The following is a 72,089-nucleotide window of genomic DNA, read 5'->3' on the forward strand; positions in this document are numbered from 1 at the left end:
TTAAAAACACCAACAACGAGGCGGAGTATGAAGCATTTCTGGCAGGCTTACGCCTCGCCATCAAAATGGGAGCAAAAAGCTTACGAGCACATGTCGACTCACTCCTGATAGCCAGCCAAGTCAATGGCATATACGATGCGAAAGGTGAAGTCATGGCCTTGTATCTGGAGCAGGCAAAAGAATTGCTCCAACAATTCAAGTCTCACAAGGTTATACATATCAATCGCTCCGAAAACAAACCAGCTGATGCCTTGAGCAAGCTTGCGTCGACTTCTTTCCAACATCTTGCCAAAGATGTAAGGATAGAAGTACTCAAGAATCCATCAGTGTGGTTGCGACAAGTAAACGTGATCGAAATGGGGCAACCATCCTGGATGACCCCTATAATCCAGTACTTGCAGGAGGGGATACTCCCTGAAAACAAGGCGGAGGCAAGGAAGATACAAAACAAGGCCCTGCACTATGAAATGAACGACGGTATTTTGTACCGAAAATCCTTCTTGGGACCACTCCTGCGCTGTGTGGACCCCCAAGATGCGAACTATCTGATCAGGGAAATCCACGAAGGGATTTGCGGCATTCACGCAGGACCACGCATGGTTGTCGCAAAGATCATGAGCGCCGGGTATTACTGGCCAGGGATGCATGTCGATGCCCTGAGGGAAATCCGTAAGTGTGATTCCTGTCAACGACACTCTCCGAAAACCCTGCGCCCCAAGAACGATCTTATCCTTGTATCCACTGCATGGCCTTTCCAGCAGTGGGGGATCGATATGGTGGGACCCTTCCCAGATGCTCCTGGCGCCGTCAAATTCATAATAGTGGCCGTCGATTACTTCACAAAATGGGTGGAAGCCAAAGCCCTCGCGTCAACTACAGCTATGATGGTGCGCAAGTTCATTTGGGAGCACATCATATGCAGATTTGGCCTCCCGCTCAAAATTGTAACCGATAATGGCACCAACTTTGCGTCAGAAGACCTTCAGAAGTGGATGAAGGAGATGAAAATCGAGCACACTTTCACATCCGTTGCACACCCCCAAGGCAATGGACAGGTGGAAAGCGTGAACAAGTGCATTGTCGAGGGGATAAAGGCCCGACTGGGCACAAGGCGAAGAGGTTGGGTAGATGAGCTCCCGAGCATCATATGGGCTCATCGAACCATGCCAAAAACTAGTACCGGCGAAACCCCTTTTAGCTTAGTGTATGGCTCAGAGGCGGTTATCCCGGCAGAAGTCGGCCTACCCTCCCCGCGCTTGACAGCGGTCAACGCAATCAACAACGAAGCGGAGAGACGTCTTGACTTGGACTTATTGAAAGAAAGGCGCGAAATCGCGCGAATCAGGGAAGCCAAATACAAGACCCAACTGAAAAGGTACTACAACACAAGAGTCCGCATTTGTACCTTCACTCCAGGAGAATACGTCTTCCGAGATAATGAAGCGTCAAATGCGGAACGTCCAGGAAAGTTAGCACCCAAATGGGAAGGCCCATATCTGATCCACGAAGTGCTAGGCAAAGGGGCTTACAAGTTACGCACCCTAGATGGCTACATTCTACCGCGAACATGGAATGCGTAACAACTACGCAAATGCTATATGTAACTTACTTCGGCCATGCGCCTCTTTACGTTTCTATGTTGGCTATACGCCGTTTGCAATTAATGTATGATTGGCCTAAGCGCCTGTTTCCGAATTAATGAAAGCATACGACATGTTTTCTATTACTTCTTTCGTTACCATGTTAAACTTCTGATTAGCGCGAAAACACTCCAGCAACTTAGAAATTATCAAAAGACCGCCTCCAAGGTCCTTCGCGAACAAAGCGCGAGACCGGGCAGTTCCATTTTACTTGAAGAGACTTCCGTTTATTCGAGCTAATTTAACCTAAGTTTTTGACAAACAGTGCAATAATTGTAACGGGAATGAACAAACACACTTAATGTCATATAAAACATGCGCAACAACGCAACATTGTACAGTCAAAATGCAAAAAATTACAAGGCAAAGCCTATCGACAACACCTATTCTAGTTCATCATGTTGATTTCCATCATCATCGCCATCATTATCAGTTCCATCATCACCACCATTTCCATCGCCGTCGCCATTTCCACCATCATCGCCAACTGTTTCCTCCTCATCCGATAACTCCACAGTCACTGGAGAATCAAGAATGGCCTTAAGACGCTGACACCAGTCGTCTTTCTTTAAAGCTTCCACGACCAAATCCATCACAGGCAAAGTAAGGTTGTCATAAGCATCCTCAGCACGCGTAAGCGCAGCATTCGCCTGGTCGGTCACCGAGCAATGGCTCACATCAAACTCTTGTCCTAGCATCTCCTCAACGTGTTGGGCACATTCCAGATAGCCCCCTCGATGACCCACTGCGCGAACAGAATCCGTAAGAGCAGCTACAGCGCGATCCAGCTCGCCAGCATTGAGGATAGAGTTGGCAACCTATAACGGGAACCGCATATTAGGTCCAGCTAGCAAATCAGGCATGCAAAACTATGCAAGTACAAACTTACCAGCACTACTCCACGAGTGCGCATCCATTCAGCCTCAGACGCAAGCGTGTCAACGATGCCCTGGGCCTCTGAGTAGTTGGTCTGAGCCACATTAAGAGCAGCAGCGCTGACAGCACGCGCCTCTTCAGCAGTGGCAGCCTTAACCCTCTCCGCCTCGATGTCGATCTCCAAGGACTCGCATCTGTCAATCTGATCATTCAGACGGCGTTTAAGCTCAGCGATCTCGACATCTTTGGCCCGGAGATCCTTATCCTTGCTGGATAGTTGCACCTTTGTCTCAGCCAACTCAGCCTGAAAAGCGACAAAAGATTTAAGCCACTTTGTAGACAACATAGCAAGGAAAAGTAAAGTGGTAAACTAACCTCCATCTGCTGCGTGGCAGCCTTCTCAGCCTGCGCATCTTCAACTTTCGCAGTCAGCTCAGCAACTTTTGCTTCAAGATCAACAATCTTGTTCCGAGCCGCGAAGGCGCACTCATTATCCTTCTCACATATACGCTTGAACTCGGCCTTCTCCTTGGCCAATTGCTGTTCAGCAGTGTGGAGTTTATTTTTAAGGCCCTCGCGCCCCCATTCCTCGGCCTTCTTGTCTGCATCAAACTTGGCCTTCTCCTCATCAAAGATGGCCTTGGACTTCTCAAACTCAGCGATACGCTTTAGCATCCGCTCGCGATAACCCTCCCAGTCTGCCCGCTCCCTAACCATCGTTCACCACTCGCGAACAATCTGATGGTTGGCGGCGCGAGCATTAGCTTCTCCAAGCACGAAGGTTCGATACAACATTTCATGGGTCTTCGCCCTCTGCCGGTTAACCTCTCCAGGAGTAAACGAGTTCAAAAACCAATCACGGCAGGGCCTGAATTCCTGAAATGTGTCCTTCTGCTTCAAACTCCAGGGAGCTTGGTGAGGGGCATCACCGCGTTCTTCCTCGGTAAAACTCTTATAATATATATCACCAACGGTGTCCTTCGCCCCAATGACGTTTGGGTTATAGCCCCCAGCTCCACCAGAGCTCGCACCACTAGAGGTATACCGACTCGACCCCTTGGAAGTATGTATCTTTGAACGGTCATGGGCCTCAGCATGCGCGAGGTGGGCAGGTTTGACGACTTCAGCCCCTTGAACATTGACAGGTTTGTCCATAGCCTTCTTTTGTTCTCGCTCCCTCTCCAACTCGAAGGCTCTCTTCTCCCCAGCCTTCTTTCTCTTCTCCTCCTCAGCATTCTTCCTCTTATCCTCTTCAACTTTCTTTTTCTCTTCCTCAGTTTTTTTCTTCTTATCCTCTTCAGCTTTCTTCTTTTTCTCTTCCTCCTTACGACGTTCCTCAGCTTTTCGCTGCGCGTCAACAGCCTTCGCCACGTCTTGTTCAGCAATATGCTTCTCTTTAGCAGACTCATCACCAGCAGTCTGAGAAGACTTGATCGTAATTTTCGACCTCTTCGACTCTGGCTCAGTAAACGTGACCCCCTTCTCAGGGGTCTTCTTCTTGATCTCTGCAGGAAAGAAAACAAATAATTAAGCAAGGAAGATAAATAAAGGGAGAGAAATCAGGAGCTTACCAGGAGAGAACTTGTACAAAGAGCGCAGTTTGCTCGTCTTCCCAACCAAGGGAAGCACGTCAACAATCAGCGCAGAGCCCACACCAGCTGTGGTCTCACTCCTAACTCTTTTTCTGCCAACCAACTGGGCAGCAGCATCTTCTTCTTCTTCTTCAGTTTCCTCTTCATGCACCGAAGGGGTCGCGCCAGCATCAGGGTTACGAGAACCCGCGCTTCCAGAACTCTTTGAGCTACCCGCTCCAGTCTTTACATCAGCTGCGCGTGATAAGCCTTCAAGTGAGTCACTTATTATCACATAATCGTTTAAGTCACTCTGGCGAAGGCGAAGAGTACCTTTAACAGCGGCAGCGGTTGCGCGACTACTACCAGCCCCCTTACTGGTCACCTCCGGACCCGCTTTAACTGTTTTCTTTTTCTTCACGGGTTTTTTCTTCTTCTCTTCTGGGTCAATCCCCAGGTCGCGCAACACACCTGCAAATATATTAGACCACGAACTTAGCTCGCCGTTTGAAGACCCTACAGACTCCTCGCTGGAAAGATAAAGAACCTCTTTTCCAGCAGGAGTCACAGAGCGTAAAGGACGAGGTTTAGGGAATTGCGCACCTTCTGTTGCAATTGGCGACGCGGCAAATGCATCAGCAACAGGGTACATGAAGTTGCCCCTGATCTGCTCATACCAGCTCTCTTCATCCTCGCGCAGCGGGCGCACGCCCATTGATCCAGCAAAAGTGGCGAATGCAGCTTGATATAGTTGCGCATCTACACGTCAGAATATACTATGTAAGATAAAAACAAACTTGAATCAAAGGAGAGGAAGAAAGTCACTAACCCTGATCGCCAATCTTCAAGACAGGGACCTCTTTGCTGTCGGGTGACCACCGGTCACTCATCTGCGCAGCTACCAACACATTTTCCCCAAACACCCGATTAGGGGTAGGGGTTAATTGTTGGTACCACAGTGCTTGCTTGGGGATTGGAAGATCCTCCTTCAAAACAGCCTCAGTCCAGTCCCTGAATGGCATGGCAATCAGAAGCACCTCCTCCCTAATGAAGAAAAACTTGGGTTTCCAATCGTGAAAACTCTTAGGAGGATTTAGTAAGATCTTCTTTGCAGCACCACGGCTGGCAAAAGAGAAGAAACCCATCGTTCTTTGCAACTGATAAAAAGCCCGGAACTTCTCGACAGTCGGCTCAATACCATGAGATCGGCATAGAAATTCAAAGTGACGAACCCGAACCATCCCAGGAGGGCTCATCTGGGAAAGGTGAAAGTTGTAAAAGTGCAAGATGTTTCCCAGAAAGTTAGTCGCCGGTAACCTAAAGTTACCCTGAAGGAAAAAGTCTTCATATAGGGTAATGTAACCCGGCGGTGCGTCGGCGGCGGTCTGGCCCTGAGCCGGGTACCGAGCATCCCACTCCGGTGGGAACCGGAAGCCTCGAACAAATTGTTCAAATAGGCCGAGATCCCACTTGAGGACAGGAACCGGACCCTCCTCGGTAGAAACAGCCTCATGGTGTTCTTCAGTCATTGTAACAAGAAAAAGTTTTTGAAGAAAAACTTGAAGATCTGAAGAAACTCTCTTGAAGATCGGAAGAACTCTTGAAGATTTGAAGAAAAATCTTGAAGATTCAAAGAGACGAGAGGAAAGTAGAAAGCAAAGAAGAGAGAAGTGAGAGCCTTCTCACATCCCTTCAGATATATATACCCATCGCATTTAATGCAATGGGTAAGCGTGCCGTATTCGCCGCTAGGCTAGCCAACGAGAGGCTGCCACGTTAAGCGGAAAAGCAGGGGTGACGGTTACCACGCGCGCGTGGGCCTCACTCTCCTGACACGAAGTGCAACCGCCGCAGTTGGCATGATGACACCCGTGCCAGGGGTCAACTCAAACGTCGCACTCAACGACTTATCCTACCAACTTGCCAGAGTTCAAATTTCGAAGTTTCCCGCCAAAAAAATTACAAGTAACTTCAGGCAAAAGTTACCAGGGCCGCGCAAGCTAACACCGCCTTAGCAACACCTCGCGCCCGATCAGATACCCAATGAACCACTTGGAACCTGCCTGGATAAGCTGCGCAGTTGAAAACAACAATTTTACAACGCGCCACACCAACCAAAATCAAGAGAGCATTCCCCTACTATTATTTTTCTAAGTCAAGAGCTCCAACCACTTGCGTCGCGCATGGTGCAGCACTGGACTGGGGGGACTTGAAGGGGTATGGTCCCAAAAAGCCGCGCAAACCTCTTCTGAGGTTGCGCGTGAGACCATACTCCTTATTTTAATAAACTTCCTACCGAGAGCCACGCGCGACTTACACCACTTCCCGATTTGTATCGCGTAAGGCATAGACCACAAGAAGCTAAGATATCAGCACTTAGCATAAAATAATGGAACACATGGACATGCTACCCCCGCGCGGGCTAGTTAGATGCCCAACAAGAACCACACAGGAGGGGAGCGCAAGTCCACCTCCGGTGGTACACAAGGTACAAGTGGCAGTAAAAGGAGCCAATGAGCGTCCAGCAGGCTCTGGTCAATCATGCGCAACGATCGTCTGACGAGAAGTACCCAAGGACGCCTACGTGGCACCAATCAGGGGACGGAGACAACTGTCCCACGATCTCCACTTGTCTGCTGATGGCAGAAAGACAGCAGGGCTGACAACAATGACACGTGGCTCCAATCAAGGTGCGCCAGCACCAAAGAACTTCTAGAAGCCACTAAACGGTCGACACCAGCAAGGCAAGGAGCATATCCGCTATGCTGTCCATTTCCGGCCCAAGGCCCATCAGCCCATATCCTCTTACACCTCTCCGGCTATAAATAGAGACCTCATTCCACAGGTTAAACATTCTATTCCCTCTACTCTCACTCTTAGCACTTCATTACTCTCAAAACAGTCGCTTATTCTCAAAACAGTCGCTTATTCCCAAACTGATTAGCAACCTTAATCAGTTCAGTGTTTCTTCAGTTTCCGATGGAGTGTTACTCGCTTGCGGATCTTCTTGCTTACGTCAAAGAGAGCCCGGGTAGTAGGGTTTGGAAAAGAATTGTTAACTTGGTCTGTATTGCTACGATTTGGAGCGCGAGAAATGCGAAGGTTTTCGACGACTGCTTTATTCCGATTATGAAGACGGTGGACCTTGTAAAAGAGGACTCTTATATTTGGATATGCAATCGGTCGAAATTGAACAAGCCTAGCTGGGAGAACTGGTTGTCTTTTGATGTGGCAGATCTGATGTAATTGTCTTGTTTTTCTGTTTTTCTGTTCTTGTTGTCTTGTTTTTTGTTTTGTAGTTTCCCAGTTTCTTGCTGGCTCTTTATATTTATATATAAAGCGATTTGCCGTTCAAAAAAAAATATTCATTCTTAAAACAGGTGACAAAAATTTTTAATTCTGAAAAAGTCTGCTCGCGAAGTAACGTACGCCGCCCGCTACGTAGCATATGCCAATGACCCAATATGGTATGTTGTTTCTTCTGAGCTATGGTTCCTCATACGCGAGTTCCATAACCCCCCCCCCCAAATAACATACGCTAGTATCAGCTTAACGTATGTCATAGTCCTATTTGGCATGATCTTTGTCTTTCTTTCATACATTGATACTTTTAGCCCTCCAACTTTCATTCACGTGCATCCAAATGCTCCCGGAACATATCTTTAATATGTTTACACCTGAAAACCATAAGCACGTGGAAAGTAAATGTGTTCCACGCCAAAATCAAATAAAAACACATATTAAACACTTCAAACAAAAAGCTTTTACCCATTTATCAACCACAACCCAACAATACAATACTAGGACCGATACAAACGCCTCTTACAATCTAAATCCAGATAAATACAGTCTAGTATGGCGATATCGTTGTCTAGTTACACAGTCAAGGTACATGATTGTGGCTTGATGACGGATTATGGAACCCCCACAAGAAAGGATAAGTCAAGTAACAACAAGCGGATATAATTTCAATATATCGCTAGATAAAAGTACATTTTTCTTTTAACTCCTTAAGTGGTTCTAGTGCAATTTGAATAAATGCGCCCATACATATCAACAAAAATAGCAATGTAACCTAAGAGTTTAAGAGGAAATTCTTAATAATCGGAACGTTCTTTGCCTCTATTATCATTTGATGAGCCAATATCTTTGTGCGTGCACAATTGTACCTTGTGCTAATTACAAATATGTACAAGAAGAACGAGTAGTATAAATTTATGTACCTTTCTATTGTTGTCTACAATAAAAAAAGAGGACATTTTCATAAACGTGTATATATATGGGTGCTAGCGATGTGGTGGATGTTACCAAGGCTCTTTTGGCATGCCTTAAACACGGATTATATTTGGATAATGTAATTAGTAGTAAGTATCATTATAACTATGAAAATATTATGTAATTATATAGTTAAGTATTTAAATATGATAATATTGTGTGATGTAACGAATGTCACCAAGGCTATTTTGGAGAACCCGACCTGCCTTAAACGCCGAATAAAATTGGGTTGTTGTTGTTATTATAAGTAATTAATAATTATATATTATGTATTTAAATAAAATCATACTTAAGTTAAACCTAGTGAGTTGGCTCACACGATGTGACGGGTGTCACCAAGGCTCTTAGACTAGAAGGTATGGTTTGGCTCATCCCCATGGGGATGAGCCTCCACGTAGGCGCCACATATGCGGCTAGCATGGGATGAGCCAAATTGAAGATGGAGGGGGATGGAGGATGGGGCCCCACCAAATATTTTTTATTGTTTAATTCATTTTAATTGTTTTACTTTTATTTATTTAACTTTTTTTTTTATAAAAAGTATTCAAAATTTAAATAAAAATACTACAAATCTTGTGATGCCACAGCTTCAAGTATCACGGTTGGATATCCGTGATCACCTCGCGTATATTGGCCGCGCCACGCAGTCGGGCAATTATGCCACCCCCAATGCATACAATCAATGCTACCAAGCATTCCCGGAAACCCGCCAAATCATTGGCAATCCTTGTGAATAAGCGGCGACTCATTCGGAACCTGCGTCTAAAAATGTCGGCGTTGTAAAGTGGCTCATCCGAAAAATAATCGTTCACCAATTTGTCGTGCGCTCCTGTCGTATATAATATATAAGTACGAGTTAAAAAAAAAATAAGGACAATGAAATTTTGTAATGAAAACCTTGGCGGTCTCTGTTAATGCGTATTCGTGTGGTAATAACATTTTCACCAATTTCTTCCTCTTCCTCTTCCTCTTCGATTAAAATCTGTCCCGCCCGTAGTACAGCGTTTGCGAAAAACATCTCCTCTTCGTCATCCGAAGACGAGGGCCACCAAGGATTAGAAGCCATTGTGAGTAAAAAGATATTTTTTTTTATAAAAGTAGGGAGAAATTGGTATAAAAGTGAGAGGGTTTTGGGTTGAAAGTGGGGAAATAATATTGAAAGTGGGTGATTTTATAGAAAAAAAATGAATTTTTTTTTTAATAAATCTAGCCGTTTAACGGCTACTTTTTTGAATTTTGGAGCGGCACACCCGGCGGTGGGTGGCCGTTTGTGACGGGAGCCGAGCCAGGGGGGCGGTGTGGGGGTCCGGCGCCGGGCCAAGCCGGGCCAAGCCGGCCCCCATACCTTCTAGTCTTAGAGCAATGTAACTTACATGCCTTAAATACTAATTATATTTAGGTACTATTATTATTATTTTGTAAATATTTAGTAGTTATATACTTAAAAATTCAAATTCAACTAAGATAATATTTAATTTAAATAGTATTTAGAGTAAATTTGTCAAAATCATCCTGAGGTTTGGGCATGTGATGAATTCAAATAATCTAATTTGCATTAAATAATATATTGATTAAGAAAAATTTATTAAATGAAGACAAATTAGAAAGTCCAAAAATTTTATTACAATTGCTTTAGCAGAGTAAATTTTTTGTTTTACACTCTTCTAGATTAATCACTAAAACAATCAAATTGGTTATTTTATTTAAAAATTGCCTTTTGAAAAACAAAAATTAACATATGCCAAATAAGTAGCTTAAACCTACTTTTTAATGAACATAATCATTAGTAATAACTAGTATAATTCTCCTGTGCATTACAATGGTAATTATATCGAAATCGGACCAGATCATTATAGTACAGGTACCTTACTCGATATCGCAAACAAAAAAAAGCCAAAAAAACAAAGTCGTTATATGCCTAAAAGGATATCAACGCGTTTTTAAATCAATCGAAAACCAAAAATAAAATCTGATGCAAGTGTGCTGAAGTTGTTCGGTTTGTATTGTCTTGGTTTGACGGTACCAGTATAATGTACTGTTTTGTTTGACGGTACCAGTATAAGGTATGGTAAAAACTAAATGCATCCGCTTATTTAGTTTTTCTATAAAAAAAAGGGTAGAAAAGCACATGACATTTCTGTGCTTGCAACATGAAAAACGTGTTAGTCAGGCATGAAAGTTGTGTTGTGTACATAATGAGTAATGAGAAGTATTAGAGTTCATTATTAATACTCAACTAGTAATAAGGCCTGCGCGCGTTGCGGCGCGAATACATTGCAAACATCGAATGGGTTAGTCAAAGCGTTATGTGATGCGCTAACCTTATGAAAACACACGTTTCGACGTATCCGGTTGAACTCAACGTAACATATAGCCGCATTGCGATTGGATCAAAACATAACACAAATCGAGTTTATAATGTACAATCATAATGTATTATATGTGACCCGACTAAATTGAATTTATACCGTCAAGGCATAAACTCTCGAGGGGTCAAAGTGACATTTTACAAAGTTCATAAAAAGTTATAGGGTTAAAAATTAAATTCCTTAAACTTAAGTAAGAATGGCTTTGACAAAGTTGAGGGTTAAAAAGAAACTATAACAAAGTTAGGGGTATAAAGGATAGTACCACAAAATCAAAGCGCAAAAAGACAGACAACTTGTTTTTGTCGGTGGCATTGGCCACCGACTTTCTACTTTAAGAGTATGTAGAATTTAAATAAAATAAAAACAAATAGGTTCCTAATTTCCTATATATAGGAGGGTGCGTTGAACTGTTGAAGCATTAAACTTAGAACAGAAGTTCACTTATAAAGTGAAGCAATAACCTTAGAACACAAGTTCTCTTATAAAGTAAGTGAAGGGGTATGGTTCCAAAAAAGCCACGCAGTCCTTCCTCCAAGCCGCGCGCAGGACCATACTCCTTAGTCAGAAACGTGTTCAATCCCAACCTCGCGCGAGTTACTTCGCCATTATGGACCTCGCGCGAGGTCTAAACAAGAGACAGACTTAATCTCAACACTTAGCATTCTGGATGTGTCTCCAACACCTGTAATCATGCGCGGGCTGATAACATGCTCAGCAGAGGCCGCGCAAGATCTATAACGCATGACCACTCTAGAAGGGCACACAGGGGTACAAGTGGCAGAAGAAAAGGGCCAATCCTTGCCCTTCAGGCTCTGCTCAATCGTGCTCCACAATCGTCTGACGTGCAGGAGACAGAAAGTACTAAAGGACGACTACGTGGCACCAATCACAGGGCAGAGACAACTGCCCCATGATCTCCACTCACCTGCTGATGGCAGAGGGACAACGAGGCCGACAACCATGACACGTGGCTCCAATCACCGTGCGCCAGCACCGGAAAACTTCTAGAAGCCACTAACGGTCGACACCAATGAGACAAAGAGCATATCCGCTATGTTGTCGCCTTCCGGCCCAAGGCCCATCAGCCCACACCCTCTTACACCTCTCTGACTATAAATAGGACCCTTCGGTCACAGGTTAAACCATTCTATTCCCTTTACTCTCACTCTTTACTCACTTAAATCTCCTCAAAGCAGATACTTATTCTCACGCCGGAGTCTGGTTAAGAGGGAAACCCCCATATTCCCCTCTAAACGAGCTAACGGTGTTTCTGTTTTGCAGGATTAATCGGTCATTAAGCAGCTCAGGAAACCAAAGAAGATTAACCCTTATGGTTGAAACATAAACCAAACTAATTACCAATAAAATTAGTTACGTGTTTCTTCATTGGCGCCCACCGGTTTTCTACAAAATCACTTTCATCTTCTTTTTCTTGAGCTTTCGTTGTGTTTTCCTTCGATCCATGGTTGGTCAAGGAATCTTTCATGAGTTTGGTTTCGGAGCAAACTCTAATGCATTTTTGGGGGAGGACGATCCAAACGTCCAAGCCCAACATGTGGAAGAAATCGGTGAAATCGAAGTAACCAACATTGGGGGACCCCGCGCGAGCTTCACTTGCATCGCTCTGACAGTAACCCCAGGAAACAATGGTGCTGGACCTTCAAACCCAGCTCCACCTCAGCACATTTCGACGCTATTAGGGCTACCAGAAGGCGAAACTCCAGCCTCTTGGTACGCCAAACAAATCGCTACCATCAATGCCGCGTATCAATCTTTGAGCGCACGTCAAACAGTTTTATAGGCAGAACCTTCTTTGATTACTCCTCAAGGTCAAAGTCAGGGGGCGCGCCAGGCACCCCCACAACAAAACCTTCAAGGAAGAATCAACACACCTCCCCCTACGAGAAGACCAAGCGTGCATGAAACGCGCGACACACGGGGAGAAACCTACAGCTATTATGATCACCCGTCCAACATCCAGAGAGGTCCAGTTCATAGCCGGCTAACGCCGCGCAATATGAATAATGAATGGAATGACACAGATCCAGATGACTGAACTTGGCAAGATGACGAAGGGTCTTCGGTTTTCAATCGCTTGCCAAGAAATCATGAATATTACAAGCCAAGGCAACACGTTGGTTACACCGAAGAAGCAGAGCGAGATTTTCGCCTCGCATACCGTCCAGCTGAAGCCGCAGAACATTCAAAATTTATTCCAAAGATCGCTCTAGCGCCGTGATCACGAGAAAAATTACCACCCACAGTTGAAAGTCCAATGGGCTGACTGATCCTGATGATCACGTCAGAGTATTCACAAGTGTTGGTTGCATGGGAGGTTGGAACATGCCTATGTGGTGCCACCTGTTCATCCAAACTCTCACGGGAGCTGCTCGCGCCTGGTTCGACAGCCTCCCGCCAGGAAAGATTGAATCATGGGTCGATTTCAGAACACAGTTTGTGAATCATTTCAGTCAGCAAAGACGTTACCAGCGCGACACAGCTGAAGTCATGGACATTTGGCGCCAAGAGAACGAAGGTTTAGAAGATTTCATCACTCGCTTTAACAAAGAGTGCTTAGAAATTGGTGACGTAAACGAACAACTCATGCGCGCTCATTTCAAGAAAGCTATTTGTTGTGATAGCCTCATCAGGACTATCACAGGAAAGGATGGAATGCCCAAACAGTGGGATAAGCTCATGGAAGCTGCCAAAATAGTTGCGCAAACTGAAAAGTCATTGGCCGGCAACAAGAGATCTTATACTGAGGATCGATTTTCCAAGGGGAGTTCGCGCGACAACAACAAGCGCAATAAGAACAAAGGTCACGATTGGAAATCCGGAAGATCAAGGGGTTACGATGAAAGGCCGCGCTATAGAGAAGACGCGCGAGAAACAATCGACAGAATTGGTTATCGAAAGGCAGTCAGGGATGATAACCGAGAAAAGCACTGGACTCCGTGTAACATTCCTATTTTTATATTAGAATTATAGGTTTGGTTAACTTTATTTACCACTAGTAACTAGTTTATTTTTAATATAAATATTCAACCCAAATAGTTTTAAACAATATTTTATATAGTTGGTTGAAATATTATATTAATTAATTAGCCTGTATATGGGTGACCTTTCTAATAAAATAAAAATATATAAAAATTTTCATATAACTAGACGGATATATTACGGGTAAGTTAACTGTAAGAAATATGAAGTACCTAGACATGCCTAGTAACAGTATACTAATTAAATTATAAAAATACATTGTATTTTGAACCTACTCTATTTTTAATGAAACTTAGGCCCAAATATAGACAAAAATATTCTCGTTCCAATGACATATTTATTATTTTATAAAACGTTATATTTTAGAAATTATACCGCCAAATAAGTTAACCAGATGAATTAATTATAAGAATAAATTAATAATCTATATATATTAATAAATGAGATGATGTGGGCTATGTGTCCTTGAATGGTGAAGCCATTTTGATGATGTGGCAACCATTGGTTTAGTGGAGTTTGATTTTGAGAGGGAATTGATGTAATTCTATATAAACAAACCAAGTTTCACAAAACACAAACCAAAAAACCAAAGATACACGGGATCCGGATTTGAATGGGCCGGTTTTCGAGTTATCCAAATAACCCATATTGAATTCGGATCCTTTCTCTCTCTCTGTTCTCTCTCTTCTACCTACCATATTCGATTACAACCCCTAAATCAACATACCATCTCCGATCATCAAAATACTATAGCCGATCATCACTTAGGTGACGAATCTTTCAAGAATTAGAGGTAAATGTATTTCATCAAACCTATCAGTTCCGCAAAATCTCACATACCGACAATCATCTTCTATCACTTTAACCTAATGGTGTTCTTGATTCTTTGAAACATTCGACAGAGATCCAAGGTTGCAACTGTTTTTATATGTTATTTAGATGTTTCTGAATCTTTTTTTTTTATTCGCTACTAATTATTTTGTTATTAACTTCATCAACGATTATTTTCTTTCAGACCCGAACATAAAAATTGCAGGTATGTTGTTTATTCAGATGAGAGTACAAGATGTTGATTATTTTCTTAATCAAAACGAGATTTGTTCTATTACTCTTCATTCATTCTATTTCCTTTTTTCAAACAGAACCCTAATCTACCGCCACCATAGCCATCATCAACATGGTATTCTCCATTGTTCATCGATCCAGAATTCACCATCAATGGGTACGAATTAACTCTTTTAGTTTTGGTTTTTTGATTGTTAAAGTTTTGTAGGTGATAACGGAATCCTTTTTTTATTTCGATTCAATCTCATTTGGGAGGATTTTTTTTGTTTCCTCGATTATACAAGGTATTCCAGTTTTGACTATTCTTTGTTTTAGATTTTAACTCAGTTTCTGTAATTAGACATTGTTTCTATAAACAGATTACGTTTTTTTTGTTAGTAATAAATTTTGTATTGTATTAATTACCAATCCATTAAAGATTTTGTGTATTTTATTTTATTTATGGTCTGATATGTTTTTCCGGAATATTGATTTTGTTTCTATAAATAAATTGTTTCTATATTAGATTATTATGTATTGTAAGTGTTTAATCCCAATTTTTGAAGATTTCTCTGTCTTTTTTGTGTTGTTCTTTATGATATACATTATCCGATTTAATCACTGTTTTTTTGCAAACAATATCAAGATCGGAGGTTTGTTATCATCATCTACATTCTCTGATTTATGTAATATCTATGAACGTTAATCATTTCTTGGGCATTTATCAAACTTGCTGATTTTGGTTTATTTTGATTTTCATGTGAATCCCTAAATCTTGGATAACAATCGGAAAAATGATCATTGAACAAACAACAGAGGTTAGTTGAATGTTATAGTTGTTTTCTCTTTTTTAAGTTTGTAATATTTGATTTTATCCTTTCTGTTCGGGTTTTTTTTTCAAAAATTAATAATATATGTTCTGAATGATTTATGGTTTGTTTTTCTCATGGTGAACCCTCCATCTTTTGTGACAATCGAACTCGGAGTGTTCGTCAACCAAAACAGGTTAGTTCAATTTTCTTGGTGTTGTTTGTTTATTGATATCTATAGTCTTTGGTTTTAAGTTTTGTCTTCATGCTTTATTTTGAAAGTTTATGTGATTATATTTTGAAGTTCATATGGTTTGTTTTATCAATTATATTTTTTTCTATTTAGTTAGTTATTAATTCTTTAAGGATACCTTTAATTTCTTTTTAAAATTTTTTTTGTTTCTATAAAAAAATTACTGTTTTAAGTTTAATTTTTTGTATTCGGAATTATTATTCGGTTTCTGTAAATAGACATTCTTTCTATAAATAGATTACCGTTATATTTTTTAAAAACATTGATTACTTCCTTTGTAGTTATGGATCCTAAAAACAACGCCCCTTCGTTCTTAAAGTTGATTGATACGATCTTATTAGTTGAACTTTATTTAACATTGTTACTAATGTGGACTTTTTATCTGTAGTCGAGACACAAGGAGAAGCCACAGACTACCGAAAGTCATGTTGAAGAAGGAGTTGCTGGGGATAGTGTTGGTCACTTTCAACTTCCAAATTTTGGGTCTTTTTTTAATGTATGTAACTATGTTTTAATATATATTAACAAACTTTAACAACCAGTACATTGTTGTATTCTTATATTTTTATATTTATGATGTCATTTTTTAGGATACTGACGACTACAAGTTTGATCGACATATAGCTGCTCTAATTCAGATGGAAGATGCTAAGAAGCTGGTAAGTGTATACGTTCAAATTATTAACAGATCTTAGTTATATGATTAGTTAATTTTGTAAAGTCAATCCTTTTTATTTGATGAATATGATTAGTTATATGATTATACAGTTTCTCTTTTTATAAATTTGTATTTATGTTAATTTGTTTTATCTAATTAAAAACTATACAGTTTCCTTAATTAGGGTATTTTTAAAAACGATTTTTTGTGATTTGAATTTTTCATCATATATTACTAAAAATATTATCTTTTCTAATTTTATATAAAAAGATCATTTGTTCTTCAATCATTATTCCATTTAAAAAAAACAACCTCTCTTTGGTTAATGTACATTGGATAGGTAAACTATGTTTGTTTTTAAAGTCATATTATTTTGTTTTCCACAGTCTATTAATTTTTTTTGTTGTCTTTATAGCTACAATGGAAAACCAAGGTGACATCACCTTGCTGAACGATATCGATGCTCTTAGTACAAACTACACTATCAAGGTGAAGATTGTTAGTTTGTGGAGAAAGAAGATGAGAGGTAATGAAAGAGAGACGTATCGTATTGATATGATACTGATGGATGAAATGGTAATTTTTTTGATTTATTTCGTTTTGTTATTTGTATTATGTTTGTTACATATTTACAATACCATAATTTTTTTTCGTTTAATTATACTGATTGTGAGTTCATTTTAACATTTCCTTTGCGTGTTATTATTTATTTACCCTCAGGGTACCAAGATTCAAGCTTTTTGCTTACATAAGCTATTTCCAAAGTTTGAGAGACATCTAAATGTCGATGAATGCCTTATCATAAAACGGCCATCTCTTGCTCCGAACACTGCATCGTTCAAGATTATTCCTAACAATCAGAAGCTATCTTTTTACTATCACACGTTTGTGGAAAAGTGTAGTAAATGGGAAGGTCCGCAATACATTTTCAATTTTGTTGATTTCGATGATGTTGTTTCACAGAGAATCAAGGAGGGTACGCCAGTAGGTGTGTTCATTTATATTTACAAAGTTTATATACCACAATATTTTTTAACGTTTTATTTAGTTGTTTTTATGTTATTATATATGCTGGCATCTTTTTTCTTTTATTCTTAGATTTCATTGGTTACGTTGTTGTTTGTTATAAGATTGAGGACACTAACAAAAAGGATGGTAGTAAAGGGAAACGTCTCAATCTTAAGCTTCAAGATCTCGAGTAATATAGTTTTAAAATTTTAGTTTATTTATTTTTTCCATATTATGTTATAATTTTTATAAAATTTTGTTAAACTTATGTTTTTTTCTTATATGCTATTGTAGATATGTTCGGATCGATTTAGCTCTTTGGGATGATTACGCTAAGGACATGTATTCTTACATGGTTAGTAAAAATCGTGAAACACATGTTGTCGTTGCTGTCCATTTTGGTGCTGCTAAGACATACAAAGGTATTTTATCAATTACACAATTTATACCATACAATATAGATAGATGTTCTTCCTTTATATATATCTGATTGATTGTTTAATTTATTTTTACCTAAAAATAGGTAAATGGGGGATTTCTAATAATTTTGATGGTTCACGGCTTTTCATTAACGACAATTTTGATGAGATGCTATTGTTCAAGGAAAAGTGAGTCTGATTATTTATTTATATTTTTATAATTGTATCAACTTTATGATTTGTTTGTATTTTTTGTTAATTACACATTTTGGTTTCTTCAAAAAAATTTATAGGTTTCTTTCAAAACTTGCTGCTTCAACCGAGTCAAGTAGCCATGCTGGGTCACATATGATGTGTTCTGTGGAAGATGAATTTTTAAACAATGATGTTTTTTCACCAATTGCTTATCTTGGCTCAATCATAGAGGTTTTCCTTAACATTTGATGTTTTATATTTCAACTATTTTCAAAATTTTAATGAACTTTTATTTCTTTAATTCTTTAAACAGCCAAAGAAAGTGGTTATTGTTGGAACTATCGTAGCAATCGTTTCTGATAAGATGTGGTATTATGATGGGTGTAACCATTGCAAGTCCAAACTTGAGCAAAAGTTTGAAACTTATGATAAGGAAGATGGAACAAGTGATGTTAGAGATGAGAAGGTGTATCAATGTTCCAACAAGGATTGTCAAGGAAAAGAATTTTTCCCGCTGTCCAGGTAAAGTGTTTGTTATTCATAATTCTATTATTGTTGATTCAACAATGTACGTCGTTTATATTATCTATTCGTCTATGTTTTTTAATTATTTAAATACGCTTTTAAGGTTTAAAATACCAATTCGGGTTCAAGATTCAACCGGTACGGTGACACTTACATTGTTTGACCATGAGCCATTGAAGTTTGTTGGGAAAACTGCAAAGGAACTTATAGAAATTCAGGACGAGGTTCTATTTAGTACTACTTTATATTTAATTCAATTAGATTTTTATATATACATTCTAACCGCATATGAGATCTTTTTAATATAGTTACTCACGACAAATGAGCTTCCAAGAGAATACCCTGTTGAATTTGAAACGTTGGTTAACCTAAAGTGTGCTTTCGTGATCAAAGTAACATACTTTAATATTGTCAATGGTGTGGAGAATTATGGAATATCAGTTGTTACCACCGATGTTGACATCTTGGATGAGCTCAATAAAAAATGGAAAATTGACCAGGTAAGCGATTGTTTTATTAATATATTTGCACTTACAAAACCGTTTAAAAGATGTTTAAACAATTTGTCTGTTGCTTTCGATTTTTTTACAGCTTGATGTCTCTGATTCGTTCGGTATGAGTCAGTCTGAGTTCCAATATGCTGGTGGTGAATGCTCTAAGGTTTAACTTTAAAAATATACTGATATATACTTTTAATAGTTGTGTTATTATAAATTGTTTATTTTTTTAGGATGGTGATTCTTACACTGGGGATAACTCCACACCTGTTTCAAAGGATTACGTGGGTGACTTGAAGCAATCATCTTCTGATTTGAAGCGTAACCTTGGTGATGTTTATGTGATTGAAGAGGGAATGGGGTCGGCAGCAAGTAAGCCTCGCATGTGTGTTGAGAATAATGATCTTGACGAAGATTTAGGCAAAAACTGATAAACGATATTTTGCAAATGGTGGTTACAATAAAAACAATTTATTTGTTATTGGACTATTGGAATTTTGTTTTGTGGTTTTTAATTTTTGATGTTTGAATATATTTTTATGGTTTCCCTATATATTATGATATTTTGACCTATTCTTTACTATTTTTTGTTGGAAATCATGTTTGGTTATATTCCTTATTTTATAAGACTACATTTATTATTTATTGTATCATAATTTAATCATCCGATAATATAAAAATAAGAAAATGAAAAATTAAATTTTACTTTTGACCTTAATGAATTACTTTTCATGAAATGAACATTAATCATTTGTTTAAATATTTATACAATCCAGTTACATTTGTATAGTTATTTTAAGAAATATCGTAATTATAGCAACTCGATTTTAGTGTTGACACATTCTCTTTAATTTCCCAAACTTATAAATATAAGATTGTTTCCATATTTCAGACCATTAATTTGATTGCAACTGATTTTAGCAATCTTTATTATTAATTACATAAATAAGTTATAGCTTATGTCTATAAATACAGATACTTTACACACTTTCAAACATCTTCAAGGTTCTTTGAATAGATATTGAACACTCACAGACAAGTATATGTGACACTTTCAAGATTCAAAAGTATGGATGGCTTAAAGATGTTAATATTTAGACGGTGATGGGAACATTACTAATAAAATTACCAATGTAGTCTACAAAGAGATATTCTTAAATTTATACTTTCAGTATTTTAATAATAATTTCCAGCTTTTATTTTTCTTCATTGATTTTTTATGGAATTCATCTTTACTGTTTACTTCAACATTTAAGGTTACATTAAATTGTTAGTAAATATGAGTTAGAACTTATATAATAAATGCAAACCACATATAAACAACCACATCTTAATTTGTAAATATATATATTTGAACATCGATAATCAACAAGCATTTATAGTCGATACCATTGTTAGTTATATTAAAAAAATATGGTATCTGTCATGATAATATACCACTAATTGTTTTCAAGCTTAAACTACCAACGACGAAAATTGAACATGATAAGAAGAGAACGTGCATGTCCAAAAAAAGATACATAAAATCAGTAGCACAAAAGACTCATGATTTCGTCTTCACAAACACCTTCAACATTAGCTTATAAGATTACCTGTTAACCTGCATTAACTGCATCCATGTGTGATAAGATCAGGAGATTTCCTGAACTTACAAATGTGAAGTGCATTATGTCACCCGCACAAAGGCCATTCTCCTTCATGAACATCGACCAACCTTCGATTGCATACCTTACACCACCTCCATTCTTCTGACGCCTAAGATTCATATCGATGGTTTTTCCATTCATGTTCTTCACTTTTAACTCATGCACTTTATTTTTGAATCCGGCAATTCTTACAACATCAACAGGCATTCTCTACATGTATACGAACTAACAGCTAAATCAGGCTTATGATTGTTATACTTTTACTCTTAATGAATGATTAGTGTAAAAAAGCATATCATGCGGTATTTTCCCTTCTTTGTGAATTCATAATTATCAGTTTTTTCAACATTATTTGTCCTTGCAACACGTTTTGGTTCAACATCCAATATCTTCAATGCATTAGCATATCTCATTCCATTTTCGTTAACCTTATTATTACAGATACACATTATATTTAGAGTAGTATATTTTATCCATTAATGTATAACAAATATTTATAAGTAAATGTTGTGAACTTTTTCTATACATACCAACCGACTGCGGGTTCTCCGTCTAAATGTTGAGACGTTTGGCATTTCCACTTCTGTTCCGCATATCAACCGCTTACTATCGTCTGGATTACAATATGCCGCAATCTGTTTCCCTTTCTTTTTAAACTGTTAATACAATGATTAAAGTTAAATAACATTAACCAACAATCATTAACTAAATATCTATATATATATATATATATATATATATAAACATGATAAATAAGGGCTGATGTGTCATGATATAAGGGCTTGGAAAATGATGTGGCATCACCATAGGCACTCTAGAATTTGGTTTTGGCTCCAAAATTTTGGGTCTTTTTTTCTTTATATGGGCAGACACGGGATCCGGATTTTGACCCGTGTATTTAAATGTTCTAAACCCTAAATCTGCATCTCTTCCACTGCCTCTTCATTCTTCTCCTTTACGCACTGTGATAATCCTTCCTGTTATTCATTCTTTCCCTTCTTCAACTTCTATAATCTATTAACCTCTGAAATTAATGGAGTAAATTCGCAGGTATCGTAATCCCGTTTACTTCTTTTCCTTTTTTATTTTTTGTGTTGTGGATATCTAACCTGGTATAACTCAACTAATAAAATACGTTTCTTTTTTATGAACCCTAGATCTCAATTGTCTTCTTCCTTCTGCTTATACAATCTGAGTCCACCACTTCACCTATCCATCCTTCAAACCCTAACATTACAGCACATCAGATCCTCTTTTCATCCTGTTGAAATTGACCGATAATCCTTAGGATCTACAATTCCATATCTTCAAGGTGAGTTTTAGGGTTTGAATTATGTATTTCATATGATTTAGGGTTCGATTCCATATGATAACGTATGAAACATTCGTTTAGGGTTGGATTTTCATATGATTTATGGTTCGATTCGATATAAAATATTCGTTTAGGGTTTGATTTTTATATGATTTACGGTTTGATTTCATATGACTCCGTCTTAAACATTCAACTGATTTCAATTTCTTATGGTTTTACGCGGTTGGGAGTTGTTTTTTTGGGTACTTTTGTTTGACCACATTTATTTATAAAATTATTAATGCTGAGATTAGTTTTTTTTAATTATTGTAGGATTTGTGAGAGGGAGATTTTAAAAATAGCAACTCAGAGTGATTTTGTCATCATCGCCAAATTCGCCGTCTTGGTTCATGTCTGGGAACAAATTTTGATGTAAAGAGCCCCTCTTTTCTATTGGTATCTTGGTTTTTTTTTTTTTGAACTTTGTATGTGTTTGTTTTGCATATGCAGTTTCAATTTTAGTCAGAAAGAATGTAATGGAAAGGAGCAAGAAGGGTTGGGAAGACGAACATATTTGAAGAAACCCCCAATTTTCTTTTCGATTTCACACACACACACCATGTGTAATTTATTGCATCTTTTCTTGCATCACCAGTCGCTGCTTTGAAATCTGATATTGTGTCATCTTCTGACAATAAAGATACAGTTCACTTATATTCTGGAAATGTTCCACAGGTTATGTTGATGTTAAATCTCCTCCTATACTTGGGGTGGTGAGTTCAGAACACCATGATAATGAGGAGAAAAGGAAGAAGGATTTTTAAAGGATGTAACCTGTGAATATGAGTCTCTCGACGCTGTAAGTAGTATGGTAGATTTTATCCACTATAATAGCTTGATTTGATGGGTTAGCCCTTTTGGGATCAAAAAGATAGTGTTGGTTGGTTCATAAAATGGTAATCTTGTGGATTGCGTGCTATTCATGCCTTTGATGTTAAAAAGAATCATTCTAGGCTTGCATCTTGAGTATTCTTATGTTTGACTGTTTTCTTGATTATTTGATCTTCAGAACTTTGTGGGTAGTTTGTGTATTTAGTGCATAATTTGTAATTATATTCCTATATTCCGTCTTCGAACTGTCGATCCCGCCGCAACACGCGGGTTTCCCACTATTCTGTTTTTATGTTGTTAAATGAAAATTCTGATTGTTTAAATTCATTTTAATTTATTCATAGATAGCTGAAGGATGAAAAAATGTAGTATGTTTCTCTATATTATATAATTGAAAAATCCGATACTAACAGTTAAATTTTTTATTCAGGAACCATCTACAAAACTACCCTGAATTTCGACTAAATCCAGAAGAAGCTGATGGAGAAAGGTGTCTAGAGGAAGTTCACGTGGTTTTTACACGAATTGGCAGGAAATAGAGACAGGCTAAATGCCCGTGAAGCCGATGGTACACTAAAGCCACTAAAGGAATATACTGGTCCTTTGGAGGACAGGGGTCACCAGATTGCTCTGGATATCGACCTCCCTGAAGGTGTCATGACTAATGAAATGATAGATTTCTGGGATGCAATTTATGAAGTAAGTGGGATACCTTTCTATGATTCAGAGGAGTTAGCTTTAGGTAGTCTTAACAAGAGTGAGTATATGTTAGAGCCAAGAGTGAGTATATGTTGCTGCCAGATGATGGTAAACACAACTAATGAACACCCTATGCTCTTCGGCAAATACTCTCCGTTCTCTTGTATGTTGATTAAGGGAGCGAAGTTGGGCGAGTCCGCAACATCGCAAACAAACTAATGGATTGACGTAGCTATGTGCCAGCATAGATATCTTACCCTGGGTTGACGTAGCTATGTGCCAGTATGGATATCTTACCTGGGTTGTTTTTTATGCCGATTCAATGATTGAGGTGATATGATGTGAGTTTTTGCTACTTTGTGATTTCCCGATATCAAGCAGTCACCTCATAAGTCGCAACCATTCTTCTTTTAGACAAACCTTTGCGATTCCAAATCTCTGTATCGGTCTGCCGGAAATTATTCGAGTTGCTCGGAATTTCTCTGCTATGATCAGAGTTGAGGGCCCGGTGAGCTTATTTCAACTTCACACTCCCCCTTTCTATGCTAACCCATATTTTAAACCTAAATTCAACAGGTCCTAAAAGGGTTAAAGATGAGAAAACATGCTTTCCATCATTACATGTAAGTTAATCACACTTTTGATCTTTATTTTTGTTTGGACTTATATCTAGGAGTATACGGAGTGCTTTAAGCACTTAGGATATGATTCACTAGCATTTATGGTTTGACGGTTTGTGATTCATCAATTGGAGGCATAAGCAAGATATTTGACAAGATTGAGGTAGCCAATAGCTAGCGAAACGGATAGGTTGGTTGGGTTTAATAATTGGCAAAACATGTCTAGGCAAGTTGGACCAACTCACAAACATTTATATCTGTTTTTTGAGTTTGTAATGAGTGGATAATGTGTCACATGTATGATACAGAAAATACATATTACTAGAGTATAATCAAAGTATATTCAATGTAAATGGATTAAGGAGGATCTATGCACGGGAGTAAGCATTTTTGTGAGAGCTGAATTTGGAACACCTAAATCCTTGGGTGGAGTTTTATGATCCAGGCATATGACAAGATGGTCATTGGGTGTATAAATTTGGTGTGTTTCTCTTACTTTCACAAGCACGAGAAATATGAAATTTTAACGACTCACAATCTGTAATTGATAGATAGATGATATAAACCAATTTGGGAGTATATTTAGCTTTCTATAAGACATGTAGGGAGTGATTAAGCATATGGCTTAATCGATGTACATATAGTACCTGAAGTACATCAGTCAATATGGAGACTTCATGATATATGCCAATGGGTCAACCCCTTTTTTCTTTAGCTAAGTCTTCTATAGACATGTAGGGAGTGACTAAGCATATGGATTAACCATGCCTTTTGTTATGTTTGACAAATTAAAAAAAATTTATGCCCTTTTTATTCACATCAGTCAATATAGAGACTTCATGATATATGACCAATGGGTCAACCCCTTTTTTCTTTAGCTAAGTCTTCTATAAGACATGTAGGGACTGATTAAGCATATGGATTAACCATGCCTTTTGTTACTGTTTCAAGTATTCTTGTTTTATTTTTTATTTTCAAAAATGCTCTCCAAATTATAGCTCCCTAATTTGTTTTTTAATTATTTTTGTCTTTTTTAACTTTAGGATGAAATGAATTGAAGACTAAGATAAAAAAAAAGTGAATGGATTGTTGGACTGAGCTCATATCGTTTAAGATTTGTTATACTTAACAAAACACTTTGCGAGTTTATTTATTCTATTAACACGATATGCACATTTAAAGTGCAAACTTGTATTTCTTTTCTCTATCATAATGAACATATGTAAAATTGTAAACCTTATACAAAGAATCTAAATATTTTTCAAAATACTTAAGCAAGTTAACGAGGCAACCCATTTTTAGACTGTTTGAGTTAGCCAGTAAAAAAATACAGCTTTCTAACATTTTTAAATATAATCCTAAAATTGTTTCTCGTGTGATTCATAAAAAACATTAATTAAGCTTTCTAACATTCTTAAAGTATTTTTATCTTATATAGCCATGAGAGTATCATCTCATGACCAAGTTCCAGCTTTGACTTTGACATGGCATTGGAGGAGGGAACCGGTAAGTGAAAATGAATGTTGCGGACTAGAGCAGTGCAAGGAGATGCTACAGGAATCTCTGTAACTGAGAATAAGGAATAGTGGAAGTCTTCTTCATCTGGTGAAAAGTAGTCCTTACATATTTTTATTTGTTTTGATCCATTAGTTATAGGTAATTGTTGTTTGATTGTGCCATCAATTTTTACTAAGACACGGAGTGGTACATTATTTGTTCATACTTTTACTTATTTCTAAGCTTTTTCATTTATAAATTCAAGAAAAGTAGTCAACTACTTGAACTTGGCATTGGATGGTCTAACTTTCTGCAATGCATTAATCAAAGAACAAATGTCACATTGCCAAGTTCAAGTATTTTTGGTAAGCGATTCTATACTTGACTCATGCAGGCGCTTGCGGTTTTGTAAGCGATTCTATACTATTTTTGTTATTCACAACATGAAATTTATGGTTTTATTTTTTACTAATGTCGTTGGTATTATAGGGACTTGAGTTGCAATAATTTAAGCGGGCAAATTCCTCCGATAATCATCGGAAACTTGACGTACACCGACAAATTGTAAGAAACTAAAAACATGGTTTGATTTATGTTTTTATACGGTTAGGAATCTTTCGTCAAACAACACCGCGGGTCCTATTCCGAAAGATCTGTCTCGGATTGGTAACTTGGATACATTGTAAGTTGTTCTAAACCGTTGATGACTTTAACGTGATCGAACTATCGGTCTTTTGGTTGTGATAACTGTTTCTTTGTTTTTTCAATAGGGACCTTTTTAACAACAAAATTAGCGGCCCGATCCCTTTGCCGCTTGGTGATTTGGAATATCTTTTGAAATTTTAATTTTACTTTCAATAACTAACCTTATATATGTCATCATTATCGCTTAATCAGATATTTTTGTTTTGTTGTAAAACAATAGGAATCTGAGTCGGAATGAGTTCACCGGGTATCTACCAGCTGAGTTGGAAACTTAAGAAGTGTCATGGACACGTAAGTGATCATACGTCCATTCATACGCTTCATTCGGTTTGAAAACGTAAAAAATAATTATTAAAAAAACTTCTTTTTGCAGAGATCTTTCTTACAATCATCTCTTGGGTGTAGTGCCCCAGGAACTCACGTTGTATGTTCCCACACGACTTGCATTTTACAATCTTGTGTAACGCTGCAAAATGACATTTGTTCTTTGATTAATGCATTGCAGAAAGTTAGAAAGTAATAACGTTAAAAGTGTTATTTATATACTTTTCTTTGTTGTAAATTGAATTTTCCTACCCCGAAAATTTATTAGTTTTGATATAGATCCGGCCATAGTGGTAAAGAAAAGGAAGGAGATGCCCCATGGAAAAAAGTGTTATTTTACGGCAAATAACGTTTGAAAACGTGTCTTTTAATTTCAACATTGGTACCGTAGAGTATTGACACCAAATTTTAACTTATTTATTTAAACACTTAATAACGTTTGAAAACATGTCTTTTAATTTATTTAATGACATAATTAGATTATAAATTGATTTTTCCTGCCCGGGAAGTTCCCGAGTTATAAAGATTCACAACTACATGGTATATTTTTATTTTTATTAATTAATATATATAGATGTATATTTATTTTTTAGATATAAAGATTCACAACCCGGGAGTATTCCCAGGTTATAACCTAGTAAATTAATATTTGAGAATTTCGATTGTTGTACGTGTCATAAGAAAGAATAAAATAATATTTAATTTCTTATTCTTAATTCTACAAATATGGGCCGTGTGGAAACATAATTTAATAATGGGGTACGTGTCCATTGAGGTGTATCCTCCAAAACTGCTGAGACATAATATAAAAAGGGATGCATATCACATCTTTGGTTGTTCAATTTTTTCTAGCTTTCATCGCCCATATCTCTACCATACTACCTTTTATTTTATTATTTATTTTCAACTATAATAATAATAATAATAATAAAGCTCTGTCCAGTTTTAAGTGTTTTAACTCCCGATCACCGCTACCCTTTCCGATTGATCTGAGCCTCATAACATATGTCAGGGCTCTGCCCGACTAAGTTGTTGGGGTTCTATCTCGGGACTTCGGGACAAGGTTGAATTACGGGTACTATACTTAACACGAGTGCAATATATATTTTAAATAGCTCAGAAGTTATACCCAAAATTTATACCAGGAGATTTTCTAGTTGAACCCTAAAGTTACAAAGTGGGTCCATTCTCTTTTCTCACTGTTTTATTCTCTTTTTGTGATTTACCCAAAACTATTATTTATTATTCTCTTTTGTAAACAACTCTCATCAAAAGTCATGCCTATTATTTTATTTACCCAATAGGAAACCCTAGTTGAGACACCCAAGTAATCCTGCACAACTCCTAAAATTTTCATAACAATCAGAATCAGGATCAGGGCCCCTAAAACTCAGGGGGAGTATTCCCCACTTGACGATTATCTTCATATCTTGCTGTCTAATTCGAAATTTAACATTCCGTCGACTCACGCAAGCTACTGAGACGCGTGGCAACCCTATGCTAAAACCGCCCTCCTCTCGCCACGCGGGCGCGCCCTTTTTCCAGTATATATAGAGGGGTGTGGGACTTGATTTCTGGCACTGGAGCGATGTTGAAATTCGTTATACACTCCGAGATATTCTTTGATTACTACCAAACACACACTAGCTCGAATTCTGCTACGATACCGGGTATTAACTCGATCGCTGTTACGATTCAATGTCCGATCGACTGAAACTATCCGACCGGATGTTTAAGCGCTATCCTTTGTCATTAGTCGTGATTCCGACAGGATGTTTGAGTGCCACCCGAACTCGGGGAATACTCTGTCATTCGTTGTGAATCCGATGGATGTTTAAGTGATTGCACTTTGTCATTCATTGTGAGGGTTTTAATCTCATGAGTTATCGTAATTGTTGTATTAAGTTACCTACCTAGTTCATGTGCACTAGGTTACAAGAATAATTAATAGGCTAAGCTCTGCCTATATAAATCTGCAATATCAAGGCTAATCAATAGGCTAAACTTTGCCTGTATGAATCTGCATGCTTATAATGCGAGTCATTCTCTTTTTATCAAATTGCTTTACAAAACCCTATTTATTTCAAAGTTATAATTACAGGGATTAAGTCTTTGTAATCACCAAATTACAGCCGGTATGTGGGGTTTTGTATACATTACTTGATAATCTTCACCATTGGGGCAGCCAAGGGGTGATATGACCATAGTCACAGACACCATTGGACAGATGGGCCAATGGGTCGAGTGACAAATACTGTGGGTAGTTGGTTGATATCAGAAACATTGTAATCGCTCTTAATACTGTGAATTATAACAAATGTGTCGTTTTCAGTAAAATGAATGATTCACTCAGTATTTCCCGCTGACAAAACCTTTTTAAAACGCGTTTCAGGTAATTACCGTAGATTGGAGTAAGAATTGGATCCGGCTCTGAAGGACTTCAAGAAGTGGCTTATTTTATTAATTGAATCAAATTAAGAAATCTTGTTTTATAAAAATCAAATTTATTTATATTAAAACTACCATTGTAAAACATGGGCTTTATCCCATCTATTTAATAAATAAAATCCAGTGTTTTCTAAACTCTGATATTTTTCCTAACTCACGGTCCTGATGAAATTTCCGCTGCAATATTTTTCAAATAAAATAATCACCGGTACCACTGGGCTGCTCACGGCACCCGATTCCGTCCAGGGTGGGTCGGGGGTCGTGACACTCCGCTCATAAAAACACCAAAAGAGGTGCTCATGACGGAGAATCATGATTTTAAGGCCCCCAGGCCTATGACGAACAAGAAAGGGCAGGATCCCAACCTGTACTGTGATTTCCACAAGGATACAGGTCATCTTACAGATGACTGTATCAGCTTACGACAAAAGATCGAGAAAGCACTCAAAAGCGGCAAACTAGGCCATCTGGTAAAAAACATGCGCAAGGAGACGCGCCAGATTCAGCGTATGGTCCCCAAAAAGCCGCGCAGTCCTTCCTCCAAGCCGCGCGCGGGACCATACTCCTTAGTCAGAAACGTGTTCTATCCTAACCTCGCGCGAGTTACTTCACCATTATGGACCTCGCGCGAGATCTAAACAAGAGACAGACTTAATCTCAACACTTAGCATTCTGGATGTGTCTCCAACACCTGTAATCATGCGCGGGCTGATAACATGCTCAGCAGAGGCCGCGCAAGATCTAGAACGCATGACCACTCCAGAAGGGCAGACAGGGGTACAAGTGGCAGAAGAAAAGGGCCAATCCGCGCCCTTCAGGCTCTGCTCAATCGTGCTCCACAATCGTCTGACGTGCACGAGACAGAAAGTACTAAAGGACGACTACGTGGCACCAATCACAGGGCAGAGACAACTGCCCCACGATCTCCACTCACCTGCTGATGGCAGAGGGACAACGAGGCCGACAACCATGACACGTGGCTCCAATCACCGTACGCCAGCACCGGAAAACTTCTAGAAGCCACTAACGGTCGACACCAGTGAGACAAAGAGCATATCCGCTATGTTGTCGCCTTCCGGCCCAAGGCCCATCAGTCCACACCCTCTTACACCTCTCCGACTATAAATAGGACCCTTCGGTCACAGGTTAAACCATTCTATTCCCTTTACTCTCACTCTTTACTCACTTAAATCTCCTCAAAGCAGATACTTATTCTCACGCCGGAGTCTGGTTAAGAGGGAACCCCCCATATTCCCCTCTTAACGAGCTAACGGTGTTTCTGTTTTGCAGGATTAATCGGTCATTAAGGAGATCAGGAAACCAAAGAAGATTAACCCTTATGGTTGAAACATAAACCAAACTAATTAACAATAAAATTAGTTACGTGTTTCTTCAGTAAGTAGTAAGTGAAGTTTAGCTAAACTTACTCATCTCTCTGTTATATCTCCATTTGTCGTGAAGAAGGTCAGAAGTGATCGATGTCGTAAGGTCGGTCAAAAATAAAGTAAAGTGTCCTATTCACCTTTTACGAGTAAAGGGCAAATAGGGTATCGAATCCACTGGGAATCAGTGGAAAGTATGAAAGCTCGTTGTTTTAATTATCATCTACGTCTAAAACTAATTGCTTTTTGCAGTTTTGAGAATAATTATGAAAACGATTGTAAAATTATATTTGTAAACAATGATGAGAGAAAGGATCAATCTCCGGGTTTTCAGGTTATGCAGAAAATCAAGTTACTTAGTTACGACCAATTGGAAATCACATAGACATGATTTGAAAACTTGGTTTGATAAATAATTAACGAATAATATATTTGATTGCAATGATCCACGATCGAAATCGAAAGATTGATGCAAATGAATAGTAATCCAATTAGTTACCAATTTTCAATTTCATAAACATAATCCAGTTCAATGGTTAAAGGTTTAAGACAATGACATCCTAGAATTTAATCCCGGTTGTTGATGAACAAACCAAATAATTGATGAACAAGAATGATTACGATAATCAAATACTGTTTAATCAAAACAAAAAACAATAAGAACAACTAACCGAAGGTTTAACCGAATCCTAATCCAAAAAATCGTAACATACGCAAACCCGATGTCCAAACATAAACCCTATTCCTGGAGACGGTCACAGGACGACTAGCCGCTCATGACGCTCGAACACTCTTCCAAAGCTTGAGATGAGATTGAGTTCATGATTGGTTTGGTGATTGATGGAGAATTATGATGTTGACGATGATGGATTGAGAGCCAAATAATGACAATATCCCTCCCCCAAAAGTCGACCGTCATGAAGTCTTTTATCTTTAGGTAGTGTTTGGTATGCACGAATGAGAGGTGGAATGGAATGGATGATTACGAGGGAATGAAGAAAACGGTGTTTGGTTGGTCAATGGAATGGAATCACTCATTCCAAAATGCATTCCATTCCCTCAAAATCATTCCTTCCACCCCCCCATGTTTTTTTTCCATTCCATCTTCTCTTGCACCATTCATCAACAACACCACAACCCACCACCTTCGCAACAACCCCCCCCCCCCACCACCACCCACCACTGACGCCATCGCCGCCACCCGCCACCACCTCACCCCGACAGCCACCGCCGCCGCCGCCACCCACTCGCCACCGTTATCACCCACAGCTGCGACCAACCGCTAACGATACTCGACGCCGCCCACCACCACCATCGTCGACGCCACCACCACCGCCGCCACCACCCGCCGCCACCAACCACCACCTCTGCTGCCACCCACCACCAACGACCACGTTGCCACCACCACCACTCGTCGTCGTCGCCGCACCGCCACTTGCCGCCACCACCACCACCCAACGTTGCTGCCGACACCCACCACCGCCACCTATAACCACCCACAGTCACTACCACCAACCACCACCACCACCACCACCACTCACCGCTGATTTTATTACTCCGTTTTTTTGCCTACCGAACAATACACAATAATAACTCATTCCATTCACGCATGGTAACCAAACAACACATGGAATGGTAATGATCCATTGCATTCCCTCGTCCATTCCATTACCTCGTCCATTCCATTCCTTCGTCCATTCCATTATAACTTTTTCCAAAACACACTCACGTGCGTCTCTTTTTTTTTCGAAAACAAACCGTAAGCCACAACTAATTCCGTAACCCACATGTCTAGTTCACTGTTTGTTTTTGTGAAACTGTGCGAACAACCGTAAGTTACGTCCAAAATTCCGTACTCGGCGCCCCCAAATCCAAATCCTCCAAGATGTGATTTCTTATTTTATGTCCCCAATATTCACGTGTCACCTTTGTTGTGAATGGTGATGATTTGATATTGGTACAAGATTCCTTCCTTTCTCATATGATGTTTGTCAGTAGGGGTGTTTAAAACTATCCGTATCTGAAAATCCGATCCGAAATATCTGATATCCGAATCCGAAATATCCGAAAAATCGGATATCCGAAATTCTCGGATTCGGATTCGGATAGTGATTTTCAAAATTTTCGGATATTTCGGATATACGAAAATTTAATTTTCATTTTTTTTGGATATCCGAATATCTGAAGTATCCGAAAATATCCGAAATATCCGAAAATAACCGAAAAATATCCGAAATATCCGAAAACTTACATTCGGATATCCAAAACTATCCAAAATATCCGTTTCCGAATATGAAAAAAATAATAAAAAAATAAAAATTAAATAAAAAGTTGGGCTTTCGGATATCCGATTCACTATCCGAATCCGTATCCGAAATTTTGGATATCCGAAATTTCGGATACGGATTTGGATAGTAAAATTTGGTATCCGAAAATTTCGGATATCCGAATTTTCGAATATCCGGTTTTGAACACCCCTAATAAGCAGGAGGGATCATAGCCTCAACTTCCTGTAACAAAAAAAATACAAATTTTAAAAGACTTTATACTCATTATAAGCATGGCCATATGGTCGAGAGATATATATACCTTAAACCATAGTAACTCTCGCTGCACTTTTAAAGCAACTCCTGACACATCCTCAAGTCGCTTTTGCTTTGCACACTTTCCAACTAAATGCAACATATTATTATCATTCCGGTCTCTGAGAGGGGAGATCAAATCTTTCATGGAACCTATCTCATATAGAAGGTTGTAGATACCTTCGTGACGATGCGCTACAGCAACATGAAATATGCTTTGGTTGTTTTCATCTACTTTCCATATGAGATCCGGGTATAGCCAGATGAGCTCAACAACAAATTCACGATTGCCAAATTCTGCAGCAACAAAAAGTATACGAGACGAGTACGTTGCTCTTTTTTTTCAAAGAAACCGGTTCTTTATCGTCTTGCATTACCACATCTCGAGGACCGCGCAGTATATCATCAATCTCTTTCTTAGTTTTTTTCGCAATATATCCCCAAATCAGTCTTAGCAACTTCATTGCGTTATCTTTCTTTTCCATAGATTCTAAAAAACAACAAAAAAGCCAAATTAGATCTGGATAACACTAGCGTATGTCGTGTATAATTTATTTTCAGTACAAATAACGTGTGATGAACATCATTAAGTAGAAGAGATCTTTACCTGACTTGATGATTCTATCGATCATGCTAGTACGTTTTTCAGGAAAGGGTTCAAGGCCTAGGGATGAATCTTCGAGTCCACTTTCCCCACCAACTTCCGGATTCTCAATTTGAGATCGTTGAGGCGTACTAAGCATCTCGGAGTATAAATTTTTACCCCATCTGATGGTTCTCGAGATGACATTTAACTTCATTTCGCGAAATGCTTCTGGCTTCCGAGCTAGAACTTCGAGAACACTCCCGGTGCCAAGGTCGGGATAAGTTGTCACAATCTTTAGAGCAACATCTAAGACAGATTTAAAAATAACTTTGTGAGGGGGGTTTCTCAATAATAATTTAATCACAACATTTATTTTTTAGAATTATGCATATATATACTAAAAAACCAAACAACATATTCATTTTTATTGATAGGGATTAAGGTTCATATTCATTACTTATATGAAAAATAATGTAATCACTATCGATACAAACTATAATGCTTACCAAACATATCATTCTCCACGCATTTCAAAAGCAGCCACCCACGATTCAGAGGCATCCAACGACCATCACGCAAATTATTTGAATGATTGTACATGTATTTCACGACGTCCTTGTTTCCATACAAGGTTGCGACGTACAAGGGCATCATCTTTCTGTTACCACCGGCGATTGTTAGCAAGGCCTTGTTCTTTTCCACCATAATTTTGACAGCTTTAATGTTTCCTGCTGCAGCTGCCAAATATAACGCGGTGTTGTAACTCTTGTTTTGTAGCTCAAGATTAGCCGTTTGCATCCTTTCCACCAGTTTTTTCACAAAGAGCTCAGCATGCTTGTGACCTTTCGAAGATACAGCAACATGCAGGGGTGTTTCCCCATTCTCAGTTATGGAACATGTTTCAAGCTTTAACTCCCTGTTCTTATCAAAAATGGCTTCCGCCGCTTCCCAGTCACATTTTATAGATGCCTCGTATAGAGGGATGGCAATTTGAATGTATGATTCTCTAGGTCCTTCAAAATAGTTCCAATGAAAATAGTTAGTATTGTTTGCGTCTCAATATTCTTTATACTAAGTTACGTCCAGGTGATCAAATTTCAATGAAAGCTAGCATATAAGATGTTTTTTACAAGTAATTTTTTGTGTAATCTTTAGTTTTTTTTTCTTTTTTTGGTTGTTCAAAAAGCTTGGAAAGTATGTCATCCTATTTTTTGGATTGAAGATGTCACCAAGTAATAATTTACCATTAATTAGATCTTGACAAGGCAAGTTCGATTGTGGTAGATTTGAACTTGAACTTGAACTTGAACTTGAACTTGAACTTGAACTTGAACTTGAACTTGAACCAACCTCAATGTTGATTTCCTGTTGCTCATCGATGGTGACTAAATGCTCGCCTGTTTGCTTTGTCATCTGCACCGTGACACCATCAATAGTTAATACCCCACACCATAATCAAAGTACATATAGAATTGACGAAACTGCTCAACCATTTGTAAGTTAATAGTGAATTAAAGAACAAACCTTTGTAGTTTTCTTCTCCCCGGACCAGTGGAAAGTGAACTAGTTTTTTTCTACAATCTTTTAAGAATGTTGTTATGCTTGCAAGAGCCCAAAGTTAGACATTAAGCGATGATTCAAACCCAAACCATAACACAGAACAACTCAATCAATGTAAAAACTTACCAATCTGTGAGTAGGGCCGAAAGCACAATCGATACCAAATTTTACTATCCGAATCCGTATCCGAAATTTTACTATCCGAATCCGTATCTGAAATTTTCGGATACCAAATTTTACTATCTGAATCCGTATCCGAATATCCGAAATTTCGGATACGGATTCGGATAGTGAATCGGATATCCGAAAATCCAACTTTTTATTTAACTTTTATTTTTTTATTATTTTTTTCATATTCGGAAACGGATATTTTGGATAGTTTCGGATATCCGAATGTAAGTTTTCGGATATTTTTTGGATAAAAATAATGTTTTTTTCTTACTCAATTGTGAAGGCCAAATTGCTCAAAATTTTCGATAATCACAATCGATAATTCAAAACAAGTTGTGAGGCAGATCGTATCCCAGTCTCTCACTTTACTCGAAATAGGTTTCATATGAAATTTTAGCGGTTTAATCACATGACATGTTCAAGTTGGTCTAACAGGCTCTTCGACCATAATCACTATTCAATCATTTAAAAAAAAAGATTCTGTAATGACGTGATGTCTAAAACAATCATATTCTTTAGAAGTAAGGGTATAAGGAGTGGTTAAACACTTTAAAGTGGCAAACCAAAAAACCGACCAATCAGAGAGTGCCATGTCAATTAGGCAAAAGTATTTAAACTTTGCTAAAAATTGTTGGCAGTGGTTTAAACACTTGCTGAGTGGCAAACTTTTTTTTTATTTTATGTTTTTTTATATTTAAGATAAAATGGAAAAAACATAAACTTTTTAAAAATAAAAATAAAGCATTACATTTTAATTAAAAATAAACTATTACATCTTAAATAAAAATAAAACATTACATTTTTAATAAAATCTAACTTAAAAAAAACTAAAAATCACAAGGCCATCCATATTTTTTTGCGATCTCACGTTTTCTAGCGAGTGCGACTTCCAACATCTTCGGGTGAAGGTCGTCGGTAGGCCGATTATACCACTCAAAGTCCTTGTCGAACATTGTTTGTCGCAACGCCTCTCGTTGCTCATCCGCCAAGGTCAAATATTTTTCTTCTCGTACACGTTTAATTTCCATTATCTCTTTTTTCATGGCCTTGTACTCTTCGAATTTGCTTGTTATATCTCTTGGATCTTCGTTTTTTGAAGACGGCCCATTGTCCTTTTTCTCCTTTCTCGTTTGTCGTCTTGGTGGTGGTGGTGAAGGATCCTCGTTTATGTCGGGAATAGTGAATCCGCTTGAGATTTCGACATTCGGTGATCCTCGGGCATAATTTCCCGAATCCGAAGACTTTCTTTTTAGACCCGAACCGGAGCTTTCTTCATTCAACAAAGGTACTGGCGACCACTTTTGATTTGTTCTAACAACCTCCCAAGCCGCAACATGAGCGAACTCAATTTTTTCTTTGCTTTTGTAATCCTTTAACGCTTGTTTCATTACATATGCGTCGTCACTCCCGCTAGGACGTAAACGATCCTATATTTCGTTAAAAAATAAACCATATAAAAATATATTATCATCAACTAAATCCAAATATTTCGTTAAAAAATAAACCGTATAAAAAAATTACCGCTTGATGATATAGACCGTTGAATGTGTTAATTTTTGTTTGCATCGTCACCCATTTTGATCGAACTTGGTGGTGGGTTCGATTACTTCCGCCGACCGTTTCGTTAAAGTGGTTTAGAACTTTCTTCCAAAAGCCATCCTTCTTTTGTTGATTGCCTTTCCTTTTATTCAAAGTGCAATGAACAGAAGCCTTTGCCAACGCCTCTTCTTGTCTAGGCGACCAATTTTCCCGTTTGGCTTTTGCTTTTTTTTCCGGTTCATCCGCAACATCTTCATCATCCGCAACATCTTCATCAATATCATCTAACTCTTGTTCTTGTGTTTCCGGCACGAACTCCTCATCCGCGTCATCTTGTTCGTCTTGGGTTGGTGATTGTGACATTGGGTTTTGAAAAGCAAACGGGTCAAAAGCATTTTGCGCTTCTTGGGAGTAATCATAATAACCGGCTTGAGTCATCCTCGGACCGTATTGCATCCAATTTTGGGTGGGTTGGGTATCATAACCGAAAGGTTGATGCATGGGTTGGTTAAAATAAAATGGAGGTTGGGTGTGACTCGCAAACCCAAGTTGCGGATTAAACGGGACACTAGTACCACCCGAACCACGTTTATCTTGAGGCCTCGACTTTGAACCGGACCCTACCATTTTCTTCTTGCCTTCACCCTTCTTTGAGCCTTCCATATTTTTCAAAGTGTAGAGTAGATTGAGAGAGTATGTAGAGTATGGTGTATTTTTTTAAAATGTGTGAGTAGTATTTATATAGGGTGAAAAACAATTTAAAAAACAATTTTTTTTTTACATTAAACGGTAATATTACCGTTGGAGGGGGTGAATTTATGGCAACCATCATGCTTCTTGAATCGGTAATCCATCACCGATTTTGTTCCTTTGCCGCGTCCCATGTTTGTCGGCGGCGGTGTTTGCCGCTCGGCAAACACGTTTGCCGCTGATTGCCGCAAACCACACCGTATCCCCTAACAAATCATAATTATGTTGAAGCTGAACAAAAACACTACGGATTAAAATCCATTAGGGTGAATGGGGCACCATGCGGGGAGTGGGGCGGTGAACCAAGTCCCCCAGCGGGAACACCGCCGCCATCCCCGCAGTGAGTGAATTCGGTGACCAAGATCGGGGAGGGTTCACCGCGTGAGAGAGGAGAGAGAGAGGAGAGAGAGGGGGGGTGATTGGTTGTTAATGTGAGTCCACTCTTTTTCCACCAATTATATTTTTTTCTTCTTTTTTTATAAAAAAATAATTGTGTGAGTGGAGTGATGCCATCAAATTGAGGGTGTGAGGGGAGTTTAAGAGGGGAGTTGACGTGGCATAACCTGATTGGGTGTGTGTAAGAGAGGGGACTCCCCTAAGAGGGGAGTGCCCCGCTCACCCTTACAATCAATCCATGTTTTGCTTGAAAAGGCATGGTTAAAGTCTTCATATAGCACTTCTTCAGATATATGTGAGATGTTATTGTCACATAATAACTAGTTCTATACCCGTCTGGTGGACGTGAGTCATTTTTCTTTGCATGCATACAGATATACAAGTGATGGTATGGCCCAAATATGTTGGAATTACTCTCACAATAATAGATCTCGATTACAGTAGGGTCAAGTATTCCCAAGGTCAAAGGTCTCCCCGGGGATTCGTTACGGTCAGCAAATAAGCCCCGCATTGTAACGATAGCGATTTAGATCACGTCCCCAAGCCTGCCTAACCTAATGTGTGTGAGCAATCAATCGTGACAAGTCGACCGATCCATAATGAAAGCACCTGTAGATAGAAGCCGTTTACCGACTGGTGGACTCGTCCTCAATGCCGTTTAGGCTCCCCAGTTCAGTCGGTTGTCCGCCGCTTTTCTTTCCTATGCCGGGTATGGCCTTATGGGTAGCAGCCTCCCACAGAGATGGCTTTGTGGTCACCTTTTATTCTTAAAACCAAAGAACACACCGTTAAAAATGTTGGTAGGTTAACTCAACCAGGCACAATTCAACTCAAAACAATGACAAGCATTAAATGTACTATTGAAACGTTTACATCTCATTTAAAAATACGACCAACTTACTAAAAAACAAAAAAAAGCAATGAAAATCAGTAACTAAGAACTACTGAGACGTGAGAGCAAGTCATACTCTTAAAATATCAAAAATGTTAATCAACAGTCATGTACGCGGTTTATAGGTTACAAGTGTATCAACCACTTTTAACGGTAAGAAAAAAAAAGATTTTAAGTTGCGTATCATTCAATCTTAGTAGTCAACTAAAGGGTCACTTTAAATAACACTTTATAGTGATGGATAGACAGATAAATTATTGCTGGACTGGGGTATCAGATCGATAAAGGTTTAAAAAAAAACTGACGGAGAGAAGTGGGGAGGGGAGGGGGAACGACCATTCCTTGAATAACGGGGGAGTGGGATTGAATTGGAAGAAACCATTCCTTAAGGTTATTAGTCTTTTATAGTCGTGGGGGGTTTACAATGGGGAAGAAACCATCAAGGAGGGAACCGTTATTAGAAGAGAGAGAGTTGTGCCAATGATCTCTAGATCAAGTGGTAGAGGGCTTGCATTTCTTTTGAGAGATGCAGGTTCGACTCCCACTTGGTGCAGAGTGAGGCACTGGTAGGCAATGATAGGAGACCCAGGGAAACCTGGGTTGGATCCTTGAGCCAAACGGGTTTTACCGGTAATTTCACTGTCGTGCCTACGAGCGGGTGGGTTACCGGGTTTTCCCCGGAATTGGTGGTGGACTCGGGTTACTCTCGGAGTACTCCGTTTGTCCAGTGGGTGCCCCGAGAGTGCTCGGGATTGAGTTTGTTGGCCGTTCAAAAAAAAAAAAAAAAAAAGAGAGAGAGTTGTGTGAGTTTATGCAGGTATTTCGGTAATTGCATTAGAAAAGTAGAGAGAACACTTAACTTTTCTGAAGTGCCCAAAAAGCAGTTACTTTTTCTAGTTTAGACAGTCAATATCAAAAGTTGATGAGTTTAATTAAATGGTTGAAATTATTTCAAAAGTTGGTTTCAATGTACGTTGTCTATATATAATACGTCATATTTCAAATTTTTAATATAATCTTGCGTGACATTAGGGGCGGACAGGGTCACGGGTACGGAGTCAAGTAACACTATTGCTTTTATATTTTTACATAGCATTTATAATTTTATATCACAACCAAAATTCGAGTGACCCTTTCGATTTGTTGACATTGACCCGATAAAATACATTTCAAAGCAAAAAATGATAAAAGGAAACCTTGTCTGAATCAATGGTAAGAACGTGGGGTATGGTGGGGTGTGGGTTGGGGGTATGGTGCGACACGTGGAGTATGGGGCATCCAAGACCAAAAGCCAATTTCAAAGGGGTATGGTGGGGCGTGGCTGGGGTGGCGTGGAAAAAAAACTAATTTCAAAGGGCTAGTGCTCTTGGCCAATGAGGTTCCCCCATGTCATGTGGGTAGCCCCGCCCAACGCCCAGGCTGAAACCCCCGCCCAAGGCGCCACGCCGAAACCCAAGCTCACCCGGGGTGGTGACTTGGGCGTTTGTGCCCAACCCACGCCCCAACCCCGCCCCATACCCCATAGTCTAATTATTAGGTTGTGTTCATTTGGTTGGGGTTATTTTTTGTATTTTTTATTATGTGAGTGACCTGAATCGTAAAGACCCGAATCAAATTTCTGACGTTGGATTGTTAGAAAGCCGAGCATCAAAAACCAGTGACCCAGTAGGAAAAAATTTCTGTCTCTATCATAATTAGTGACGCAATAAATTTTATCTAATCACCTTATTCCATGATGACGCTTTCGACGTAACAAATTCACTAGCCTCAAACTTGAGTGGTTTTCCTTTTGATTTGCATCACCCTTTGTCTCGTTTGATCATATTCAAGCTTTCTCTTATCTTATCTATAATCTATCTTTTCAATAGTCTTACTCTTGTCTCGTTTGATCCTATCTAAAACTACATATGAAAACTTCATGTTCAGGTTGACCCCTTTTAACTCTTTAAAGCCAACATGTTTAATTAAATCGTCCGACCCACTAGCCCGTTTATTTCCCCTTTTTGGACCCATTTCTTTACAACTCGACAACCCGATTAACATGTTTACAACTTGATAATTATCTGCCAACTTGGCAACGTGTTTAGATAAATGGGTTAAACATGTCAATGTCATGTTCGGGTTATACAAATTTAAACGTGTCACTGAGCTGCAATAAAAAATATGGGTCGTGTTCAAGTTGAGCAATTCGACCAATCAATTTGACACGACTGACACCTCATCTCAAACTTCAGCTCAATAATATTGTATCCTACACTTCCTCTCGTATCCGACACTCCATGTATTGCCTTTGCTTCCTTGAGGTATAACTCTACAATTTTTTTTAGCTTCATATCGGTGTTATAGCCATTTGTTTCCCAAAATTCCACAAACTATTGTATATACATAATACATGTTACCTTTATCAATCTCATATAGAGTTCATTTATTTTGTTTCTAGATCAAAACTCAAAATGATCAAACAAACATTGTTAAGTGAATCAACCTAATTTGAGCACAGGTCTGAATGAATCACTTAATTTGTTTAAATAAAACAAACGAAGTAATAAGTATGAATGTACACTGATATTTAATAATGTTAATCTATTATAAAATGTTATCACTTGAATCATATAAATCATAAGAGTATGTTGTGATGCATTGATTTTAATTTTTGTAAAAGGGTCGAGTATTAGACGGGTTTTTATTAATCATAGTATTTAGTATCATATTTTATTATAAAATTGTGTCTTATATCCGGGTTCACAACCTAGGTAATAGGTATATATATATCCCGAATGTTTCAATTTCGGATTCTTTTTACCATTGTATAACAACTTAGAGAAAGTTACATATCCACAAAAAAAAAAAAAAACAAAAAACAAAAGATATACGTCAAATGTTGGAAGGTTTAAACAACTCGATAAGATTTTGGATTGAGTTTGTATTGTAAGACTGGAAGGTATGCTTAGGCTCATCCTCAAGGGGATGGGCCGCCACGTCACCTGCCACGTCATCGAGAGTGAAGATGGGCCTATAAGGGATGGACCAAGGGGGTGGAGGATGGGGCCCCACAATATTTATAAAAGCAATTAAAAAATATAATTGATTTGATTTTTTAGAGAGAGAAAGAGAGAGAGAGGAGAGAGAGAGAGAAAGAGAATGTGGCCCGTCGTTCACGTCTTCCAGGCGACGGAGAAGCCGGAACGATCCTCAGGGGGGCGGTGTGGGGGTGTGGCGCCGGGCCTCACCGGGCCAAGGCCGGCCCTCATACCCTTCGGTCTAAACCAGGTAAGAGCATGGTTGCAAAAGTCGCTAGGCGCTCTCTAGTCGGTTGACTGGGGAGTTGAGAGTACTCGGCCTAGGCGGAGAGTACACGGGGAGTACTCGGACATGCCAAATTATAAAGAAATTAGTTTTTGGGTATTAAATATATGTCAAATAACATAAATTTACTAATATTTATAACAATATACTTAAAATTGATATTCATTCTTTAATATTATACGCATAAAAATTATGGTTTATTTTATTTTAAGTCAAACTCAGCCCAAGTTGACCTTCTAGATCCGATTTTGGCCGATGTTGACCGTATTTTATCGATTCCGAGTAATTAGTCGGAGTTGAAGAAAGTCGCATCGGCAGCCTACCTTGTAGCGACTACTCGGGGAGTACTCGGCCTTGAAGACCTTGTTTTACAACCATGGGTAAGAGTTGTAATTTCAAGAAACAATACTATTATTTCAAACAGAAAAAGTAATATGTATGAAACTGTCATGTTATCTTCGTTGTCATTGGTCATGTCCACAGGCTGTATTGCTGGACCCAGTCCATTCTGTTGGCCCAGTAACTTCCAGCCCATAGAGATTCCTCTTCAGTTTTCAGTCATTACCTTTTTCTCCATCTTTTAAGCATCTTTTTACTTTTTTCGCTATTTAATCTTTTGAACAAGGGATCTGGCGAGTTAAGCCGAGTCGAGTCTGAACTCGTTTAGGCTTAACCCAGGCTCATTTAACTTCGGGACAACTATGGGCTTGAGCTGAACTCAATAAAAGTTATATTTTTAAAGCTCGAACTAGGTTCGTAATTTTCGATAAGCCACCGCCCAATAGAGCTTAGTCATGTGTAGATCGAAAAGGTCTCGCAAAAAACCTAACCCTATATATATATATAGGATTAGGTTCAAGAGTGAACACTAGTGTATTTGCGAACTGAGCGAACTAATCCTGGCCATACACGTGTGTAAATCAATGGCCAGAATTTGTTTACTCAGTTCGCAAATACACTAGTGTTCACTCTAAAACCTCACACAATACACACACACACACACACACATATATATAATATATATTTATTTATTTATTTATATAGGGGAAGGTTCATTGCGGAACACTAAAAAAGTGGGGAACAGCGGGGAACCGACTCAAACGACCTCCGATTGGACTCATTCCAGTGGCGTTGGAACCGGCTCGTCGAACCCTAACTAAGATCTCTTAACCTTAAAACCTAAATCCTAACTCCTAGATTCTAAACCCTAAAGCTAAAAAATAAGGCTAAAACCTAAGCTAAACCGTAAAATCTAAACTATAAACCCTAAAAGCTAAACCCTAAAGGCTAAACTTAAAGCTAAACCCTAAGCTAAACACTAAAGCTAAACCCTAAACCCTAAAGCTAAACCCTAAAAGCGAAACCCTAATATATTTAGGGTTTAGGGGTTATGGTTTAGGGTTAAGAGATCCTGGTTAGGGTTTGATGAGCCGGTTCCAACGCCGTTGGAATGAGTCCAATCGGAGTTCGTTTGAGTCGGTTCCCCATTGTTCCCCATTTTTTTAGTGTTCCCCAATGAACCTCATACTATATAGGGTGGGGTTCATGAGTGAACCATAGTGTTTTTGTGAACAAAATGAACAAATCTTATCCATTGATTGTTGAGATCTAGATTTTTTTATGAATGGCAAGATTGTAATTTCTTCTTAATAACTTCTCCTAAAATTAAAAGAAACAAGGGTGAATATGTAATTTCAACTCTTCTTTCTTTGAAACCTGGGAGAATGTAATCGTTTCTTTTATTGAAAATTTGCAATCCCTATGTCAGTTACACATGATCAAATCATTCTTCAAAATTAAAAGATCTTCATCTCTCTCTGTACACAACAATCTTGCGTATATAGCTTTTCAGGCGAAACGACCATACACCTACCATTTTCTATGGCGTGTATCTTCTTTCAACGACAAACAAAGGTACCATATAATGTGTACTTCGGTTTCGTCTTATCCTGTTTAGCCCGATTGTGTAAAGAAAATCTAGGGCTTGAGTTTGTAGTTCATACAAAAATCTTTCGTTGTACGATAATGTGTATAAGTTTGTGGATTTAGGTTTGACGTGTTAGATTTTTGTAGATTTTTCTCCAATTTTGTAAATTATTGGTTTAATTGTTGGGCTCAACCGATCAGAGACATAGCTATACCCTGTTTTAACAAATGTCTATGCCAATTTATTATACGTCTGTGTTTAAACACATCGTGTGCTTATTATATTTGTTTTTTTTTTTTTGAAGCTTATTTGGAAAAAAATCGAAGGTAAGGGATTTATAAATAAAACCGAATTTGGTAATTTTAGGGGCGTTTTTCTTTGGTAGTTTAAACAGTGTGTTGTTCTCTGATTTTGTGATAAGTGATGGCTTTGATAGAGTTCATATATGTACAGTAATTGTTTTATACATATATGTATAATCTGATACTTTAGGTAAATTATGTATTAAACAGTGTGTTTAACATGGGTGTTGTATACTCAGGTATACACAGATGTATAATCTGATACGTAGGATTTTTGTTATTATACACCTGTGTAGAACTACAATAATTTACTTATACACATGTGTTATGTAGGATATTTTGTTTATTATACACCTGTGTAGAACTGTGTTAATTTACTTATACACATGTTTTATGTAGGATATTTTGTTTATTATACACCTGTGTAGAACTACATTAATTTACTTATACACATATGTTATGTAGGATATTTTGTTTATTATACACCTGTGTAGAACTGCGTTAATTTACTTATACACATGTTTTATGTAGGATATTTTGTTTATTATACACCTGTGTAGAAGTACATTAATTTACTTATACACATGTGTTACGGAGGATTATGCCATTGAAAATTGGTGGACTTCTAAGCGTTGTTATTATTAAATATATTTTTTGTTTGTATTTGTAATGTTTTTTGGTTAGGATGGCTCATGAAAAAAGTTGATGCACAATGAGTTCCCTCTTAGAAGAATGGAGAAGAAAGCGAAGTTGACGCTACTACGCAAAAAATATGTTGTATGACTAGTGACGTCAAACGCAAAGAAGTACCGTGAAAGAGTGTTGGCAGAAGCGATTGAATATGAAAAGGCACAGAAGTCTTTTGTTAGTTTTATTATTCACATTCGAAGTATGACAAAATCGAGTATAAGTTGATGTTATTTTGATATTGAATATGTTAGACTCTTGATTATGTTCTAGTATGTTTCTTTCGATTACAAAAATTATATTTTGGCTTGGGTAAGTTTTTACTAATCATCCTTTTCTTTAGTGTGTAGTATCCTTTCTTTAGTGTGTAGTGTGTAGTATGTTGATATTTAGCTGTTCTGTTAAAGTAAATACAAAATAGGATTTTGCTGGAACATGATATTGTTAAAATATGTATACTAAGATGTATTAAACAAAATCATAATAAGTATGTATTCACTTATTTGTTAAACACTTGTATTGTCTTCATAAATGAAATATTTTTGGTTGTAAACACTTGTGTATTGTCTTCAAAAATAAAAACTTTTTGGTTAGGTGTATAATTAACTAATAGAAAAATATTTTTTGTATGGTTAAAAAGATAACAAGAAAGTGAGGACGTTTTTCTTTTATTTGGAACAATATTGGATTCGAGAATTGTGATATTGGGTCAATAAATTCAAATCCTAGAAAAAAGGAAACGGTTACTGGTTAGTAACATGTATCTCAATCAAAAATGGATTATAATTTTTAAAAGATAAAATTAAATTTAAATGATTAATAATCATACCCTTATAATCTTAAAATAAATCAAGGGCTAGGATGGGTTCACTAAGTTCACAAATAAGAGGTTGGTTCACAAATGAACCTAACCATATATATATATATATATATATATATATATATATATATATATAGGTAGAGGATCCTGTAAAAAGTGCTCAAAGTGTGAGAAGTGTAAGAAGCGTATTATAACACTATATATAATACTATATAACACCATATAAACACCGTATAACAATATGTAACAACATATAATACTATATAACACTATGTAACACTATATATCATTATATAACAAATATAACACTATACATCTATCATAGACATGTTATCAGACAACCTATAGTGTTATATTTGTTATATAAGTATATATAGTGTTATATAGTGTTATATGGTATTATATGGTGTTACATATTGTTAAGAAGTGTTTATATGGTGTTATATAGTATTATATATAGTGTTATAATACACTTCTTACACTTCTCACACTTTAGGCCCTTTTTACACTATCCTTACCCTATATATATATATATATATATATATATATATATATATATATATATATATATATATATATATATATATATATATATATATATATATATGGTAGGGATCCTAAGGGAAGCCCACCCTATTTGAGAAACTTGAGAAACATTCCGGACCACACATTTTTCTAAGCTTTTCGTAATATACATATATGTATAGTTTAAAATTGACTATATACATATATGTATATTCTCAAATCTTGAATTATACACATATGTATATAGTCAATTTTAAACTATACATATATGTATATTGTCAAATCTTGAATTATACACACACACACACACACACATATATATATATATATATATATATATATATATATATATAGGGTTAGGTTAACGTACAATGGCCCTTATCGTACAATATGTACGCGATCATCTTAGCCGTCCGATCTGGTGCGAATTCACTTTTGAACATGCGATTTGTGCTGAAAGACCAACATGCGAAATTGCTTTATATACCAACATGCGATTCCATCACATTTACCAACATGCGAAATTGCTACAAAAAAACCAACATGCGATTTCATCAAAAATACCAACATGCGATTTCGAACATGCCTTTTTATAACGTACGATTTCACAATATCGTACGTATTGTACGTTAAGGGATATTGTATTTTACACTTTCACTATATATATAGGGAGGGGTTCTAGAGTGAACAAATCCTGATCATCGATTTACATAATCAAATCGTAAAATAAACTAGTGTATTTTCATCGTCAAATCCTAACCATTAATTTACACTTGTGTACTGATATTTAAGGGCTAGGATTAGTTCACAAGTTTTCACTATAAAAGGGTTGTTCACAAATGAATCTAACCATTCAAGTATTGTTTTGGGTTGGCACCGACTTATCGGATGCACCGAAGTTAGCAAAATCCGAGGTACTTCTTTTGTTGAACCTCCACCGGAATCTTCGTTCGACAAATTAATTTGACCTCATTTTGCGGCTTCTTTAACAACCTTTCACGCCCTGTGGTGCTTGACAATCTTTAAGTGTTGTCTTCAAAACAGCTAAATCGTTGCACTCGCTTTTACGTAAGTGATCCCATATGTTTAAAATAATAATAAATTAATAATATAAGAATGCTATTAGAAACAAATAAACTGTTTAAGTGACAAAAAAATAATTAAAACAAAGAAATTAAAATAAAACAAAAAAGTTATTGCTTGAATGTAAAGATTGTTCGCTCGCTACTACCCCAAGTGCAACGAAGTGTTTAAAAACGACTTTCCACAAACCATCTTTTCTTTGTCGGTCTCCTTTTTCCCGGTCTAATTACTTGGATGTATGCTTGAGCCAACAATTCTTCCTCCTTGGGAGTCCAATCCACCCGCGAGGCCCGATTCGTGAATTTATCCCTTTTCTTTCCTTTACCTTTTCCCATATCCAGGACCGACCCTGAGAATTGGTGTACCCTGTTCGAGCTCGAAAAATCATGCCCTTAAGCCTTAATGAAATTGGGTATTAGGCCCACTAAAGGTCTAAACCTAATGCCAATGGGCTAATAACTAATCTAAACCATAAGAATAGTTTTGTAAGTGAGCCTATGTTGGTGTTTGTATGGGTATTATTATTATTATTTTTTTACATATACATATCAGGTTTTTTTAAAATATAACGTGCCCTTCGAAATATTGGACCCTGGCCGGTGGTCCTCCCCGCCCACCCCCAGGGCCGCCCATTCCCATATCCTCCTCTACACGCTCGTCACTTGCAATATTGCATTTCTTCCAAGTTAGCTTCAAGTTACATTTTTTGGACATATTCCTCATCATCACCATCTTCATCGTCATAACGAAGTGGTGGTTCTCATTCCACATTTTTTTGTTAAAAACGAGATGGACTCCTATACGTTGCAAACCCATCGATGTTATGCATCGCTTTCAGAGAAAACTCAAGGCGAAGCGGTGGAACTATAGGCTGTGAAAAAATAGTTTGGTTGTTGCCCATAGATATATAGCGTTGGAAAGGGTTGTGTTTGAATATGTTGCGTGGGTGGGTGTGGCATATACGCTTCACCACCAATAACACCACGTCGGCTTGAACCAGAGTCTCGTTTGCCAGTATCGGCGCCCCCTTTGCTAGAACCGGCACCTTGGGATTTTTTTTGGTGAATCCATTGTAAAGTTAGAGTGAGATGGTTTTGGTTTCAATTAAGGAAGGGTTATGAGAATGAGTGTGATTTAAATTGTGAGTGGAAAATAAATATATATAGGATTTAAAATTGATTTTAATTTATGAAATATTGGTAACGGTCAGAATTTTCTCGGCCTCCGCAATTTTTACATGGCTAACCTTTAAGGCAAACCATACCCACCCCTCCAACCCGTATGGGTGGCAGCGGTATTCTGGTGCAAGGTCGAATCCGGGAGGGGTACCCGGGCCAGTCCCCCCCCCCTATGCAGGGGCGGACCCACATAGAGTGGGTCGGGGTCCCCGGACCCCAATGTTTCAAAAAAAAAATAGTAGATTCAGTATATTAAATTGTATAAGGACCCCATAAATACAATTAAGGTGGACACCATAGAAAGAAAAGGAAACCTGGTGTAGTGGTAAATCAATCCCTCTCTTTACCAACAAGAAGTCATGAGTTCAATCCTTGTATAGCTCATTTTTCCTGACCCGAACGAGGACTGACCCAAAAATTCTAATATTTTGTTATGAAAATTTTGAACAGCGAAAAAAATGGACCCCATTGAAAAAAAAAAATCTTTGGTCCGCCACTTCCCTTGTGCTTTCTCGTCATCTTTCTAAGTCTTCATTGTTTTTGAACTAGTACAAGTAAACATGAACCATGTTGCACATTTATAAATTTTACTTAACTCATGAACAAACAAGCTAAATAAGTGCAACTAGAACAAGTAAACATGATTACATGAACGGTGAACCATGTATGAAGTTGAATTATAAACACATGAGGGGAGTGAGAACACGAAAATCTCAAAGTAACATATTATATATAGCTTTAAATGTAAAAGGGAAACAACCAAAACTACATAACTATGGCCAATAGTCAATCACACCAACCCATAATCTAAACATGTCTTTCACTTTCAAGGTATCCTTCTGCATATAATATGTAGTGAAATAATGACGTAGGATTTGAAAAAGAAATTGAAGAAATAATAAAAATAAAATGAGTTTAATTCTTTGGTACGAGGTGGGGGAGATTGAAGCACTTTGAAGAGATAGATAGATGTATGATATCCACTACCACCAGTCCTTGTTCGGTCCTCATCCACTATTCCGTGTTTTACGCCTGTCTGTCCTCTTTCAGTTTCTCCGATCAATGTTGTTAATACAAGACTTGCACAATATTCTTCTATCTTTCAAGTTTATTTTACTATTCCGTGTTTTACGCCTGTTTGCCAACATTAATCCTAGCTCAGGAAATGTTTACATGGAGATATTAAACATATTTTCCTTCAGCGATCCCGTACTAACAGAAAGTTAATATGTTTAGTTTTTGTTGGTGTGGAGTGTTTATGTGACAAAAAAGAAAGTTTTAATGACGTGGACTGACAGTCCACGTTAGCAAAAACCAATTGGGTTAACTTAATAACATGAGATCGCTAAAGAAATTTATGTTTAAAGTTAGGACTATTGCTACAATCTATCGAGTTGGGATTAATCCCGACCAAAAGGTAAAAGTTAAGATTATTAAAATTCAATTTCTCATAAAGAAAATATACTTGATAAACATAAAGTGGGATCCGATGAAAATTATAAAAAATGAATATTGGATTTAAATAACCTTAACTTTCACCAAATGGCTTATAGAACTCCCAACTTTCGATTTATACCACATCACTCCCAACTTTCAATTTATTGGGCGATAGCACTCCCAAAGTAACCCAACACTAACTCAATTTGCTGACATCACTTGCCACGTTACCAAGCTAGTGCTACATCATCAAAAAAGACAAGTCAGATGTGGCGTGATCAAAAAAGCCGATCCAAATACATCATATGCCACATCATAAAAAAAATTCCACGTCAGATGTCATATCAACACACAAGTGCCACGTCAGCAAAAACGAACAGGGTTAGAGTTCAGTCAGTTTGAGAGTGCTATCGGCCAATAAGTTGAAAGTTGAGAGTGGTGTGGTACAAATCAAAACTTAGAATTGTTGTCGGCCAATTAGTGAAAGTTGAGGTTATTTAAATTTAATATCCCTAAAAAATATGGATGCGGGTAGTCACAGATGATTCTCGAAATTAAACATTGCGATTGCAATATGTTTATGTTATCTCAAGAATCATATAACTGATGACTATAGAATATTGATTGTAAATCAGAAGACATAGGGTGTACTTAATTAAGGTTTACAAATTGAGTGATTGTTAACTGTCCACCATATACCAATTATATGTCACATATCTATGGTAAATGAAAGGTCCAAATCCTAAGCCGGTCTTATGAGTTAAGCCCAGGCCGTGTGTGAGATCATACCCAAAGTAAACCAAAGTGTTGACTTTCTCCATCTTGTGCTGACTACAAGGGTGTGCCCCCAGCCCCGCACGAGGTCAGGACCAAGATAGAATCAATTCTGACACTTAGTTCCTTTGACAAAAGACCAAGCTTCCTTAACCTTGCGCCGACTACTCATGGTTACCCCAGGTCGCGCGGGGGCAAGAAACGAAGGGTAACGTCGGACGGTATCGAAAGTACGAGTGGCAGAGCAATGGCCCAATAGGCGCTCAACAGGTTGTATTCTATTGTGCTGCACGATGAGCAATCGTGCAGGAGACAAAATGTACCCAAGGACACATACGTGGCACCAATTAGCTTGCGTCGACCACTGCTCCATGATCTCCACTTAACTGCTGATAACAGACCAGACAATAAGGACAACCGTCAGGACACGTGGATCCATTCAGCATGCGCCAACTACCCTCTCGCCTGGAATCATTAACGGTCGTGACAGATGAGGCATAATGAATATTCCTTGTTGTCGATCTCAGGCCCAAGGCCCATCAGCCCATCTGTTGAAACACTGGTTAACACAAGGACAATCAGTGGGGTTGTTTCGTCTAATGGGTTCAACCTCTTCTTCTACTCGTATTGATGGCTCGAGATCTGCAAAACAGTAAACACCGTTAGTCTCGTTAAGAGGGGGAAGGGGGTTTTCCTTCTTAACCAGGCTCCGGCGTGAGAATAAGTACTGTTCTGAGAGGAAATAAACAGTGTGTGTATAGAGTGAGTAAGGAGAGTCAAAGATCCTAAACCTGAATGATGAAGGGTCCTATTTATAGCCGGAGGGTGAAGAAGGAAGGAGCAGTTGTGCCAGTTGTGAGCGCGTGCCAGCTGTCCGACCAAGGAGAATATCCTCTTGGTCTGCTCTGTCATGGCAGATGTAGTGGTACACGTGGCGTTCTTGTATTCGCCTGCGCTGAATACCTCGTACCGGTATTGTCAGTTCTGCTCCCTGAATTGTCGCAGGCCTATGTGGCATTCTGCTAGTGGTGACACGTGTTGTCCTTTATGTCGGATAGAGCATCTTTGGTGCCAACTGTGAATCATCCAGAAGTTTCTAGAAGCTTCTGGAGTGTTTCGTTGACGTGGATGCCTTGTGTGCACAAAAGTGGTGTGGTCCCTGCCATGTAGGCAGGGAATTGGGACCATACCTCTTCAAGTCCCCCCCAGTCCAGTGTGCCTTCTAGTTGAGTTGATAGTCTAGGAGGGATTCTGGACTTATGAGAGTTGTGGTTTCTGTGCATCGCGCAGAGTTTGGTACATGTAAAGTGAACCAAAATGGGCGCGTTGCATGTGGATTTTGTCTTTTGTATCGGGTGGGCCAAATGGACGCATCGCGTATGGGTTTTGGCCTTTTGAAAAAAGTGAGCCAAATGGACGCACGGCGCATGGTTTTGGCCCTTTGAAAAAAGTGAGCCAAATGGACGCATGGCGCATGGGTTTTGGCCCTTTGAAAAAAGTGAGCCAAATGGACGCATCGCGCATGGTTTTTGGCACTTTGAAAAAGTGAGCCAAATGGACGCATGGCGCATGGGTTTTGGCCCTTTGAAAAAAGTGAGCCAAATGGACGCATCGCGCATGGTTTTTGGCACTTTGAAAAAAGTGAGCCAAATGGACGCATGGCGCATGGGTTTTGGCTTTTGATGTTTCCTTCTGGTGGAAGTTTGGTGGTTATGGGGAACTGTTTGGTGTGACCGTCTGACATCCCTGTCTTATCGGAGGTGAACAGTTGCTTTTTCAGTGACTTTTTGTCACGTCAGCCGACCTTGTCGCCCATGCTTCCCGAAAAAAGAGACGAAGTCTTCTCTCTCTTCTGACGTGTCAGTCATCTATTGGGTGCTTTTTCTGTGCCCTGCCGTTCCACTACCCATCGCATTAAATGCGATGGGTATAAATAGGAGGCGGTTACACTTTCTCCTTTACATTTTCAAATCTCAAGTGTGATTTTCTTTTTATCTTCTCCCCTTGTTCTCCGTTTCTCTATATTTTCTTGAGTTCAGGTCTTCTACTTCTTTGTACTTATCATGTCTGAGAAGAATCCCACCCAGAAGAAGAGAAAACATAGAGGTAAAGCCCCTCCTGGTCCGGACCAGGCTGTTATTGGCTTTTAACCACGTGGTCGTGGGTTCGAGTCCCACGGATGGTGCCAATGTTGAAACACTGGTTAACACAAGGACAATCAGTGGGGTTGTTTTGTCTAATGGGTTCAACCTCTTCTTCTACTCGTATTGATGGCTCGAGATCTGCAAAACAGTAAACACCGTTAGTCTCGTTAAGAGGGGGGAAGGGGGTTTTCCCTCTTAACCAGGCTCCGGCGTGAGAATAAGTACTGTTCTGAGAGGAAATAAACAGTGTGTGTATAGGGTGAGTAAGGAGAGTCAAAGATCCTAAACCTGAATGATGAAGGGTCCTATTTATAGTCGGAGGGTGAAGAAGGAAGGAGCAGCTGTGCCAGCTGTGAGCGCGTGCCAGCTGTCCGACCAAGGAGAATATCCTCTTGGTCTGCTCTGTCATGGCAGATGTAGTGGTACACGTGGCGTTCTTGTATTCGCCTGCGCTGGATACCTCGTACCGGTATTGTCAGTTCTGCTCCCTGAATTGTCGCAGGCCTATGTGGCATTCTGCTAGTGGTGACACGTGTTGTCCTTTATGTCGGATAGAGCATCTTTGGTGCCAACTGTGAATCATCCAGAAGTTTCTAGAAGCTTCTGGAGTGTTTCGTTGACGTGGATGCCTTGTGTGCACAAAAGTGGTGTGGTCCCTGCCATGTAGGCAGGGAATTGGGACCATACCTCTTCACCATCTCTTTCACAACTCGCCTCGGCTATAAATAGAGAACTTCACCTCTAGGTTTAAGTATCGCTCTCTTGCTCTCTCACTTAATACACACACTTTTATCCTCAAAGCAAGTTCTTATTCCCACACCGGAGGGTGGTTACAAGAAGAACCCCTATTCTCCTCCTTGTAACGAACTTGATGGTGTGATGATTGTTTTGCAAGATCGACGTAGCTATTCATCGAGTTCAGAAGAAGATTAACCTCATTTGAACGAGAAACTAACCACAAGCTAATTTCTGGATTAACTTGATGTTTCTTCAGTAAAAAAGGACAAATAGGACAAATGATGCATTGTAACAACAAAAAAAAAACCTTATTGTTTTTCCAAATACATTTCAAGCTAAAGATGTATTTGTCATACTGATTACAGCAGGTGAATTTATACAATGCTACAAATAGAAACCAACCGATTATCAATTTTTTGTCCCAAAATTATATTTGGAGTGGTCAATATAGGTATTTGATCTAATTTAAAACCACTTTAGGTCTTTTTCTTTTGTTCAGAGCCAATTGGTTTGTGAATCTAGGCAAAGGCCTAGGGCCTCCAAATTTTAAGGGTCTCAAGATTTTGAATAATGGGCCTCCTTCTTCAATAATATTAGCTTCCAAGTCTAAGTGCCTAAGTATTGAATATGGGCCTCCGTTTTTAACTTAGTCCAAGCGCTGAGACTGTGATAGGAGATATTTGCTAAGTTTCAATTGCTATTTAATATTTGTTAGAAACCATGATAGTAGTTAGGCTATTTGCTATGTCAAATCGAATCCGAACTTTTGAATCCGGTTATGTAAAAAGACAAAAAACAACTTTAAAAAACAAATTTAACTACGCCAATTATAAACTTTTTAGTTTATAATTACCGATCCCAAGCTCGGATAACGGAGGAGGGTTTTGTTACTAAATATGTTGAAAATGATAATTTTGCAAAAGGACCTCCACTTCGTAGTTCGATTAGGGCCTCCGAAAACGTAGGAACGGCACTGCTTCTGTTGATCGATTAATGGGTCTTATAACTCTATATGAAGTCTATACTTTTCGTATAAGGAATAAACAAATTTGTCATAAACTAGGGTTAAGACCCACCCGTGTTGCGGCGCGGGTACATCGTAAACATTGAATGGATTAGTCCAAACGTTATATGTTGCATTAACCATATGAAAACACACATTTCGACGTATCCGGTTGAACTCAGTGTAACTTGTATAAGCATTGTAATTGGATCAAACGTAAAGTAAATGGAATTCATATCGAACAATCATAACGTATTATATGCGACCCAACTCATACATAGAAAACGTAACGGGTTTGAAGGAAAATATGCACATGTAATCGAAAGGGATTAATTAGAGCTTTCGGAAAAAAGGAAGAAACAGAAACTATAATTTGACTCCATTCGGTTCGAAAAAAACTTTAAGAAACATACATAAAATAAACACGAAAAATATTATATTTGACCTGAATCATTTCCCAAAAAAGTTTACGTCTAAACGTAGAACAACCTGAATTTATACCAAAACGTACATAAAAATATGCACGCAAAAATGGTTTCTTTAAACGAAAACATATTATATTTGACCTGACTCGTCTATAAAAAAAAGTTTACGTCGGAATGTAGAACAAATCATATTTATACATACCCGTACATAAAATATGCACGTAAAAAGTAGTTTTTAAGTAAAGGAAGTATAGGGGTAAACCGAAACAAAATATTAGTAAAAAATTTAATAGGTTAAAAACGTTCGTAAAACCGTGCCAAGTAGCACCAATACCATAACTACATCGACTCTCAACATCGTAAAAATAAAATAGATAAAATGGTAAAAATTACACTAAACGAAAAGGAGACTAAAATTGTTGAACCACGCACACCCGTTACAGTGTCTTAATGCGAAGAAATTAGCCAGAAACGTAAAACGTACAAAATAATAACTTAGTCGATCTAGGACCCGCCCGTTGCGGGGAAGTTTTCAAAAGGAAAAAAATGGACGCGTTGCGACGGGTCTGTCAAATATGAAAAAATAGAGCAAAAGCGTTGAACCTCACATGCACGCTACGACATGTTAACTCGCAAAATTTAGAACGAAACGTAAAACGAAAAACTTGCGAAAGATAAAAAGTATGGGGGACCAAAGTTGTAAATAATAAAGTATTGTGTTAAATTACAAAAGATGAAAAAATTTGAGTTAAAAGTAAAAAATTTTAAAAGGGTTAAAATGTAAAAAAAACTTTAAGGTTGAAAGTGAAAAATCAATTTTTTTTTTGAAAAAATCTCCAAACATAGGGTACAAGTCATAATGCACAAAAAACTTGCTAATTTATATATGGAATAATATATCCAATATGTTACATGGGGCACATCCAATATACATATTACATACGTCACCAAATTTAACAAAAAGAGGTGTAACCATATATTACACTGATTAGATGTAATCCTGAAAAGATATATTGAGATAAATAAAGAGAGTTGGGTAAATAGCTACATAACTGTCATGTCATACGTATCATAATTAAAAACAATATGTTCAAGTGATTATGTGGTTCTCATGTTTTATGTCGTTCTCACATTTATCTACTTAAAATTGAATCACTATTCAACGACTCTTTATTATATGTTTATCAAAAGGTTAACAAAATCAAAGCGTTATATGAATTTAAGTCTTTTAGTGATGATTTTTATTAGTCTTGTAAATGAACCAAATGAACATGAACGGGATATGTTCGTGTTCGTTAGTTTAATTTTAACTGAACAAACAATCAAATAAAAAACAATTAAAAGAACGGGAAGTTCTTATCCGTATTCGTTTGTTAAGAAAATGAATGTGTTCTTATTCATTTATGTTCGTTCAACAATAGCATAAATGAAATGTTCACGAACGTAAACGAATACAAACGATCACACACAAAAAAAAATATAATTGAACATAGATGAACAAACATAATTCAACAAACACCAAATAAAAGTTAAAATAAACATAAATCTAGTGGGCCTAAAGAATTCATAAAAATAGACTAAATTGTATTGGGTGTCATCTTAATTTTATAAAACTGGACTAAATTGTAATGACCTAAAATTTTTTAATGAATATATAAACAGAAAAACATAACCAACGTAAACTAACGAACATAAACAAACGCAAACGAACAAGCATAAATGGACGTGAATGAACGAACATTTACAGACATAAATGAATGAATGAGAAATATGTTCATGTTTGTAGATATTTAACTAAATGAACAAAAGGTTTTGTTCATATTCGTTCGTTTATTAAATAAGCGAACATAAATGGATTAAACTTTCCACCATCTAGTTTACAAACACTTTACTAAACGTTCACTATGTTTACACTGCCAATTTATATGCATACATATTTTAAGATATTATACTCATTTTATTTATAATTTTTTGAAAGTTCGTAACCTTATAACATAAAAAATGATGATTGATGGCTTGACATAACATAACAATTTATTATAAAGATGTAGGATACATGAGAAAACCCACATACAAGGGCATGGCGCTCCTCTTGTCTCGTCAATTGTCACTGATTTGTGCATAGAAAGTGCAAGACTCGAACTTAGGTGTTCTTTCTCCTACTTCCTCTCTATATATATAAATATACCTTTACCCCCTCTCATCTCATATGTCTTGAAATAAAAACCCTCAATTTTTATTAATTTATATATATATATTTATTATTTATATTTATTTTGAGTCCCATCTTCAACTCATCTATTTAATTTGATCAACGCATGCATTATTATCTTCCTCCCAATAGTCTTTCTCAATTCCATTGTGTGGTTCATTTAATTTATCAAAAGTTATTCCTTTTTGTCTTTTCTCCTTCAACTCTTCTAGGGTTCCCTTTTTCTCTCTAGATCTTTTATCTTCATCAAGAAATAATTCAAGAGATCTCAAGAAATATATTACAGTCAGTTCTTGTCATTGGGGCATCATCAAGATTCACAAATAAGTAACATCATTATAGGCGATATCATCGTTTATTCGAAAACTTCTATCGATCTAATATTATTTCTTGATTGTTAATTTTGAGAATCTTGATGATGCTGCAGTGGCAAGTAATGGCTAACTGTCCATTTTAATATTATTTTGTTCAGTGTTCATCTTCCAACTGGTTTCTGGTAAGCAAATTAAAGCTCTAATTTTTATTACTTATTTATAGAAAGAACATAAATATATATCTTTGTGCCATAGTATATATGTAATTATTACTTGTTTAATTGTAGTTACTTTATAAGTTAATTTGTTGCTTTTGATGTAGTCATGTACACTTGTTTCATATACTAATCTTCACTTTCAGAATTATTAATATTAATCTTGTTTAGATAAGTGTGTTCTAATATCTTTAGGGTTTTCCTCACACTGTGGACCAGCAAGAGTGTTTCTTGAAGCACATGTTTTATCCTTAATCTTTTTCTTGAATTTCTTCCCAACTGAACTAATATCAAGATCTCTCTCTCTCTCTCTCTCTCTCTCTCTCTCTCTCTAACACACACAGAATATCAAGATCTCTCTCTCTCTCCCTAACACACACACACAGAGTTAAATGCAATCTTTAGCCTTAATTAGGTGTTAAATCAGTACCATACAGATGGACATCTCACTAGCATATGATGCAAGCTAGTAGATAGATGAACAAGTTTTAATTGTACAATTAAAATCATTAGATTGATGTTTTCTACCATGATCCCTTTAGATTGTGATCAGCTATTAATATTATTTTTTTCTTTCAGTCAATCTGATATTACTAACTAGGTTTTCTTAATGTTGTTGCTGTTACAAGGAAACATATATGTCCCTATATAGGAGTTAGGGTTTTTGAATCATATTTTTGACCAATTGTTAAAAGAATGAGAGTTATATTCATTTTGTTCATTCAAATATTCAGTTATATATTTCTAACCGATTGATAAAGTGGTTATGACAGGTTGTTGTTCTTAAAGGGCCTTGTTGTAACTATTGGGAGTTTATGGTATGTTGGAAGATAGTTCAAGGGTGCAGACTGTAACTTCAGATATTTTTGATATATATTGAGAGTTTCTCTCTCATAGTTCCAGATTCATCTCCGATCATCTTTCACATTCGCTCTGATCTATTTCACCCTTTGTATTTCTTGTGTCGTATTGTACCGATCTGCTGATGTTGTTGGTGAGATCTCAACTGTGAGATCAAGCTTTGTAGATCAGGTTGTTTCTTTCTGTATTTGTTCATATTTGTCTTGTATTCATATAGATCAACTGATTGAATCAGTTGATCTGGACATTTGTTCATATAGATCTTACATTTAGTAAGATCTTTGGGTATTGGGGGGTGTTTTCTGGTTTGGGTGAATAATAAGATTTTGGTCACCGTTTTGTCGCTATTGCTTTGTTCTTGTTCTGTGTGTTTGATACCATAAGTTTCTACATGGTATCAGAGCTAAATAAGCTCTTGATTGATAGTTCTTCCGCTGTTTCATATCTCTTGTTGTGTTTTCTTGTAGGTTGTCTTAGGGTTTCTGATCTTAAGAAACCCTAGTTGGTTGATCTTGGGCGTGATATCAAATTAGGGTTTGTGAAACCCTAATCGGAGGTTGTGCTTGGTTCCATTCTTGGAGTCTGTGAGAAGACTGCGTTGGTCTCTGAAACCCTAGAAGGATTCAGAGCAAACCAACCAGTGTTTGTTCATTGTTGTTGGTGACTGATTTGTAACCCTAGAAGGTTACGGTCTTCATCTTGTGTGAAGACTTTGCACCCTCTGTGAGATCTCTCCTTTTCTGTAGTTAGTTTACTGCTTTTATTGGTTGATTAGTTGAAGTCGGGGTAGTGAGGACCGGCACCTTGTTTGTTCTTTGATTGTTATTTCTTGTTTGGTTGTGCTCCTGTGATACGCTTGTCCAGGCACCTTTAGAGTGACGAACCTGGAATCTGGCCTCTGTCACAGTTAGCTTTTTTGGTTGATTGTTTTGTGTCTTTCTTGTTATTGATTGGTTGTTGCTGTTTGTTGTGTATTGTTTGTTGATCATGGGAGATACTAGTACTTCTGCTACCATGATTAGTAAGCTTGATATTGGAGACCCTTTGTACCTTCACCCTAGTGACTCTAGTACCCTAACCATTGTCAGTATAAAGTTAAAAGGAACTGAAAATTATCCTGTCTGGTCTAACGCTATGAGGCTTGCTTTAGAAGCAAAAAATAAGTATGGGTTTATTGATGGTAAATGTATAAAACCAAAAGATGATCAGGTCTTAGCAAATCAGTGGGATAGGTGTAATTCAGTTGTGATTACTTGGTTACTAAACTCTATTTCTGAGGAGTTATTTCTGGGGCAAGTTTTTTCTAAACTTGCCTCAGAAGTCTGGACTGATTTGAGAGAGTCATTTAATAAGGTGGATGGTTCTGTTGTGTATGATTTGTATAAAAGAATAAATGGTATTTCTCAAAATGGAAGCACTGTTGCTGAATACTATAACAGGCTGACAACCATGTGGAAGCAGTTTGATGCAATGGTGCAACTTCCTACATGTTCTTGTCAGGCTGCTAAAGATTACAATGATTTTTCCACTCTTATTAAACTAATGCAGTTTCTTATGGGGCTTGATGATGTTTATCAGCCTGTAAGAACAAACTTGTTAACAAGAGAACCATTCCCTTCAGTTAAGGTTGCTTTTTCTATAGTGTCCAGAGAGGAGTCTCATAGGCTGGCCTCAAATGGATCTAAAGGTCAAAATGTGTCGTTTGTTACTAAGTCAAATTAGTCATTTGATTCTAGGAAAAAGAATACTAGAGGTCCTAATCCTAACCTAAAATGTTCTCATTGTAATATGCTTGGTCATACGGTTGACCGGTGTTATGAGGTTATTGGATATCCACCTGGTTTTAGGAAAAGACCAGGTGGGCAGTCTTATAGATCTAATGTGTCTAATAATAATAAAAGTAATTCTACTGTTGGGTCTTCAAATTCTGTTGGTACTGTTATGCCTTTCACTTCTGAGCAGATTTCTAAGTTGTTGAGTCTTGTTGGAGAAAGTTCTGGTGGTGAACAGGCTAAATCCAATATGGGAGGTGAGTCTTCTGTAACTTGTAGCTTTGCTACAGGTTTTGTTAGTTGTTCTAGTTCTGCTATGTTTGAGTTTGAGTATAATTGGATTGTTGATTCTGGTGCTAATCAACACATGGTCAAGTCTGATAAAGGCATGTTTGATTGGGTGGATGTGTCTGATTATAATCTGAAAGTAAGTCATCCAAATGGAACTAATGTTAAAGTGTGTAAAATTGGTAAAATAAAACTTGTTAATAATGTCATTCTTGAAGATGTGTTTTATGTTCCTGGTTATAGTGTAAATTTGCTGTCAGTCTTTAAATTAGCTAAAGATAATAAGATAGGAGTCTTGTTTGATGAAAATCGTTGTTTACTTCAGGATTTGAGATCCAAGAAGGTCCTGGTGACTGGTAGTCAGGACAATGGCTTATACTTTGTTGGGAAACATGGTAATTCTGTTAATGTTTGTTTGAATAGTGTGTTTAAGTCAAGTTTGTGGCATAGTAGGCTTGGCCACCCATCTGATCAGGTTCTAGCTGTTTTAAAAGGGTGTCTAGATGTTAAAACATTAGATCATGGTCCATGTGAAGTTTGCCATAAGGCAAAACAAGTGAGAGTTCCATTTCCTTTAAGTGATCATAAAACAAAAGAAATAGGTGACTTAGTTCACTTAGATGTATGGGGTCCATACAGAGTGTCTAGTAATGAAGGGTTTAAATATTTTCTAACTGTGGTTGACGATTATTCACGAACTGTATGGTGTTATTTACTGAAAAATAAAACGGAAGTTTTTGAAAATATAACTGATTTTTATGAACTTCTCTTAACTCAGTTTAAAAAAAGAGTAAAGATTTTCAGGAGTGATAATGGAACCGAGTTTGTAAATAATCAAATGAGTAGTTTTTTAAGAAGGAAAGGTGTTTTACATCAGACAACCTGTGCTTACACACCACAGCAAAATGGTGTGGTTGAGCGTAAGCATAGGCATCTACTTAATATAGCTAGAGCCTTGATGTTTCAGGGTGGTTTACCGCTGAGTTTTTGGTCTGATTGTGTTCTGACTGCTGTTTACCTGATTAACAGGTTACCCTCTTCTGTGTTGTTAGGTAAAAGTCCTTATGAGATAGTTTTTGGTTTTAAACCCTCTTTAATGCATCTTAGAAACTTCGGGTGTTTGTGTTTTAGCACTGTGTTAAATGAAACAGACAAGTTTACTTATCATGCTGATAAGTGTGTATTGATTGGGTATTCTAATGTTAAGAAAGGGTATAAATTGTGGAGTCTAGATAATAAGAAGGTCTTATTTTCTAGAGATGTTAAGTTTTATGAGGATGTTTACTGATGCGTGTTAGTGTATATATGTTTTTAGATATATATTTAAGCCCTTTTTACACTTTTAGCCAAGTTTTAAATTTATAAAACACGATATTTACTAACACTAAACACACATATGGGCAAGTGCACCCATCGTGGACGTAGTATAGTGTTGGTAAGATACCGAGGTCGTCCAAGGACACAAGAGCTTTTAATACCGGTTTATCCTCAACGTCTAATCAAATCAAAAGGTTAGAAAAAAAATGATTTAAACTAAGAAAAATAAAAACTAACTAAATGCTAAAAAATAAAAACAGATAGACAAGATGAATCACTTGGATCCGACACGTGTATTAGTATAACCTTTGATTATTTTCGCACTTTTGCACTTGTTTAAGAGATTATCTTAGTTATTGTAGTAGGCCCCTCTTTTGAAGGCGACGTTACCCTCAACCCAGTAGTTTGAGTCAGCAAGGATACAATCCTAAAGGGTCGGATTATTGAAAGATAATGAATTAAGTTATTAATGCAAATTATGGTAGGCCCCGCTTTTGGCGGTGACGTTACCCTCGGCTAAGTAGTCTGAGTCAGCAGGGATACAGTCCTAAATAGCCGGGTTATAGTATTAATAGTAGTTAGCTTATGAGGGGGTCAAAGAGTTTGGATCCCCGCCATCCAATACCTATGGGTATTGAAGGAGATCCTACTAAATTTGACCCAGGTCTCAAGCAGGACCTCTAAACGCTGAACAAGGGCAAGACCTTTACCAAACCGTTCCCTTAACCCCCGACCAGGTAGCCAACATACCTCCATATAGACCGTGGAGATATGAATGGTGAAAATCTTTTATTTTATATAGACAGTAAAATAATGCCAAGACACCACGGACAAACGATAAGGAAAGATCACCTTCAACATAAGTAACTAGTTATTAAAGTCATTAATACAAAACCAAATAAAAAGTGCAAAAGATTAAAAATAAAAAGTATTATACTAAACACTTGTCTTCACCAAGTGATGTAAGAGACTTAGGCAAACATGGCCTTGATTGTCAAGAACTCTTACGATCAATCTTGGATCCCGAGACGACTCACACACTCTACGATGGACAATGGATGATGGTGGTGGATGATGGTGTTATGGTGGTGGTGGGTGGTGGATGAGGTGTGAGAGAGGTGGTGTGCCAAGGGATGAGGGAGAATGAAACCAAGCTCCTCTATTTATAGGCTGGACAGAACGCTGGACACGGCCCCGTGTCCGCTGGACACGGCCCCGTGCCCGTCTGACACTCTCTCTCTTCATTAATTGTAATTGCGAATTACAATTAATGCGCCTGCTGTACTTTCAACACGCCCCCGTGCCCGCTGGGCACGGCCCCGTGGTGAGCAATGGAAGCTTCTACTGGTTTGTCTTTTCTGCTGCTTCCTGGGCACGCCCCCGTGTTCGCTGGACACGGGGCGTGTTCAGACTCTGTTTTCTTCTCTTTGTTTTGGGAGGTGCCGTTGAGGGTCCGGGCAGTCCACTTTTGTTCCTTTTCTTGTATTTATGGTAGAATTAGTGGTCTTTTTGCTTCTTTTGTGATTTTGAGCTCATTTCATCCTGAAAATACAAAAGGAAGACAAAAACACTCTTTTTCCAACATTAGTACTTAAAAAGGGTTAGTTTTATGCCTTAATTGATGTGTTTTATATGTTGCATTTTACACACATCAAATACCCCCACACTTGAACTTTTGCTTGTCCTCAAGCAAAACTCTTTTAATGTGGCTTACACTCCCAAATGGAATAGGTAGAAGAGAAGTTTTTAGCTTGTCCTAGAGTGTCGGGAATCCAAGGTTTTTATAGGTTTTATTTTTATTTTATTTACAATCCTATTCGTTATGATTTATTTTGAACTTTTCATAAGATAAACTACTTATTTTGGTATAACATGCCTTATTAAAATTCTATTTATATACAAGTTCACATACCTCACGGGAGATCACTCAACACTCGGCCGAAGGTGTATATTTAAGTGAATCGCTCGAGAGCGGCACGGGCTTACGTTTTCCATAGGCTTGCCAAGCGATCAATCCTCCTCCTTTTTAACTTTTTACCTTTGTAAATATCAAGAGGACTTTTGGGGTGAAGGCTTGGGTTTAAAGGTGGGTGGTTGGTTAGTGGTTAGTAAAAAGGGCGAAAATCGTAACAAGTGTCGGTTTTCATAAAATATCTTATTTTTAGTGACATTTATTTTTGAAGTATTTCTCCAAACAAGCTTTTGTAGCTTTTGTTTGTTTTTGACTTCATTATTCATATATTTTTTTTTTTCGTCACATAGAGGGTATGTTTATGAAAAACCGAGCTTGTTACTAAAATAAAGGTGAAAAAATGAAAAAGGTTTTTTGGTGGGTAAAAAAAAAATTAGTTTTGGGGGTAATGAAATGAAAGGTTTAGGCTCAAAGGGGTTTTTCTAGGGGGATTTTGGGTAGGTAAAAAAATGAAAAATAATGGTTTTGAAAGAAAAATAGTTAGTCCTAATGCCTCCATCATTTACTTACTTGGGTTTAAGTTGGTAAGGACCTGGAATGTATCGTCGTGGCAAGTTCTAGATTTGTAAAGACCGAGCGGCTATTCACACAAGAAACGAAAAATGAGCATTTAATCTAAATATGTGTATTTTTATGCTCAATAAAGGCTCAAAACTCACTTTTGTGGGAATGGGTTTTTAATGTGACCAAGCATATATAATCGAATTTTTAACTAGACTTGTTATACCGTTTCATAATTTTCTTATGTTAGTTCTTTTTATCACGACGCTATCGGTTGTAAAATAAAAAAAATATAACCCTTTTATAACTTGTTATTCCCAACTTAAACTAAGACAAGTAAATAAAAAAAATGAAAAAGTTTTTTTTTTTTTTTTTTTTGAAAAAATTTGGGGTGTTTAGCGGTTTCAATAGAGTTTTGTGTAAGGCTTGTTTTAGGATTTTGCAAAATTTCAAGGTTTTAGCATTCCCCCCCACACTTAAATTACACATTGTCCTCAATGTGTCCAAAAATAAAGTTTTTGGTTGATTAGAATATGTAAAAGTGTATTTAAAAACAAAGATTTGTGTTACTGGCGCTCTGGACACGGCCCCGTGTCCATTGGACACGGCCCCGTGGTGAACTGCCAGTAGCGAAAAACTTACAGAGGGTGGACACGGGGGCGTGTTGGGTGAACACGGCCACGTGTCTGGCAAAAATCTGCAGGTCAGTAGCCAAACAGCAGAACTGGGAGATGGGCACGGGGGCGTGTCGGCTGGACACGTCCCCGTGTGGACAGTCTGTTAGCCACAAAAATAGGTTTTTCCCCCGGTTTCTTCATCCTAGGGCTGCAAGTGCCAATGTTTAGCACTCTAACCCTTGCATTGCACCTGTTCAATCATTCAATACCATCCAACCAAGCACAAACCATCCTAATCTTACCATTGTCAAATATTATCCAAACATAAAGTAAAAACAAAATAAAGATAAAAAGAAAAGAGTTAAGGAAAGTAAATTGTTTGACAAATGGCACGCAGGCCATGAATTGTTCGATGGATAAGAAGGGTAATCAAACCTGTGGGCTCATCACCAGCTAGCCCCTTGTTCCTCCCAGCCTCCTACTCCATATCTTCATCACTATCTCCACCTCCGCCTCCCTGCCTTGCCATGTACTCCCGGATGCTACCGATATCATCTTGTATATCGTTAACGTTGCGTTCGATAGCTCCAACCCGGTGGTGTGTGTTGTTGGCGAGGTTGTAGGTGTTCCTTGAGCACATGAGGTTTTCCTGCAAAAGATCATGTAAACTTTGAAAGTTAGGAAAACCGCCTCCTTGAGAGGAGGATTGACCCGGATCGCCTTGGGGAGGGTATTGATAATGTGGAGGTGGTGCATGAAGAACTAGAGCCTCTTGCGGGTTCCATGCGTAGCCCTGTGTCCTCTGAAAGCTCACCGTCCCGTCCTCCGCTTCATAGAGCAAGTTCATGGCTCGGCAGATATGATAATCAACCCGTCCCGACCATGGACTCCTTTCGAAGGACTTCGGGATGTTCGTGAAGTGCTTGAAAAGGCGGTACACCCATCCCCCGAAGAAGATTGGTGTAGGAGCAGAGGCAAGGCGGTTCAAGTGCATGTTCCGCAGTAGGAGGTAAGGAACATCGAGAGGCTTCCGGTTGTGGATGCAGTGAAGGACAACCAAATCTTTTAACCCAACAACGCCACTACTGTCATGGCGTTGGCTCAGCGAGTACGTGAGGAGCCTGTGGATGTAGCGGTATAACGGGTCCCTCAGCTTGGTGCTCTTTGTGCTGCTTGGGTTGTAGATCCCTTCACCGATTTGAGCCCATGCGGCTTGGCGTTCAGTTGCGTCCAAGTCTCGCAATCCCCCGGTATTCTCTTCATTCCCCGCTTCTTCATCTCTGTACAGCCCAATGATGGATCCGAACTGCGCCATGGAGGTTCTATAGGTCGTTCCTCCACATCGAAATTCGACCGCTTCGTGATCAAACGGTTCGCATCTCGAGTTGAAGACGAACGTACTATAGAACTCCATTGTGCATTGATGGACCGACCGAAGTCGGGCAGTCAATGCGACGTGCAGTGGACCCGTCACTATGTTGTTGAAGCGGTCCAGTTGGTTTACCATTGTCAGCAAATCAGTACATGCCCGCCTTGGATACTCTTCGGGCCTTGTTTGTAGGACCTCGTAGCGAGCCCTGGCGTCAAGTTCGCTGGCATTAAACCGTGTGAATTTAGACATCTGAAAAGAATACAGCAAAAGTTAGTGCGAAACATGGAAATTCAGGTTGAAAACTGCAAACAGTGGGCTGGACACGGCCCCGTGTTCAGCGGACACGGCCCCGTGTCCAGGCGTCTGTAACACCTAATTTTCATTTTTTCGTCCCGGTTTCGAAAACCTGAAAATTTTTAGCCTAGTAGCAGCGGTTTCCCCCGAAAATGAAACCCTAAGTGTCATTTTTCCAAAATCAAACCATTTACCCTTTCAATTTTGTGTTTTTCGGTTCAAGAACAAGGGTTTGTGTTTTTAGTTGGAAATCGGACAAATCTATCAACAATACATGTATATTTACTTCCTACTACTCTACTCTAAACTACTACTAACAATTTTCATCAAAAATTTTTGAGTTCGATCCGGATGAACATGAAGAACCCTAGATTTCCCCCAATTTTTGATGTTTTAACTACATGCAAGTAACTAATCTAACTACTAAGAAGGATAGAATCATACCTTGATGTCGTTAGGTTCGGTGGTGACGTTCGAAATCTGCAGAAAATCGCCTCTAACCAGAGAGTTTTCGGCGAAACGGGGCGTGTGGAATGGTGTAACTGATAGAAAAAGAGGGTTTTATCCCGACAGTCGCCTCGACACGGCCCCGTGCCCAGCGGACACGGCCCCGTGCCGGGTGAAGTTTTTAAATTTTTTTTTTTTTTTTTTACGTGTTCGTGTGCATGCCCCTTATTTCCGAAAAATGGTTAGATGATTTTTCCGGTTTTGAACGTATACTTACCTGTAACATGTCGGGTATGAGTTTATTCGTTGACCGTTTGAAGTGCGATTTCCTCTTCCTCATCCTCAATGGATCCTCTGTAGAGTTTCAGCCGTTGGCCATTGACTTTAAATGGTGTCCCATTTCGAGTTTTAATTTCTACTGCACCGTGTGGAAAAACATGGGTGACTGAAAAAGGTCCCGACCACCTAGACTTTAACTTACCAGGAAACAATCGAAGTCGCGAATTAAACAATAGAACTTGGTCTCCAACCCGAAATTCATTAGATTTAATATATTTATCATGCAAATTTTTCATTCTTTCTTTATAAATTTCGGAGTTAGAATATGCATAATTCCTAAGTTCTTCTAATTCGTTTATTTGACAAAATCGATTTTTACCGGCAACTTCTAAGTCTAAGTTTACGTTTTTTATTGCCCAGTAGGCTTTGTGAGCGATTTCTACTGGCAAGTGACAACTTTTTCCATAGACGAGTTTATATGGGGTTGTGCCTATAGTAGTTTTATAAGCGGTTCGAAAAGCCCATAAAGCGTCGTCTAGTTTGTCGGCCCATTCTTTTTTATTTATTCCTACGGTTTTCTCAAGTATTCGTTTTAAACCTCGATTAGTCACTTCGGCTTGCCCATTTGTTTGAGGATGATATGCTGTTGAGACCCGGTGATAGACCCCATACCTTGTTAATATTTTTTCGAGTTGATGATTGCAAAAATGGGTACCTCTATCACTTATTAATGCCTTTGGTGTCCCGAAACGAGAGAACAACTTTTTCAGGAATTTTACCACTACTCTTCCATCATTTGTTGGAAGAGCCTCGGCCTCGGCCCATTTAGACAAGTAATCGACTGCCACAAGTATATATTTGTTTCCCTTTGAAGGTGGGAAGGGTCCCATGAAATCGAGTCCCCACACATCAAAGATTTCACAAACGAGAATGCCATTTTGAGGCATTTCGTTTTTGGAAGAAATATTACCTGATCTTTGGCAGGCATCACATGTCTTTACAAGGTTTTGTGCATCCTTGTAAATGGTCGGCCAGTAGAATCCCGAATCAAATACCTTTCTTGCGGTACTTGCGGCACCATGATGTCCTCCGTATGGACCTTCATGACAATGACGGAGTATTCTTCGTGCTTCATTACCATGGACACACCTTCGGATGAGTTGGTCGGCACACATTTTGAAAAGATAGGGGTCTTCCCAAAAGTAATGCTTTACATCAGCAAAGAACTTTTTTCTTTGATGATGTGGCCATCCTTTGGTGACTATACCACTGGCTAAGAAATTAGCGTAGTCGGCATACCATGGTTCTTGTCTGCTTTCCATCATTTCCAGGGACTCCGTGGGAAATTTTTCGTTGATTTGCTCGTCCCTGGTTGTCTCCAAAGCTGGGTCTTCTAAGCGTGAGAGATGATCTGCAGCAGTGTTTTCTGCTCCTCTTTTATCCTTGATTTCAATGTCGAATTCTTGGAGGAGTAGAATCCACCTTATCAAACGGGGTTTTGCGTCTTGCTTCTTGAAGAGGTACCTGATGGCTGCATGGTCTGTATAAACTATCGTTTTAGAAAGAACAAGATAAGAACGAAATTTATCAAAAGCAAATACCACCGCTAGTAACTCTTTCTCAGTAGTTGTATAATTTTCTTGTGCATCATTTAGAGTTTTACTAGCATAATAAATTGGGTGGAAATGTTTTTCTTTTCTTTGTCCCAAGACTGCTCCAACAGCAAAGTCGCTTGCATCGCACATGATTTCGAAAGGAAATTTCCAATCTGGCGCTATCATGATAGGTGCATTGACTAGCATTTCCTTGAGGGTTAGAAATGCTTGATTGCATTCCTTGTTAAAGATGAAGGGTGCATCTTTTTCAAGCAATTTTGGTAGAGGTCTTGAAATTTTCGAAAAGTCCTTGATAAACCTTCTATAGAATCCGGCATGCCCTAGGAAACTTCTGATGGCTCGCACGGAGGATGGAGGAGGTAATCGAGAAATAGTCTCTATTTTTGCTCGATCAACTTCCATTCCTTCGCTTGAGATTTTATGCCCGAGTACTATTCCCTCTGTTACCATGAAATGGCATTTTTCCCAGTTAAGGGCGAGGTTAGTTTCCTCACATCGGGATAGCATTCGTTCAAGATTATCGAGGCATTGATCATATGAGTCTCCAAAGATGGAAAAGTCATCCATGAAGACTTCCATGGTTTTTTCAATCATATCATGGAAAATGGCGACCATACAATGTTGGAATGTTGCAGGTGCATTACATAGACCGAATGGCATGCGTCGATATGCAAAAGTTCCGTAGGGGCATGTGAAAGTTGTTTTCTCTTGGTCTTCTGGTGCTATCGGTATTTGGAAGTAACCTGAAAAACCATCTAAGAAACAATAAAATTTATGACCGGATAATCTTTCTAACATTTGATCAATGAAGGGTAAAGGAAAGTGGTCTTTCCTTGTTGCTTCATTTAATCTCCTATAATCTATACAGACTCTCCATCCTGTGACGGTTCTTGTGGGTATTAATTCATTTTTCTCGTTAGTTATTACCGTCATACCTCCTTTCTTTGGGACTACTTGGACGGGACTTACCCACGGGCTATCGGAGATAGGGTAGATTAGTCCGGCGTCGAGTAGTTTGATGACTTCATTTTTAACCACTTCCTGAACATTGGGGTTCACTCTTCGTTGTGGTTGAATCACCGTTTTGTAGTCATCATTCATTAAAATTTTGTGCGTGCACATGGAAGGACTTATTCCTTTAATATCTACAAGCTTCCAAGCGATCGCATTTTTGTGTTTTTTAAGTAGGTTAACTAATTTTTCTTTTTCTATGCTAGTTAATTTAGACGAAATAATTACAGGTAAACTACCATCTTTGCCTAGAAAAGCATATTCCAAACCTTTAGGGAGTTCTTTGAGCTCAATGGGTGGGTCTTTAGGAGACACCTTATTTTGTGGCTCGTCTAGATCAAGAACTTTAAAAGTTTGTTCTATGGCTACCTCTTCATCGACAAAGTGGTCTTCTTCGTCGGTTGTATCGGGTGGCTCAGCTTCATCTTCAATTAGGGGGTCATTATTGCCAAAAGGATATTTCATTGAGCGCTCAAGATCTATGCTCCTTTTGAATGCCCCTAATTGAAGAGGTAGATTGTTGAATTTCCGGTTTTTCAAAGCTTTGTGAGTTTGTACAAAAGGTTTTCCCAAGACTAGGGGGCATCATCTAAGATGACGAAGTCGGTTGGGATTACCATTTGATTCGTTTGAACCAAAACATCTTCAACTACACCGATTGATTTCATTACTTTTCGGTCGGATAGAAAAATGGGTATTTGAAGTGGAGTATAATCACTAATACTTAGCTTTTCAAAAATGTAGTTAGGCATTATGTTAACACAAAGATCTTTATCAATAGTGATATTGCTAATAAACGAATTTTGAAAGAAACATGGAACCGGTGTGATGTTAATTTCAAAAGGATCTTCTTTTATTAGCGAGGTTTGATCATTAGTTAACTTAACACTTACTAAGTCATTGATTTTAGCATTAGTGTTTAACTCTTTTAAAAACTTGGCATGAGGGGTTATTAAACAATGATTTTCGAAAGTAGGTGACAAGAGAATAATTTCCTCAAAATTAGACTCTTCTTGAATTTTAACATTATCGGACTCACCATTTTCGTTGTTTAACTCATGTGTCTGTTTTTCACTTTCTTGTTCTTCCATTTTTACACTTTCAACTATCTCTACGTTATTATCATTTTTTAACTCTTCTCTTGCGCGGGATTCCTCTTCCCTTGCGCGAGATTCTTTTATGCAACGTTGGATAGTTTTAATGTGTTCTAATATCCTATTGGTCACTTCGGTGAGATTGAAAGAATTTGGATCCTCAAAGCTTGAATCCGGTTGTTCGATCCTAGGTTCCTCATAATACTCATATGAAGTAGATGGTTCACACCATTGTTCCTCATTGTAAGTGTATGATGGATAAGGGTCGAAACTTTGTTCTTCATAGTACTCATATGAGGTGGGTTGTTCACGCCATGGTTCCTCATAATAAGAATATGAAGGTGGTGGCTCATATCTTGAGTCCTCAAAGTATGAGTATGAAGGCTCATACCTTGGTTCATCAAAATATGAGTATGAGGGAGGAGGTTCATACCTTGGGT

General features: G+C 38.1%; 2 protein-coding genes and 1 long non-coding RNA gene across 3 annotated transcripts; all 3 read left to right on the top strand.

The window, feature by feature from the left end:
- Positions 1 to 13,074: 13,074 nt before the first annotated feature.
- On the top strand, positions 13,075 to 13,722 carry LOC110867043. Its single transcript, XM_022116189.1, has one exon. The coding sequence runs from the start codon at positions 13,075 to 13,077 to the stop codon at positions 13,720 to 13,722; it is 648 nt and encodes a 215-aa protein (XP_021971881.1).
- A 4,499-nt stretch (positions 13,723 to 18,221) lies between these two features.
- LOC110868855 lies at positions 18,222 to 19,238 on the top strand. Its single transcript, XM_035975065.1, has 4 exons — positions 18,222 to 18,348; positions 18,431 to 18,639; positions 18,746 to 18,866; positions 18,951 to 19,238. Exons 1-4 carry the CDS (start codon positions 18,271 to 18,273, stop codon positions 19,236 to 19,238), a joined length of 696 nt encoding a protein of 231 aa, XP_035830958.1. The 5' UTR covers positions 18,222 to 18,270.
- A 4,685-nt stretch (positions 19,239 to 23,923) lies between these two features.
- LOC110867401 lies at positions 23,924 to 25,761 on the top strand. The gene is made up of 3 exons (XR_002551575.2): positions 23,924 to 23,948; positions 23,998 to 24,289; positions 25,725 to 25,761. It is a non-coding gene; the product is annotated as an uncharacterized LOC110867401 (long non-coding RNA).
- The last annotated feature ends 46,328 nt before the right edge of the window (positions 25,762 to 72,089 follow it).

Source organism: Helianthus annuus, chromosome 7 (assembly GCF_002127325.2).
Source record: "Helianthus annuus cultivar XRQ/B chromosome 7, HanXRQr2.0-SUNRISE, whole genome shotgun sequence".
NCBI lineage: Eukaryota > Viridiplantae > Streptophyta > Magnoliopsida > Asterales > Asteraceae > Helianthus > Helianthus annuus.

Excerpts from the sequence above, each read along its gene's own strand:
- LOC110868855 (XM_035975065.1), top strand. The coding sequence starts at position 18,271 with ATGATGTGTTCTGTGGAAGATGAATTTTTAAACAATGATGTTTTTTCA. Across the intron at positions 18,349-18,430 it reads ATCTTGGCTCAATCATAGAG|CCAAAGAAAGTGGTTATTGT; the intron begins GTTTTCCTTAAC and ends TTCTTTAAACAG. Across the intron at positions 18,640-18,745 it reads GAATTTTTCCCGCTGTCCAG|GTTTAAAATACCAATTCGGG; the intron begins GTAAAGTGTTTG and ends TACGCTTTTAAG.
- LOC110867043 (XM_022116189.1), top strand. The coding sequence starts at position 13,075 with ATGCCTATGTGGTGCCACCTGTTCATCCAAACTCTCACGGGAGCTGCT.